A 72,089-nucleotide genomic window follows, 5' to 3' on the forward strand; every position below is an offset into this window, starting at 1 on the left:
CAGCAGCATTCTGTTATAGAAAAACTTCTAATAAAAAATTGATATATGTGTGTATATATATGTATGAGTATACAACATAGAAGTCAGTAGAGATAGAATAATAGTTTTCACCAATAACCGTCTACATTAATCAGGTATTGCGCAATTTATATAGGTGGCTTTCTGTATTACGAAATTGACTGTATAAAGGTTTTCATCCTCTCCACTAGTTAAATGTTGACAAACCCAAGTTTAACAGAACAGGATATAATTTTTCTAGAGTATCTAAATAGTGAAATAAGTTCACAGAATGTTTATTATGGTCTGCCAGTGAACTCCCGCAATCATATTCTTTTAGTTCCTGTTCAAAAATTTGAGCCATCTGTTTTCTAATTATGCAAATATTGTTTCGGATTTGTTTGAACAGAGTAGCTAACAATTTTAAACATGTGTGTACTTATGCGGTATTACAAATACGTTACAACATATTGTTACACTAAATACTGAAAATCTCATACAGGAACGCTGTGTTTGTTCGCATATTTTTTTTAGTCCTAATACATCCTTAAAGAAAACGAGCGACTAACATATTAGAATTTTTGTATTCATTGTCTGATAGAAGAAAAAATCGTTGTGGCACTTAAACTGGACAATCACATAAATTTGGGGAAAATGGCGTATAACAATCAGTTGTATTAATTTTGATACAATAAAAATATTTTTATGCTTTCAGTAAATATACTTTGCTCTAGTAAATGGATTTTCTTTTACATCTGTTTATAGGTTCAAGAAGGTGATTCATTCAATAGTGTAGCAGCTCGTTTCGATCTAACTCCATCAGAATTATGTCGTGTCAATAAATTCTTATCTAGAACATTATTTGTTGGTCAAGTGATCAAACTTCCTATCAATGAAAAAGTAGCTAGTATGACCGCTGAATCATCCAATAAATCTGTTGCATCTGATGTAAAAAGCGATAGTAAGCTATCGTTTAGTATTTTTTAAAATGATTCTATATACACCTATGTGAAATCTGATGAAACATAACTGCCCAACTCATTGATGAGTTCCTTCTAATTAATTCTTTTTATTTGACTAACTTGTTTTATCGCATATTATTAGTACTTAACATGAACCTCCGTTCTATTATCTCATTACGCAAGCGAATAATCTTTAGTTGTTTAATCTTCTTCTATAGTGTTTTTCGATGTTCAGAAATCTTCTTTTACAAATAACACTTTTCCCATCTTATTAACTTTATTTAGAATTTTTGCTCTGTCATGATGATACATTTCAGCACTCGACCAATTTTATTTATATGGCTATATAAACAATGTTGATTTTTGAAATATTCCAAACCATAAGCAGCTGATAACTACCTGATAAAATTAAATGAATTTAAGTTATTTTGTAGTGTGGTCTACTTATATCCACATAAGTAGTATATAATGATGGTCGGGCATAAAATGTATTTCAGTAGGAGATCAAGAAGGAAAGAACGGGAACGGAACGCAATTGGTGCGAAATGCATGAACAATCAAATCAGAGATGGATTGATATTTACAGAAGGCAAAGTGAAGATTGAGACAATTGATTGTTATTTTGCAAATTAACTGTTTGCTGTATGGTTATCAGATCTTAGTAAGATAGTTTATAATTTGTGCTTAAATATATTCGATTGTCCCCAGTCGTGTTCTTGTTCACTACAATTTCACTGAAATCTTCGATTTTCATCTCTTCAAATCAATGAAAGTAACTTTATGTGCATGAAATTAAAAATATTTCCTATCAGTATAACAATATGGTAATATGACTGAACTATAAAACCACTGACTACTTAGATCCTGAAGGTGTGAACTGACTTCATGATTTGGTTTTAACAATCGATTTCATTTGTATAAAACATAAATAATGCCAAATCAATAATTAGCATATAATCAAGTAGATTGTTGAAAGATCTTTGAATACAACTATAAAATCATTATCTTCTATACGTTTTTCTATATCATCTTATTCTTCACTATTCAGCATGTTCACTTCAGTAAGTTTTCAACGCCGATCTCGTGAGGTATTTTAACAGACACACCATTGTAAGTGGTGATTCATCATAAAAATCCTTATAAACAGTAGCAGATCTTAATTAACATGATCCAAACTTAGTTACATAACAGTAGATGCGTTTATATAATACCGTCGTTTGACCTTTAATGTTATTTTGTAAAATTTGATTCCACTGATGAATCCCATCTTCCTAAACTATTTATATCAGGAACTTTTTTGCTTCTATTTCATCAACTCTATTATTATTATTATTATTATTGAGGCGTTTAGCACTCTGTTAATTTTATCCCTTTCATGTCAATGCAATTTATTCCATGTTTCAATCCTCATTCTATTTATAACTGGTAACTATGAGTAGGCCTATATATTATTAGTGATAATACTAAAAATAATAAGATTTAAATGTATCGTTTGTTTTAATGTATCAATAAACTATAAAGTTACTTCCCAACTATGTCAGTCAATTTAAAAAGAGAATTATTACCTAATAAATTACCTCCATGAATTTTTTTTTAAAAATGTTTCTTATTTTATAGTGTACTAATAAAATGTATTCAATGCTTTAATTTTGAAAAATAGACGATAATTTAAATGCTGAAGATGTACAGGTGACAACTGAAGGAGTAACAAAAAATCCTCTCGACCCTAAAGTATGCCTTACAGAAGGAGAGAGTAAATCAAAACTTCTACAATCAGTCGATTCATTAACATCATCGGTTAATGAAACAGATACTGACGACCAAGATTTTGATGAATCTTCTACATACAGTGAATATACAGTATGTCATATGAGTTGTATATATATATATATATATATATATATATATATATGTTCATATTATTAGTGGTTTATTATCTAACAGTTTGATTTTAATATTCATTTGACCATCGACTGAAAGCATCCAAAGACAGTGATATCTTTATGGAGTTTTAGTGATGTATTTAAAATGTATGTAAAGTTTTTCACATTTTAAAGCTATTCTGCATAAACTGATCTGGTCTATCTGCTCATTCCTTAAAATAAAATGTCGTCAAGAATTATTGTGTCCTCTATGAAGATCAAACCTTTTCATTTAGTGTTACAGCTGAATTTGTTATGTCTGAGTTATTTTAAGAAGTTTGGATTTAATGAATATGGATATGTTTTGTATGTAAGGTTCAGCATATTTGCGGTCTTGTTTACACATTTTTCTTATTGGCTAGCACAAAAGTATTGTGAGTAATGTTGAATCCTAGGATAGCCTTCATCATAGACTGACATCCAGTGAGAAGTAGTCTAAGACGAGTTGTAGCAACGAACTGTCTGTGATTTCTAAATTCGATTTTGTGACGCTGCATGTTCGCATCACTGTGAAGTCTCAAAGTACAAGGAAACAAGCGTTTAGGGTTACATGATTTCAGTTTGTTCATTAGCATAGGTTTATCCGTAATGTAAGGCATTCCGATAATAATCCCGGTCTCGTAACTCACCGTCTTAACTTTATCGAATTATTTAAGCTAATAAAAAATCTAACCATTTTGATCACCACTTTGGATTATTGAAAGGGTATTTTTTTAGCTACATATAGTGAAAACGATCACATCAGAGCAAACCTACGTGATATAACTACTTTTTCTGATCAGTGTTCTAATCTGTTATAACGTATGGACTCGTAACATATATGAACGTGCAATTAGAGAGGAGTGAATTTATTGATCAGACGCAAATAATACTTGAAATCGTACGAGCAGTCTTGAGTGCGTATCGGCCCTGTTTTCTGCCTAGCCCAGCCAGTTAAGTCCAGAACACAAATAACAGCCTCGGCAATATGAATCATTATTCACAAGCATACTGGGTTTATATACTAACCAAACAGACCACATTATACCAAAAAATAGAAAAATAACATTTGTACAACAATTGGCCAATGTGGCTGTGGATAGGGGGAAAGTAATCAATAATAATAGTTCAAAGGTCAAAATAAAGGTTATGATAAGAGGAACACGAATACGATTAGGTCAGTTATTTAACAACTATACAATAGGAAATAAGCATATTACATTTGTCCATAAATAGACCTCAGATTTACCATTCATAATTCACCAGGGGATATAACATAATCGAAAATTAATTTAATCACCACTGGTTCTTTTGCCTCTGTCCAAAGAAAACATTCAGTTCGATCGTCACTACTAATGATTGAAATTACTCTCCTTTTGATTTTGAATTACTTCGAAACGTCAGAAGCTTTTTAATGTAATTCTCAGATAGTATTCTAAAAAATGTATTTCATTGAACCTGTAGGAATTCTCCATAAAAATATGACAATAATTAGGAATCGTTCATTTGAACATTTTTGGATGAACTCAATAGGTACATAAAAAAACCCTTCATTAACTTGAAATTTGATTACTTTTGTAATTATTTGATTTTTTATAGGGATATACTCCTTGGATAATAAGTGATATAAACTTTCCGTGTCATTTCATCCATATTGTATAGTTTCCTTAATTAAAGCATTATATTCATAGAATATACAGGAGTCTTTTACCATAAATCCCATAAAATATAAAAACCTTATTATCTTAAGTGAATAATTTGACTAGTATACAATAAATAAGATATCCAGACTGAAAAAAACAACCTTCAAGAAATAATAATGTTTGTTTAATATTATCACGCTAGGGAAAGGAAATGTATAAAGAAGAGGTTATTATATTAATTTCAGTAGTTGAGATCATGAGTCAATTGAAGCTAGACCATCTTGGAAAACCTGGAAGCCCTGGACGGCTGTTTCGTCTTATTGTGGGACTCCTCATCAGTGCGCCCCACGAGATTCGAACCCAGGACCTATCGGTCTCGGGCTCGAGCACTTAATTTCTAGACCACTGAGGCAGCACCAAACGGTGTTAATGTCTAACTTCAACTAATCCACGAAATTGAGCGACAAACCCACCATTGTCTTCAGCGAGTTACTATCTCAAAAAAAACCTGGTTGAACTCCACTGGTCACTGCTTCTCACTAAAACTCCAGGAAATACCTCTTGAAGCCATTCACTAGTGAGCATATGTTGATTAATATCAGAAGGGGGTTTTGTGGATAATTTTAATAGTTGAGGTCATGAGTCAATTGAAGCTAGACCACCATAGAAAACTTGGAAGCACTGGACGGCCGTTCGTTCTATTGTTGAACTCCTCAGCAGTGCTCATCCACAATTTCGCCTCACCAGATTCGAACCCAGGACCTATCAGTAGTCTAGAGTTTATTATATGACCACTTTAATTTAAAACTTACCAATAAGCCTGAAATTAATTACATGCTTCCTTTTCCAACTTCATAACTATTAACCATTGCACTCAATATTATAATGAAAAATATCTTAGCTAAAGTAATGGTAAGTTAAATTGGTTTTTATATATTTTTTTAATTAAGACAAAAGTATTTGTAATCTTATTTTATTTTTATTTATATTTTACTTGAAGATCTGTCGTATTTATCTGTTCAATGAATTTATCTAATCATTATAGTTTCATCTAATGGGTAATCTGCCCATGCTTTTTAGTATAAGATTAAGACATTTGACGAACTACGTTTTAAATTTGGTCTATTCATTGTATAAAGTTTTATAAAATGAAAACGTTTCGTCATAATAGTGTGTTTTGTTTCTGTTAATGATGTTCTATATTATTATTATTACTTACTTATGTCTGTTACCGCTCATTGAAGAATATAGTCCATCCACTAGTATTCTCCATTCAACCCTAACCTGGGAAGTCGTTTCCAGTTCTTTTCAGTTGTTATTCATCCTTTTCATATATGCTTCAATCTCCCGGCGTAATGTGTTCTTTGGCCTTCCTCTTTTCTGCTTTCCTTCCAGATTCCAAGTTAGGGCTTGCCTCTTGATGCAGTTTGGTGATTTCCTTAATGTATGTCCGATCCACTTCCAAAGTCTTTACCTAATTTCCTGTTTATCTGGAAGCTGGTTTGTCCTCTCCCATAAAACGCTTTTGCTGATAGTATCCAGCCAGTGAATATATTATTATTATTTTACATTGGATTAAATAACTAAATAGTTGAATTAGTCTTTATTGGCACTTTCATATCTTATAAAGTGATTAAGTACACAAAGTAATATTTACTTTGACATTCTTAGATTTGAAAATAATACTTTAAACATTTACTATTGTAACTGCTCTAAGTTATTTATAACATCATTCACATAATCTTTCCTTCAATAATAGTTTGTTTTACAAAACCTATGTTTAAAATACTGTGGAATTACAAATTATGATAGATTTCAAGTTAAATCTTTTCATTAGTTCGCTAGATGACACTGTGGTGTGTGTGTGTGTGTTACTGATGTCTACAGACATAAGTAGTATTTATCACAAGTCGATTGTGGAATGCTTGATGTCGAAAGGTTGAGAAGATCAAGTAGAAAAGAACGGAAACAGAGAGTGATGGGTATAGAAATGAAGGGACAACAAAGTGTGAAACAATTGATAGACATTGTGCAAATGAATTTTTGAATGTATGGTATTCACATTTTAACAAATACAATTTGTTGTCCGTACTTGTGATCGTGTTCGCTACAATACGATCTCAATTGCTATAGGTTGTATAACTTCTCTCTTTTAGATATTATTTGTATCTTCACAATATAAACCATTTATCTTAAGGTGATTATTAAACTATTCTTACTTAAATAAACATTCGCCCCAAATGCCCTGGTACGGCCGAGAGTGGGGAGAGTACGCTCTCCCTCCCGAAATGCTCTCACATGGTCACGCGTATATAGCCGCTGCCAGGGAAGTCCTACTCACTGCCTTCTCGTGATGGAGGTGTTATATACGAAGTTGAGAGGACGAAAAGCGAATGTACGGCGCTTTAACCGGGTTGGTGAACACGGAAAGTCCACCTAAGAGAGTTGGAAAACCCTGATTCCAAATCAATGGTGCACATGGGCTCCAGTATCCTGAGGGAACAAATGGCGTATTAATCAATCGTTGGTCACCGGCTACCATGGGACTGCATCTCCTCACGATGCTCCACTGCCTTGTGGAACAAATCTTTAGGTCAAAGGCTCCGGTTGTGGCCCCCTAAGAAAACCACCTGCTTCAGTTTGGGCACCTGAGCAGTATCACAGCCCTCACATAAACCAAATGAGATTTGTGCGGCGCATATATATCTGGTGCTCCTTTGTACCAATGGACATTTATAATAATATATTTCATAATGATAAACAACCCAATATATCAAATGACGTGACTGTATTTTCTGTCTTTTTCGTTGATATTTATGCCTTGAAATATTATTATTCCTTTTTCCCAATATTAATAGGATGAATAATTAATTTAGATATTCACATCTTTCTTCATTTTTCTTTTGATCTATCATGTTTAAGTCTTTTGTCGAATTAGGCAGTTTTTCTCTGATTTGTTTACCTTTGTCACTATTTTCAATTTATCACGCTTCTCTTTTTGTTTATTGTTTATTTCCGTGTTTTTTCTCATAATCGATATTATTCAATGAGAAAAACAATAATTAAGGTAAATCTGAGGTCATGAAAATCAGGGAAAACTTTGTATCTAAGTGGATGATAATATATAACATAAAAATTAATATAGCGATTTTTTTTACTTTACTTAATATGCTTCAGGGTGTATCTTTATAGTTGAACCTAATTATGAAAATACTAAATTCTCCACAAAACCCCCCTCTGATCTATAATCATATGCTCACTAGTGACTGACTTCAAGAGATATTTCCTTGAGTTCTAGTGGGAAGCAGTGACCAGTGGAGTTCTACCAAGTCTGTTGTAGAGATATCAACTCACTGAAGACAATTGGTGAACGGTTGCTCAACTTCGTGAATTGGTTGAAGTTAGACATTAACACCGTTGGATGCCGGCTCACTGGTCTAGAGGTTAAGGGCTCTGGCGCGAGACTGGTAGGTCCCAGGTTCGAATCTCGCGGGTGCGGGATCGTGGATGCGCACTGCTGAGGAGTCCCATAATAGGACGAAACGGCTGTCCAGTGCTTCCAGGTTTTCGATGGTGGTCTAGCTTCAATTGACTCATGATTTCAACTATGAAAATACTAAATTCTCGACAAAAACCCTCTCCGATCTAATTATAAAAGAAAGTTATTCAGTTTAATCCTATCAAATTACTTGATTCGTTTCAAATAGTTTTCATCATGAATTGATAAACAGGGGAAAAATGTATTTAAACGTCAAATATGCTAATTAATTATGTCATATTCATCTCTAAGACACTTAAATAATATTCATTCAAGATTAATTACAGTAATATGATCAGTATTTTCGACCTTAATTTTTGCGAGTTACTTTACAACTATTCAAAAGATTTAAAATATAATATCCGCTACCTTTTAATTCTATCATAAAGACAACTATTCTTGGTACTTACTTGTCTCTGATGACATTGAGCAAGTTTTATGATACAATCAACGGTTTGTGGAATTCCTACTATTTGACGAAATCCTGTAACACAGATTAACTTCAGGTTAGACTATCAGCGAAAATTAGGAACAGTTTCTCGTAATATAGCACTCATCATCGGTGAGCAGTGATAACATGGCAAAAGATTGAATTCAAAGGCTTCAGTCTAAATTAGTACACTTTATTTACTTTTGGATCATAGAGTTCGCTATCCAGTTCTCCTCAGTTTTACGTTGTTGTTTAGGTGAAGTTAACTTACAATATGATATTTCTGCTGATTAATTTCGCTTTCCTTTAATCTCACGATATATTCCCATTGATATTGTCTTAAACACTTTAGTAGTCTACTTACTTACTTACTTACTTACTTACGCCTGCTACTCCCAATGGAGCATAGGCCGCCGACCGACATTCTCCACCTCACTCTGTCCTGAGCCTTCCCTTCTAGTTCTATCCAATGTTTGCTTATTTACTAATTATTCTCTAATAATTAAACTTGATCTTTGGTGACTTAACTCAATATTACTGACATTTCATTAAAGAAAATTTAATCATTGTAAATTACATCAATTGGATTAAATTATTAACTTATATAACACTATTTTCATGATCACTTGTATTCTTATCTAAAGGATTATGCAGATGAAGAAAATGATCCAATGGCATGTCAATATCTAAAGTTTGACTGTAAATTTGTTGTCGACTTACAAGTAAGTAAATAATGAATAATTGATTTGTGTATAGTAGAAAAATAAAACTGTATTTGCCAAGAACAAATCGGATTTCTGTCGTTAATCAATTCAATTATTTTTTTTATTATTGTTATTATTATATGATAATTAGTTTACTGAATACTCTATTTGAACTTATCTACTCAAATATTTGTATTAATAAGCAAAGATGGATAGTGGCTAGCAGTGGAATCCAGGACGCGCGTTTCATCCTTTTTGGGACTCGTCAGCTGAATGTACCTGCATCTCAGAGTTGATGTTCACTCTGGGGCTCGAACCCAGTACCTGTGTTAATACTTCTATTATTACTTACACTAGTATTTCATTCAAAGTAGAATGATATTAATACCGTGGAATATTGAGACATTTGATCAACTTAGATTATAATAAAAATATCTGACCCCATCGAGAATATTTTTTTAATCATTAGACGGTATACAAATACCGTAATACAGATAAGGAGACTTATTTGTATAATACAATTATTACTTCGTTAATGTCATTCAACGAAATAAATTTGTCGTAGTAGCAGTAGTCATTAATGTGAATCGGATCCTAAATGGATTAGGTCCAATGAATTCACACTTATATTTTATTCCTACAGAACTCTTCTCGTCAGATTTCACTAGTCACAACCAAATAAGATTTTAAACCTATCTGATTTCTAATATAAAATAGACGTATGTTTGTAAGTATCAGATTTATATAATTAATTCTGATTTCTCTAAAGATTTTTTGCCGAATCCTTATTTCATTAGAAGGCTTTCAGTAAGATTTTACTATGGTTGTTTTATAAATTATTTAAATAAAATGGACTAATGTCAATTTTCGGATCAGATTCTATGATTGAGCTATCAACGAGGTAAAAAATGAGAAATAAAGGTGATGATTTAAGGGCTTTATCAAAAATAAGTAAGAAGTTTATCTGTACTGATATAACTTTTCAAATTATTCATATTTCAAGTTATAAATACGAATACTCTTGGCCCAATCATCAAAGTAGTTTCTTTGTACAAATATAACATGCTTACGTATATCTCGGTTGATATTTCACTTCTAAATTAGTGCGTATATGATATCTCTCAAGATATTGTGTTACCAGCTCTGCTTCTGCTGTGTATTTTGTTCCATCTCTCCAATTATTTGCTAAAACGTCAGTGTGTAACGGCCTCCTATTAAGCACATGTTTATGTCTGTTTTCATTTCCCAATAGGCTAATAAGCTTTAGTCTTAATTTAGTGAAAAATAGCTGATGATATTGCGTTGTTATGGCATTCATATACTTTATTTAGTTATGATTAGACGTTACTTAGTATTTAAATCATCCAACTTTCAATCAGTATTAATAAATGTGTGTAGATCAGCATGGAATGTAGATACATCCAGCCAGCAATATCCAAACAAGGTGAAACGCGCATTTCGTATTCCACTACTAGCTACAATCCATTTGTACTAACAATGTCTTTAAATCTCAACTATCTCATTGTTCAACAGATATGACTTTAGTAAGGTATTGCTAACTGAATTATATCAACAAACTTTAGATTCTACTTTCATCTGCATTGTTTCTTTTGACAATTCATGAATACTAATCCCTACATTTTACATCAAATTCATTTATTATGTTTTTCCAATTTCCATTTATCACAACAGCTGAGTTCATTTATCTTAATATCATAGTAAATACCTAAAAACTATCAAAAATATGATACGGATTAATTTTTTTTAATGACCAACTAACCATTTTCTTTCTTGCATTCCATAACTTCTGCTTTAAAATGGTTAAGATCATTTTGCTCCTAGACGTAAAACTACAGGAACTTCATTGATTAAAGTGATTTTTTCTTCTGCTCAATGTTTTTACTAATTTCTCTTTTTACATATTTCTCTACTTATATCCTGTACTAGTGTTCTGTTCCTGGAATAATTTTGGTAACTACAAATATGTTTGTGTTTAAACCATACGACGAAGAACAATACCCACTGGAAAATCATTGTAAACAAATTCCCTTGAGTCAATTTCGTACAATCGCAGTTTACAGGGATCCATCTGTTATGTATTTTACAAAACGTGGAACGTAAGTTTACACAGTACTGAAAGAAAATGTACTATCTGTTTGTTTTCAAAACCTGTGTTATTACTAAAATCTACCTCATTAGTTTTCTGAACCTTCTCACCAACAGGCAGTACTTTTAAGATTTGCAATGATTATTTGATAAAATTCATTAATTGTATTTCGTAATTTCAGTTATTTGTGATGTAGCACTGCTGATATTTATTATGCCCCAACAGACATTTTGCTTTGCACATGGTTTATAGCATACATGAAGCAATATCTCTATCTGCTTGCCATTTATACCACCCTGACGAGTAGCAACGAAGAAAACACCTCAATTCAGGTCTCCAATACCCATTGCCACAACCACCGTTATGTTCAAACATATTTCAGCCACTTCCAAGTTACTTAAACCAGTGAACACATTAAAACTTGGTTTATAAAATCGAATTAGAAATAAGGTCCAGATAAATACAACAATAATATCAGAAGGGTTTTTGTAGATATTATAGTAATTTTAATAATTGAGATCATGATTCAATTGTAGCTACATCACCATGGAAAACCTGCAAGCACTGGACGGCCATTTCGTTCTATTGTCGGACTCAGCATTGCGCGTCCACAGTCTCGCGCGCGAACGCTTAACCTCTGGACCTTTGAGCCGGCATCCAACTGTGTTAATGTCTAACTTCAACTAATCCACAAAATTGAGCGACACACCTCATTATGTATAACTGTATGAATTCTTGAACATTTATTTCACCAAAGCTCTACAAATGTATACAGTTAATCCTCCCTCAATTTTTTCGTCATTTCTTATAGATATAAATAAACTATACAAGGTATTTTTATTCATTCATCTCTACACTATTCTTTTTCAAAAATAATTTTATTCATCTATTTAAAAGTGTCCTTCCTTTGTGATAAGTAATATATTTCAATTTACTAAGTACATACCCAACAAATGCATTTCATTAATTAGATTATATCCTTCCTCTTTTTCGACCTGTTTTTTTTTTCTTAATTACGCTAATTGATCAATATAAATGGATCAATGCCCAATAACTAATTAATATTCTAATGCGCCAAGTAAAAAAAAGTGGAAAGATCCTTTTTTTTTTCTTGAAAATTTTTCTTTGGTTTTTAAATGGAAACTAAATTAACAAAAGAGAAATACAAAAATTTTGGTTGCCTTAAGGCTTTTTTTCCATTTTTATATCATTTTTCAATTCCGTTTTTTAATATGATTAAGTTGTCTTATTAATTTAATTATTGTCATAGAAGATAATTTGTATAAATGTATTTGACGCAATTCGCTTTGTGAAGGCTTTGGATTTAGATAAAAGGGGTTTTAATTTTATTAAACCACTGTGACTATTCTGGATATATATATATATATATATATATCCTGGCAGCGACATTCCATTTAGCCCCCAAATGCCCTGATACGGCCGATAGTGGGGAGAGTACGCTCTCCCTCCCGAAATGCTCTCACATGTCCACGCGTATATAGCCTCTAACAGGGAAGTCCTACTCACTACCTTCTCGTAGTGGGGGTGTTATATACGAAATTGAGAGGACGAAAAGCGAATGTCCGGCGCTTTAACTGGGTTGGTGGACACGGAAAGTTCACCTAGAGGAGTTGGAAAATCCTGATTCCAAACCAATGGTGCACATGGGCTCCAGTATCTTGATAAAACAAATGGCGTATGAACCAAACGTTGGTCACCGGCTACCATGGGACTGTATCTTCTCACGATGCTCCACTACCTTGTGGATCAGACCTTTAGGTCAAAGGCTCCGGTTGTGGCCCCCTAAGAAAACCACCTGTTTCGGTTTGGCCACCTGGGCAGTATCAGATCCCTCACACAAATCAAATGAGATTTGTGCGGCGCATATGTATCAGGTGCCTCTTTGTACCAATATTTATGTGTTCAAATAAATAAATAAATTATATATATATATATAACTATTCAATTGGTTTGGTAAAAATGTATAATTCTCTGAGGTTAGTTTCGTAAGAGACTGACTTCACCTGATAAGACTTGTACAACATAATTCCGTTCTGATATATAATTTTTCGATTCCATACATCTGCACTAATAAAGTACAATAAGCTTAGTTCTACTCATTGTAAATTGATTAAGTTTGGAAAGAGAGGTTTAAACATTCTGATTTTGTGAATTCATTCTACTCTGTTATTGTCATTCATCGTTCATGTAAAATACAACATTAATATCTGTAGACAAGTGAACATGAATTGGTGAATTATATATGGTTTTCAGGTGTTGTTGAATGTAGTTCACTATCTTGTATGAATGAATACGGTTATAGATCAAAAAACACCGAAAAGGGGTTAAATAATAACATAATAATAGTAGCAATATGATGTTGTCGAAGGGACGACAAAGTCTTTTTACACACAATTTAAAACCAAGGCGATCACTACTTGGTGCTTATGCGATACATTACAGTTCTATCTAGTTATATTTCAGACTATTGCAATATGATTCGATATCTCATCATTATCCATAATATGCCTTTTGTAATTTCCGTAAACCAGTTTTTTATACAGACCTTTAAAAATCGTCCTCCTCTCTCATACACACGAACAAATACAGACGAAGACAGCAAATGTAGCAGCAGTCTCTGCATCAATAGGCCTCAAAATACACAAAGGAGAAAACAAGATTCTCAAATGCAACAAAGAGAACACCAACCCGATCACACTTGATGGCGAAACATTCACATACCTGGGAAGCATCAGTGATCCCATATCTGGCAAAATTTGAGCTGAGGGAGTTACTTTTAACAAAGAGATAAATGTTTCTAAACTGATTAGATATGAAATAACACCGAATATAAGTATATTGATCAATTTCCTATAGCTAAAACTTCAATAAAACGTGAACCAACTAAAAAAAATTGACTGGATGAACAATTTCAGTAGAAATAGGGGATTGGATTGTACCATTAAGTTCCATCATAACAGATGTTAACAAATGCCTTAATGAAATGACTAATAACAGAGTAATTATACACCTTGTCGTTGATCTATTTTTATGTTAAAATATACTAGTCAATCATAGGAATACATTCGATTCGCTCAACAAGATTCAAGTCGATTTATAATCGTTATTCGCGTGTTTCAGTGTTACTCATATCACAGCCAAAAACATTTAGAACGACAATCGATTAAAACAAAAGAAAAACTTCAATTTATCACTGAATTAATAAATGCTTAGCTAGTTATTCTGAGTGAATATTAGATCAGAGGGTTGTTATAAGGTTCATTTTGTCAAGTAATAAACATTCTCCATTATAGATTAATTGTCAATTTCTTCTAGCCAAAATGCAACATGAGTCTATTACGTCATATAAGTAACTATCGAAAAAGAAGTTACTATAGGCAAGAATAAAAATAATATGGCATATTTGGTTTAGTGATAACTTGATCAACTCAAAAAGTGTATTCAAATAAGAACACAAGTCTAAAGAAAACAACTGTTCAACGATATTATCATGTTTTTAAAGAACAGAAAACCTAACGACTGACGGTCCGATATATGTATATATACTTTTCGGCGCTGTCAAATGTTTTATTGATTGCATGTAATATATCAGTCTTAAAACTGTTCCTGTACGATTGCCGTTTGTAATTTCTATGAGACATGAATTTTGAATGATTATGAGCTTAATTTTAAAATATTCTATTCTGTATGAAATATGTCATTATTTTTCATATTTACCTTAGGCAACCTACTTCATGTCCCAGCAACATGAATATTGAATGTGATGTTAATGAACTGATAAATTCTACCGAACAAACACCTTGTGTAATAATTACAAAGAACGATGATAGTTCAACGGAGAAGTTGTCAAATTCTACAGAAAGTAAAGGAAATACCTATGAAATGAATTCAGGTGAGAAACATGATATTGGACAAAAAGATATTGAAAATGTGATTACAACTGATAGTTCGTCTGCTTCAAATTTGAAGAAATGCGATTTAGGTAAGAATTTGTTATGAATTATGGATAATGATTTAAATTTATAAATTTGCATTTATCCTGATTAAATAGTTTATTTATTTATTTGAACACATAAATATTGGTACAAAGAGGCACCTGATACATATGCGCCGCACAAATCTCATTTGATTTGTGTGAGGGATCTGATACTGCCCAGGTGGCCAAACCGAAACAGGTGGTTTTCTTAGGGGGCCACAACCGGAGCCTTTGACCTAAAGGTCTGATCCACAAGGTAGTGGAGCATCGTGAGAAGATACAGTCCCATGGTAGCCGGTGACCAACGTTTGGTTCATACGCCATTTGTTTTATCAAGATACTGGAGCCCATGTGCACCATTGGTTTGGAATCAGGATTTTCCAACTCCTCTAGGTGAACTTTCCGTGTCCACCAACCCAGTTAAAGCGCCGGACATTCGCTTTTCGTCCTCTCAATTTCGTATATAACACCCCCACTACGAGAAGGTAGTGAGTAGGACTTCCCTGTTAGAGGCTATATACGCGTGGACATGTGAGAGCATTTCGGGAGGGAGAGCGTACTCTCCGTACTCTCAGCCGTACCAGGGCATTTGGGGGCAAAAATATGGAACGCTTCACGATTTTGCGTGTCATCCTTGCGCAGGGGCCACGCTAATCTTCTCTGTATCGTTCCAATTTTAATATATGTACCGCCGAAGCGAGTACTTAAAAACATAAACAATTTATGTAATATAAACTCAATGATAACGTCAGTGAATAACAAAATGAAGTGAAGGTGTAGAGGCTAGTACTATGTCAAGCTCATATAGGGTATACTAGCCTCTGGACAAATCAATCTATTCATTCTTCTCAAGTCACGTTTTTAACCTGTCACTTATTCGCCTAATAACCGTGATATATTTTTATATGATCGTATGTGTAGTAATTACTTACGCTATTCATCATGTTTCTGTAGCTTATTTTTGTTTGAATATAAAAATATCTATTCACGCTTGATTAAATCGAGTTGGCTCACGTGCCTTTTCTGGTTTGTTTCACTTTACTCTCTACGCTCTCTCTCACTCACTTTCTGCGTTGCTTGTCGATTTTACCAACTCTTAACAATATACTATTCCTACAACCGGTTTTCTGGCTTTATGAATAATCTCGAGGAAATTCATAATACTGTGGTGTGGTCTACTTATATCCATATAAGTAGTCTATGGTGATGGTTAGACATAGAATATATTTGGCAGAAGACCGATAAGGAAAGAACTGAAATGAAGCGCAATTGGCAGGAAAATGCACAAACAATGAAGTTAGAAAAGATGGATTGATATTTACAGAAGGAACAGTGTAGATTGAGACAGTTGATTGTTATTTTGCAAATTAACTGTTTGCTGTATGGTTATCAGAATTTAGTGAGATAGCCTGTAAATTTTGCTTAATTACATTCGATTGTCCCCAACCAGTGTTTTGTTCACTACAATACTACTAGGGAATTGGTCTGCGTAAATACTCAGTCAACGGGATATTATTCATTGGAGTCAGGTATAGAGGAATTAACCTCTACAAAGGCATATTCTTTAAACATTCACTCAATCATCCTGTGGTTTGATGAATGTTGGCTTTCAGAAAAGAATTATGACAAATAAACTGTTACTATGTTTTCTGTTTGCAGTAAATCTACGCTTGTTTAATGTTTCAGTGAATTTCACTTTCATCCGTTACTATTCAATGTTATGAAAATGTATTTCATAAAAAGATCTAGTTCCCACCGGAAACAAAACAAATGGTGATCTGAAGTTGTACCTAGTATAAATCTCTATATACTCGGTGATGTTTGATTTGATTTAGCTTTTTTTTGTTTCATAATAACAGGGGTTATATTACTTAAACTAAGATTTAACTATACACTAAACTTTATTTTATTCTACAAATTCTTCACTCCTTTTGAAACTTATTCTTCACATTTTTTTAAAGTGTTTGCCATAAAATTCAAATTTTGTTACATGATTAAACACAAGAGTATCTGATATTCCCTAAGGGAAATATCACTTTCGCCTACAAGTGGAAACCTATTTTATTTGTTATATAATACTTGTAAGTAGTGAAATTCTTTGATTATCAGTTTTAACCGTCATCGAGTTTTAAAAATGCTTCTTTTTTAATTTTAAATTATAAAAATAACATGGACAGTTTATTGAATCTATAATTCCCAGTTTCCCATTGGTTATAAAAAAATGAATAATTTACGAACTACAGGTAATGTACATTTCATAGTTTAAATCAAAAGCTAATCTTAACCAAACCCCCGTGGTAAATGAAGAGGCATTGGACAGCTATTTCTTCTTAGTATAAGATTCCTCAACAATGTGCGACGTGGATTGTAATGTAAGACAGTTGCACTATTTCACGAACTGCTAAAAGTTGGACTTGTAAATCAGTGGTCTAGTGGTTAGGCAAGAACAATGATCATTGGTTCGATTCTAGGTGAGGTCGTTGGTGCATGTTGCTTACGAGTTCCATAGGATGACGAAATAGCTATCCATTTCAATGGTTATCTAAATAAGATCATCTAGTGACGTGAATTATGAGAATTCTACACTCATCACACACTCTCATACTATTTTTTCTTGTTTTAGTTTATTCCAGTTGATAGTTTTTTCTACTAAATCATTAACTTGGAGTCAACTTAAATTATTGTTTGAATGATGAATCTCTGGGTAAAAGCTGGAGTTAGCAAACTGAAATTGAAGTTTCAATAAGCAACTTACACGTTTTTAATCTCATTCAGAATAAACGAAGCGTGTAACACATTTTATGCTTGAACAATTCAATTTTTTACGTAATTCTTGTGTTACTTTCTAATATTGATTGTAACTTGAATCTCGAATACACACGTGTATCATTTTCCTGATGGATTTATTTTAATAAAGTTAAGTAGTCGCCAGTAGTTGTCAGAGTGACCCTGAACATACGTTTTATGTTAGTTAGGACTCTTCAACAAGTTAAGTCATCACTTATTATAGTTGATAAATACTTGAATTAATTTCTATGCTATCTATCTACCTGACTTGTGGACAAAATTTATTGGCTCTATGCTGTGTGTGTTCGAATTAGTCTTTATGGTCAGTTCATCAACTAATATCGACTCTGTGGATCACAATTTTCAATAAATAAATTTCTTGAGTAAACGCTTAAATTATATGAACCTCATTATAAGGCTCTCATGAAAAACATTACGAATTGGGGAATAATAAATTCAGAGTCCCTTGTATATCAATAGATGTGCTATTGGTTTTACGACTCCTTCACAACCAAAAGCATTAACTCAACTTCGTCAAATTAAATATTGTAGTACCCACAAAAGCAGCGAAGATATCAAAACAAATTGATCAACTATATTCAGGAGGTTGATCAAATTGCTTCTTACATTATTCATGTGTTATAATGTCTCCTTACACATAAATGACAGCTTAATAATAGTAAGTTTATTGATATTTCGGATTTTCGAAGTTGCTTAATATGATCAAAAGACCTGATTGAGTCATTTTAAAATTTAAAACCGACATTAAAATGTACCACATCCATCAAAATATCAGGTGAATCCTTTAAACACTTTATATTTTTAAAGTTATAAGTTGACTTTAATAACTTTGCTGCCATAGAACCAAACCAGTAATATTTTTAGTGGAAAAACCAAGATTTTTAGCATCAATTAAGCGGAATGCTAGTCGGAAACACTGTATGATCATTGATTAACAAATCGCTTTTCAAATGAAGTTGTAATATTTAATTTGTTCTACAGATATACTACTAGAACTGTAAACGTGATACCGGCGACCCCAGAGCCTATGTGAAAGCTATAGTCAAAACAAGGACAACTTGACTTTAAAATTTGTCTGTTTCTAAACATAAAAATAACAATTCGATTAGTACAATAATTAAGGGAATTATAGTCATTAGGTGGAACTCACTAACATACCGATCAGTATTGCGTGTCTTATCGAAATCAATAAAAATTATGAGTCCTTCAATAGGCGAGTCACATGCAATAGAGATAGTCTACAGACATACTAGACCAGATTGACATGGTGGGAGCTTAAGCAACAATTTGATTGGTTAGTTATGGACATAACTAACAGAAGTTATAAACAACGATTACTGGATTCCTACTCATTTTGATTCTATGGTACTATTTACCCAGTAAAACACAAACATCTTATAAGCAAAGATGGATGCTGGCTAGAAATGGAATCCAGGACGTGCTCATCTCGTCTCGTCCTATTTGGGACTCGTCAGCTGGATGTACCTATATTCCAGAGTTGATTATCATTCCGGGACTCGAACCTAGCACCGGTCTTAAACATCAATGGGAAGATTCGAACAAACAATATTTAACGAATTTAAACATTTTAGCTTTTATTTATTTAAGATACATGAGTTCTTGCTTCTCAGTTTGAAATATCTTGATTACTAATGATTCCTCAACTAAAATGTTCTGACTGTTGAAAATTAATCGAATAAGACCTGGTCGTCATTCACTCTACTACCTGTATTCTGTTTGCAGATGATCATATTGTTATAAGTAATATATTAGTAAAATTTCCTTTGCATATATATTTACGCAAGACAATTTCTTTAGTCTCATTTGTGTTTCTTTTTCCTTTTGTTTAGATGATAATCCATTTTATTTATGTATATTAGCATATACTAATTCAGTTGAAAATAACAATCATAGAAGACATCCATATTGGTTTACAGTTCAATCAGAAGAATATTGGTTTTTAATACCAAATGAAAAGTAATCGTAATTTACTTGACATTATGTCATTATTTAATGAAATGAAAGAATATTTTTGTTAATGTTTTCTAATATACTTAAGAGTCCGATACTAGGACGAAACTGCCGTCCAGTGCTTCCAGGTTTTCAATGGTGGTCTGACTTACATCGACCTATGAATTCAACCATTAAAATCATTACAATCTTCACAAACCCCCATTCCAAAAAAAAACTGTTTGAAAGTTTTCTTAGATATTTTGAATGATAAAATTATTATGAAACCGATTCAAATATAAGTTATAATGAGTTGCTACTTCATTGTAATTCCATTCTGAATCTCTAACTTTATTGAATTAGTTGTGAGTATCCTTAAGTAAACTTTGAACAATTCTGAAAATAATTCAAACTCTTCGTAAGAGGTTGTGTTTCTGGTTAGTTGATATTCAGATCTAAATCTTTGTTAGTCTCCGTTAGTACGTTATTAATTCTGTGTAGATGACTCTAGACCAATTTCTATTTTAGAATTTATTATATTTTTAAGCTGTAGCTAGTAGGTGAATCTAGGTCTCATGCTGCATTTCATTTATATCCTCTTATCTGGATACATTGGTACGAAAAGGCACCAAATATATATGTGCCATATAAATCATTAGATTTGTGTGAGAGCTGGGATACCTCCCGGACGCCCAAATAGAAGCAGGTGGTCTTCTTAGTAGACCGCACTCCAGGCATTTTACCTAGAAGTCTAGTCCACAAGACAGTGGAGCAACGTAAGGAGATGCGTTCCCATGGTAGTTGGTGATCAACAATAGTTTCATACACTATTTGTTCCCTCAGGATCCTGGATCCCATATGCACCATTGGTTTGAAATCAATATTTTCCAGCTCCTCTAGGTTGATCCTCTGTGTCCACCAGCCTAATTAAAGCTCTGAACATTCGCTTTTCGTTCCTTCAATTTCGTAAACAGCATCCCCGCTACAAGAGAAGACAGTTAATAAGACTTCCCTGGCTAAATGAAATTTCATCCAAGAAAAGGTATGTCAAATTCTAGTCCTAAATATGAAAAATGAAAAAAAACTTTTATGAAGAATAAATATCATACACGATGGATACTTCAGTGACGATGTGGACTAAGTTATTACAGGTTGATAACCTACTAGAGTTCGAAGCTATAGATATTAAGTTGACTAGAAGTGTAAATATAAATATTAGAATGTTTCTATATCTAACCAATAGGACGAAATGAATGCTGGGTATTACATTGATAGCTCTAATATAAAAATATTACATGTAGGTTACTATCAGTTTAAATATATATCTTAATTTATTTCATCATGTAAAACATTAATTTCATATGTGAATTCATTCTTCTGTATATGTGATAATGAAAAACAAATGATTAAGTTAGTAGTGGATACTCATTGTTGTTAACTGAAATATACACGAATACCGTCTGAATTATTTTTTATTATTGTATCATTGATCAGTTATGACTTAGTAATCTATGTGAAAATGAATTTATTAAATTTTTTATTATGTAACAAACATAGAAAATAAGCAAAGATGGATAGTGGCTAGCAGTGGAATCTAGGACGCGCCTTTCGTCCTATCTGGGACTCGTCAGCTGAATGTACCTGCATCTCAGAGTTGATGTACACTCTTGGACTCGAACCCAGTACCTTTCGCTTTAAACGCCATCGCGTTATCCAGCCAGCTACTTAGTCCTGACAGCCAAATGTACTGGGTTTTAAGTCCCACAATGAACATGAACTCTGAGATGCAGGTACATCCGGCTGACGAGTCCCAAATAGGACGAAACGCGTGTCCTGAATTCCACTGCCATCCACTATCCATCTTTGCTTATAGTGCTTGTGAAATTAGGCTATATCGAGGCAAAACGCACGGTACGCACATATGCCAATAAGAGACTGACCAGTTGCAGTCCTAAGCATCAATGAGAAAATTCAAACAAACAATACTAAGTGAATTCAAACATAGAAAATGTTATTGTTTCATAATTTCTCAAATACTTTCCTATTTGAAGTACTTTAGAACTCATAACAAGTTGATTTATATCACTCGTTAAATTATTTACAGCATTCTCTTTTATTTAGATTCACAAAGGTATTAAACCATAGAGTTATATTCTATATATAATCTATTGAGTAGTTATTTATATTCCAGAAAAATATTTGTCTCACCAAATCGGAGACTGATTAAGTAGGTATACCAAAATGATACATAGCAACTTTTAGATGAGTTGTTATCATCATCTACTGTAAAACAACTGAACAGTAACATTTACTCTTGACTATTTATCAGCTTGATTGACTGATAAGTCAGAAACTGTTTAGTAACCAGTATAGATTGTTATTATTTGGACACTTTTTCATTAACAATTGTGTTGTGAACCCCCCTTCCTTTCGTTTTTTTCCCCTAAAATTATGTTTAAAACAGATCGAAAATTTTATTTGACTTCCTTCTAACTTGTCAATTTCATGGATACGAGGATGATGTTAAACAGTGCACAGATATGGAGGTCAGTCAATTATCGATTAAAAGTAATGAAATCAAAGATACGAATAAAGCCAACACAATCATTAGCAAACTTCATTCAAAATCATTAGGAAATTTAAATTTTTTCAAATCATCTATTGTCAGTCCAGTTTCAAGTGAACATTTCTGTTTAGATGATGATAACAATGATGATGTTAGTAAATTTGAGAAGACAATCCATCGTCATCATAATCACAAACATACTCATCGACATCATAATTATTGTCATTTTGTAATTGTCCCAAACACATTCGATTGGGTCCTACCGCGTATCGGTAGTTCAGATGATCATTCTCGCACATTATTAATTTTGAACAATCGACAAAAGTACACAAATACTTTAAAAGAAGCACCAAAAATATCAAGTGATCAAAATGAGCACTGTCAGCAAAGTAGTCAATCAAATAAATTGAAAGAATTACAGAATATAGAACACTCAACAGATAGTTCTTCCTTTAGAAATACAACAGATATTAGCAAAACAGTAGAAAAACATGATAGTGTACCTTCTATGGAAGAAGAAAAAGCTGCATTGCAACTATTAAAACGGGAAACTATTAACTGGGAAGTAAGTTCTTTAGTTTCTAAAAGTGAATTTTAATTACTTTTATTTCATGATATCTTAGATGAAAACTAACAGTTCTTTTTCAGTTAATATTTCTATCACTAACTAAATATCTAATATCCATACTGAGTTATAAGTATTCTCACTTTCATCATGAAAACATTCGATTGTCTGGAATCTGTTTTTCGTCAAAGGTCAGTAACAGAGAAGGAACTACTAAAAACATGAAAACAATTAACAGTTACTTGGATATGGTGTAAGGCTTCGCAGCAGCGTGTATCCACGATTCCCCAAGGTTTCGAACGTAGGAGCTTGAGATTTCACAACTAGTAAGCTACCTAGAGAATATCAAGTCAAATTCCCATAATCTACATTTTCAACTGGATCGTTACACAACATCTCGAATTAAGAATTTGACTACACTTACAATTAAACATGATAATTTTATCCAATCATTCATTATTTCACATAATAAACCATCTATCATTAGCTTTACCAATACAACACTTCATTCAACCATACAATGCAATGGCGCAGGTGCATCCACTCTTTGTGTTCTGCCAAATTCTAATCTTCTGAATTCTTCATGTTACTATCCTTTTTCTCTTTCCAAATTTATTTCACTGTATTACACTCCTTAAATAACGTCTTCAAACCCTAATCTTTCAGTTTACTGCTTATACTCTTACTACTTCTACCGATATGGGATTTGAATGGACAACTGCATCTCTGTGCTAATATGGTATGACAACTCGAACTGATGTATGTACGTACAAAGTTCTACGTTGTAACTGACTGACTGATTGACAACCATACATTTACTCAAGTAATTTACTTTTATCGTAATATGATTCGTATACATTTCAATAGAAATCATTTTTATATAACTTTTTAAATTAACTAATTCCTTATTTAGTGGTTAACATCACCATTTCGTACCCTTCTGAATAATATCAATAAATTGGTAAGATAAGATATTATAATAAAACACATGGAGTGTTGAAGCATATGTATATATATTCCTTCTTGTTTTCAGTTATATATTTCATTCATTCACAATTCATTTTGAATAAATCATCTTTTTCTTTTTTAACACAATAATTTCTGGTGGGTTACTAACTTAATTCTGAAAATTATGATTTTTGCTTTTTACGCTTTTCAAAAAAAGCTATTTGTTTTTACTGTTTAGTTTGGTATTCTTTAAACTAATGATTAAAATAATACGAAACTTTTGGATAAAGGTAACACTGCTAGCCACTAAACATTTTTGCTTATAATGCTTGTGAATTAAGGCTATATCGAGGCAATACGCATAGTATGCACATATGCTAATAAGAGACTTACCAGTTGCAGTCCTAAACATCAATAGGAAGATTCATACAAACAATATCAAATGAATTTAAACTTCACCCTATTGCACAAGCAAGTGGATATCAGGACTCGGTAATTGAGTGGAAAACGCGATGGCGTTTGAAGCGAAAGGTACTGGGTTGGAGTCCTAGAGTGAACATCAACTCTGAGATGCAGGTACATCCAGCTGACGAGTCCCAAATAGGACGAAACTCGCGTCCTAGATTCCATTGCTAGCCACTATCAATCTTTGCTTATAAAGGTAACATGCTTTATAATGCCTATCATTTTTCGGTTTTCATTGAAAGTTGATATTTGTATAATAGAAAGGCTATTTTGATGTAACATATTTTTGTGATTATGAAGAGTTCTCTTTTCGGTGAATTTAATTTTTAAAGTTGGACAATCGCAAAAGTACATACCTGTTTTTTTCACGATGATAATAATTACATTAATAGTGACAATAAAATTCTGTTAAACATGGTAACAGTAAGGTAGAATAAACAAAGGTATTTTAAAAAATGTTCTTTTTAACCAGAGAAACTAATAATAGGTTTATTGATAAAAGCTTAAATATTCATCATGAAGGTAAATAAGGAAATTATAATTGCGAAAGGATGGCTCAGTATGATATGATTAATTGTTGAAATTGAAATGAAATGTGATTGGGAGGACCAAAGAAAAAGAAATAAGCCAGCTAGGAATAGAAGGTCTATGGAAAACATGGAAGGAAGGGCAGATGGTTGTAAAGGATAAAAGTATAAATAAGAGAAAAATTATGAGACATAAAGACCATTGTATAAGAGGTTGTACCAATTTCTTTAGGACACACAGTTTTAGTTTTCTCAAATATATAGCTAATGCTTCGGCAATGTTAAGAAGATGCAATACAACTGCTTTTAGCAGCCTTCCACTTACCTTTTAAATTATTTTGAACGAAGAGTCCGCTTTGATTGAGTCACCTGTGTTCACAAAGTGTACCATTATTGAGCTTCTTATTGAGCCATTTCGGCCTCTTTTCAGCAAATCCGGGTAATTTTCTTAAATTCTTTTGGATAAAGTAGGCATTGAACGACCTATAATACCTGGCTACATATGAACAGGTACATTGATAAGTGCATATAGAGTTGATCAGATGAGATAATATATCCATAAGATTAGTGATGAATATTGATCAGCTGGAAAACACTATTTGTAATGTTGCTGCGAAGAACATTCTTTTTAAAGACTTTCATTCTTTATTTTAAACATATAGCTATACCTATACATTTACCTCAGTTGTATTGCTTTAATCGCTTTCTGTGTGTTTTTTATATTATGCATAAATAACATGTATTACTAATCAGTGTGTCATATGATAACTTTTGATAATGAGTTTTTTAGATATTGAATTAATATACAAAGTATATTAGTATATTCAGTTTCGTTTATACTTTCCAATTATAATATAGATGGAATTAGAAGCGATATGTGACGTATATATGTAAACTGTTGTTAGTATTACTGAAAACTTAGTTGCCTAGAGACTGGAAACTAGTTTTACTAGAGAAAATATGTAACTGAATCCTGTTTTTAGTTTTCTTTTTAAATAATTGTCTTCATGATTCCACCATTGTTATATGATGTTCACCCCTCTATTTCTATACAATTGTTTAACTCTTGACCACTTTCTTGATTACATCATTTCTGATTGTTACTTACTCATGTTTGGGTCCCACTGCAGATAATAATTTTATAATTTAGTGATAGCTTAAATTAACTAACCTTCATAAATTGGATATAACAGAGGATAATGAAGCAAAATATATTATCGTAAGCGAAGATGGACGAGTCCCAAATAGGACGAAACGCGCTTTCTGGATTCCACTGCTAGCCACTATCCATCTTTGCTTATAATGCTTGTGAATTATGGATACATCAAGGTAATACACACAGGATGCACATATGTCAATAAGAGACTGATCAATTACAGTCCTAAATAACAATGGGAAGTTTCAAACAAACAATACTAAGTGAATTTAAAAGATATACAATCCGATACAATCCGAAGATATTTTTTTCCACTTGAAATAACACTAACTGCTGAACCGTTGATGACTGTAAATCCTTAAGCAATTAGTGTATCCTAGTTTGTAACTCTTCAAGCTTATGGATCCATAATATTTCATACACAATCAAGTCAATATTTTACGGATCACACAAATGTTACTGTCCATTTTTTGTTTGGTTAAATAAGTCAAAATCATACAGTTTTCTAGTTGTAGCGTACCACTAGGGAATTTACGTTTTAAACTTAATGATTTCACACTTAAATCTTTCTATTAATCAAATCACTAATGGTTTCATATTTCTAATATTGCAATGTTTTTTTTCTGTATGTTTCTTATCACACAAAAGTTGGTTAGTTCAAAAGAATTGGAATTAAAAGAATTAGAAGAGGAAAAAAGAAAACAATTCATGTTTGACTGTATAAAATCGGCTGAACCAGAATTATTGCCAATACCTACCGCAACATCAAATAGTGAAATCTTTGATGTACATAAAGTTCGTGATGTAAGTAAATATATGTACATACAAAATAAGTGATTACTGTATTTCATCTACCGTGTACATGTTTATGTACTCGATCTTAAGTGTTACATTGTTGGTTTAGATCAATAATGTAATCCATATTTTTGAAGAAATGTAGCTAAAATATGATAGTTGAGTTGTTGAAAATCGGTTACATGAAGTCTCTCAATGATGCTTTATCATTATCTAGTTTCCGTATCAAGCCTTATTTTATTGAATGAGATTTTCAGACGAGTGATATCATATCTTAAAATTTGTATTATGAGAATATATAACATTTTATTTTACTTACTTACTTTCTCCTGTTACTCCCAATGGAGCATAGGCCGCCGACTAGCATTCTCCAACCCACTCTGTCCTGGGCCTTCCTTTGTAGTTCTATCCAATTTTTGTTCATTCTTCTCATGTCTGTCTCCATTCCTCGGCGTAATGTGTTCTTTAGTCTTCCTCTTCTCCTTTGGTCTTCAGGATTCCATGTGAGTGCTTGCCTTGTGACGCAGTTGGGTGATTTCCTCAATATGTGTCCAATCCACTTCCAGCGCTTCTTCCTGATTTTTTCCTCTGCTGGGATCTGGTTTGTTGTCTCCCACATTTTATCAGAACAATATAGTTTGTAAACTGTAGATATTGGAATCTACACTTGGTAAATATATGTTTGAAATAATCTACTATGGTTTCCAAAAAACACTTAACTTGTTACCAAGATAAATTACTTAATGTAGTAGCCTTTTAATAACATCCTATTTCATGAGAATTATTAATAGAAACTTGTTAAAAAATCATAAATTTTTCATCGAAAGGACCAAGAAGTTTGATTAGTAGTACTCATCAGAACAGTCAACCTCATGTGACGTTTGTCAGAGTTGTCCACTATTCGCTTATTCAACACACTTTTGCAGCGTTATTCAATTACAACCAGAAATATCTACTTTAGCCTAAGTACTTCAAATCATGAAATCGATATAAGATGATTCTCTATATTTTACAACATTTGACCAACTTCTGAACTTACGATGAATCCATGACAAAACATTATTTTTCATGAGATCTACTTGTACCTGTTACTTAGAACTAGTACGAATCATTGAGTATCCACGTTGATCACCCAATCGATAAAATGAAATACTAAACCAACTGAAGTAAACGAATTATTAATTTTCTCACTGGTTTTATCTCCAAATCTCAATCAGAAATATTTCCAATGGCATACTAGTTGAATAACTAAATATGTTAGTATGCACTGGGAAATCAAAGCTTTTATTGAGCTAAATTAATGTAACAATAAGTCAATTTTCAAAATCACAGACCAACCGGTAACTACATACTTTTACTACTTATAATAGTTCCAAATTAGCTTAACCAAATCATTTCATTCAAATTAAGAGATAAATAGTTTTGTCGAAAATGTACTTGTCGAACAAAAGCCAATTATTGAAGTATAAAAGTAGGAAACTGAATTGTCATAAACTGATTTGGATTCTTGAAAAGTTAGACAAAATGCTTGATTTATGAAGCATATTGAGATATTGTTAACAAATGTAAGCAACTTTTGAAAAAACGAAGTATTAAAAGAACAGAATATAAGTTGAATAAACGTTATTATTAAGTGATAAAATGAACTACTTGCTGAAATATTGAAAGTATATTAACTGATAAGCATGGATGCCGGCTCAGTGGTCTATCGGTTAAGTGCTATGGCTCGAGACTGGTAGGTCCTGGGTTCGAATCTCGCGAAGCGGGATCGTGGATGCGCAGTGCTGAGGAGTCTCACAATAGGACGAAACGGCCGTCCAGTGCTTCTAGGTTTTTCATAGTGGTCTAGCTTCAATTGACTCATGATCTCAACTATATGATAAGCATGGAGTTAGTTTTAATAATTGTGATTATTTAAGTTAGATTGTTTGTTTTAGATAGCTGCATCTGCTTTTGTACCTAAATATTGTAGATGATAACTGATGTATATTTTGGATATATATATATATCATAAATAGCTATGTCTCATTAGGACCTTTTATTACAAAAGTATTCCTACTAATGCAAATAAATAATCCATTTTTTAAATCTAGAATTTATCTATGATCACTACCCTGGATTTAACTTAGTTTAATCATTCTGTATTTCTGTACATTTTGGGCATTTTGTGCTTAATAAATTGACTGATTTGGTCGATTGCTTTGTACTGTACATACTTATTCACCGTATTATCATAGGCTTTTACTTAATTTATATTTTATTTCTATTCAATTAGCTTTTACAAAATTTAACTCCTGATGCTGAAGGTTTAGACTGGATATTAACTTACAGTACTTCTGTGCATGGATTTAGTTTACGATCATTATATCGTCGATGTGCCAATAGTTTGACAGAATCTTCGAAAGATCATTCATATGGTACTATTCATACAAAAATGAAACATACTCTTACATCGAATTCACCGTATGCAGCAAATCAACCATGTATACTAATCATACGAACATCAACGAATGAGGTTAGTTTTTCCACTTCTATTCACCTGATGATGGAACATCTAGTGTGTGTTTTTTTCTGGAGAATTTCACAAAATTTTTTAAGTGTCTCTCTATATGAATATTTATTCGATGATCTATTCGTTTAGAGTGTTGTTTTGATCGTTATTAGGACAAATCCAAGTATAGTTTTTCTTTTGTTTTCTCAATAATTCTATTTACGAAGTAGGATGGTTTGTCACATGATTGTTCAATATAATCACTTATACGTGAAAAACTTCATAAATTCAGTTTCTTGAGTAAACTTCAATAATCGGATCACAACAATATTTTGCAGAATGAGTTAAATCCATTTAGTTTTATGAGATTTTCATCACCTGAGTACAATCTGTAAACATTAATGGGTAAACACAATTTAGAAAACGAATATTTACCTCTTAAACTGTTGATTTCATACTCTTTAAAAAAATCCCCCAATACAAAGTATTGAGAAAATAAAATACACAAAGTTCAGTTTTGTTTGCAAGTAAACAACGATGTTTGTAAGAAATTATAAAGTACCCGTTGTGTGCGATATTCCACTGCCATAAAAAAGATTATTTAAAACAATGGTAAATGGTTAGTGAAATGATTTTAATATCACTAACTAATTGAAATCTAATACCAAGCCACTGGAAACTAGAGGGTGTTAACGCTACACTGAGTTGAACTAATGATTTTCAAGTCACCTGGAATTCAGTGTATCATTAAATTAGTAATCTACAATCCAATGTTGCATAGTTCCTTCGGAAAATGACATGATTATCACGCATTACTACTTAACACTCTGACTGATATGTACTTACTATTCAATTCGATGCACTAGTAGACTCTAATCTATCCTTACTGATGAAACTAACATAGCACAGTGTGAGCAAGTGTCTAGTTATTAGTAAAAAATATATCTAAACACAGATCACTGGGAGAGACAACATTTGAGTGTTGTATTTGTTCTGATCTACTTACGGTCATAGTTCATCATAAACGCAAGCGATAAGCACATGTTACATAAACCTCCTTCCAGCCATAGTGATGTGAAAATCACCTTTTTTGTAGAAAAAAAAACAAGTGGTAACGTATTAATTACAGAAGGCATGGCATCTTAAGAAGATATCAATCGCTGAAACTAACACGGAATAAATAAATAAATAAATATATATATATGACAGAACTTGAAACATTCTAGTTATAATTCAATATGCGTAAACTAGCCTCTCAAATGCATTAAATGATATATATTCAATGAGGCCACACTCAAGAGGCCGATATTGTAGTGTCGGCCTCTATGTCAAGCCCATATGGCTTGTTCTATCTTACGGACAGGCCAATTCATTCATTCTACTTGAGTTACATTTTGACCATGTTAACGATTCGCTTATCAACCTTGACTGTTTTTATATGAGCGTATGTATGTGCATTTCTTATCCTACTCATCACATGTATGTAACTTATTTTTATGTGACTATAAATATCGATTCACACATGATCGAACCGCCTTCTACATGGCGTTTCCTTTTGTATTGCTTGGCTTTCCGATCAACGATTGTATGAAATATACGCACTCGAACTCCATTCTCGTATTTGACTTATTTAATTCCGTTATTCACTAACGCGATTCAAGTGGATGATTATATGCGTGAATAGCCGACATGTTTAGTTCACTAACAATTATCATACAATTCAAATGGAATCAGATCCTGAGCCACTAAAGAACAAAGTATACAATGATTGTTATAGTATAGTTGATTATATTTATTTGGTCGACAAAATAAGATATTATTCATGTCACTGAAATTTTATTTATATTACGTAGAAATATATTAGGTGAATAATGATAATTTTATCCTTGATTTGTCTCAACTAAAAACTAATGAGCTCTTTCTAACTTTTACTGAAATGATAAAAATTACTTTTTTATATAGTTGAGATCATGAGTCAATTGAAGCTAGACCACCAACTATATAAAAATTACTAAAATCTCCACAAAACCCCCCTTCTGATAATGATCATATGATCATTAGTGACTGGCTCCATGAGGTGTTTCCTGGAGTTCTAGTGAGAAGCAGTGACCAGTGGAGTTCAACCGAGTCTGTTGGGAGATATCAACTCACTGAAGACATTGGTGAATGGTTGCTCAATTTCGTGGATTGTTTGAAGTTAGACATTAACACCGTTGACTGCCGGCTCAGTGGTCTAGTGGTTAAGCGCTCGCGCGCCAAACTGATAGGTCCTGGGTTGGAATCTATTGAGGCGGGATCATGGAGACACACTGTTGAGGAGTCCTACAATAGGACGAAGCGGCCGTCCAGCACTTCCAGGTTTTCCATGGTGGTCTATCTTCAATTGGTTCATGATCTCAACTATATAAAAATTACTAAAATCTTCACAAACCCCCCTGTCTGGAAAATTACTTTTGTTTCTATTTGGCAAGAGAATAATTTAAAGGTAATTTTAAAAAATAAATCACATTTCTGACATTAAAACCGGTCACATATGAGTACTATTCTATTCATTCTAATTTGTGATATTGTTATGGTTTGTTCTGAAAATCTCTTGGTTAGTAGTTTGTTTCTCAAACTTTTATACAATAATAGTACAATTGGTTGAAAAACTCTATTGAATAACATACAAAAGCCAATACCATAAGTGAATAATGAACTTGAGTAGTAAGGCATAAAACTCATATTTTATATAAATTATTCAAATGTATGTCAGTGTCATGGAGATACCTAATTCATTTATCCCAATTTTTGTGATCAAATGGTTATACTCTTCAAGTGACCATCTTCACGTATTTCACTCCACTTTAATAAATTCAGCAATAGCATAGACTAATATCAAAATTAATCCCTTGAATTCCTAAAATTACTCAAAGAAAAGATTGTATTACTAGGTTATATTGTTTAAATTAAGAAGAAACTATTTTATAGCCGTTAAGATGGTCATAATTAAAGGTCTGTAAAACTAATCAGCTAACAATGGATTATAATTTATAACATTTCAACTATTTCACTATACACACACTACAATTTAATATTACCTGATTAGTTCACTATGTTTATTGACTGCTCAAATTTACTTAAGAATAGAGTTAGGCAATCTTAGATTGAAAATTATCTCTTTGAAGAGTAATCCTCTCTCTGAATATCATCCGTAAAGTCCTAATTGATCTTAACATAGTGATTGGTTAACTATTCATGAAAAAGAAAACAGTTTGAAACCGTAAATTGCATTTTTTGCAAGAAAATTAACTACTTTCAAATGTATCTGACAGGAAGGAAAATTTTTCTTTTTTAGAAAAATTACTAAATTAGAAAATAAACATTTCTTCAATTGAGATACTGTTATATCTCTAACTTAGATTCGCAGTATGTCGCGTAATACTTGAGCACTCAAACTCTAGAACCCTCCTAAGTCGCGAAATGAGAAGACTATTAAGTAGGAATGTTGTTCCCAAAACAGTGTCAAATATAGTACAAAAATCTCATGTATTTATAGTTTTTGGCTGAAAGTAAATCATCATTTTGGACAGACAATAGGCATATAGGGGGGGGCCTTCTTATTCATCCAGTAGGGAAGCTACACGTCGACATTCTAAAATGTTCCTCTAGTGGTGATTGAGTGGAATGTCTTCGGTTTTTTCTGGGCTTCTTGAAGCTTCCTTGAGTTTGCCAACGAGCCATCCTAACAGATACTTTTCATTAATGAAATTATTTGTCTAATAATTGGTTTATTTTGAAAATTCCAAATAAAAATTAATTGAATCATATAGAGTGAAATAAATGTTACATTTTTAAAATGTTCAATAGAAGCGTAATCGAATAAGAAAAAGAGAATTCAGCGAAGAAAATTTTTCTTTTCGACGAAATCATTTACTTAAGCTGTACATTCGTATATATAGTGATATGGAAAATATATGTCTATAGGAGGCTAGAATAGATTGCATTATAAATTGATTCGACAATAAATAATAAATGAGGTTACGTACTAATCAAGGGGTAAGGAAGAAAATAATTTATGGGTCAGATAATAGTTCAATTGACAGATATGAAGAAAAGCGACAAACGCAAAGGTCATTATAGACTGAATATGAATCAGGAAAACTTGTATATGATAATAATAATTATTATAACTGATTAGAGTTTAAAATGCAAAACACTAATTTAAAAAACAACAAATTGATGATAATCAAATAAAAGTGCAGAAACGAAAAGAAAACGACATCTAGAAACATACCCATTAAGGGAACTAGGGTCAAGGAACGGTGTAAGGTTCAGGAAAAAGCTTCGACAGTACAGAAGAAAACTTTGTTTATGAATATGGAATTTAAAGGAGACACGGCTGCTGAAATCCTGAATAAACAGATTTCAAAATCGTTGAATAAAACATTCTACGCAGCTAAGCTTCGAATTGTTTTCTCTAGCCGGCCTACGATTCTGGGGTGTGTTAAGGATAAACTTTCGCTTTGGGCAACATCAATGTGTATCTATACATTTACTTGCGCATGTGGAGCACGTTACGTAGGCTGCATAAAGCAATCACTTTTTAAACGCATCTCGGAACACTATCCGGCATGGCTCTTAAAAGGAGAATGCAAAAAGATATCTAGTTCGATACAGGAGCATTAATTTAACTGTGGACACATCGCTCCAAAAGACTCTTCTTTTAAAGTAATCTACAGAGTCAAAAGAAACCGAGTCGAAGGGGAGTCGAATCAATATTTTATGTACTGCTGATGCATTGGCAATTCACGAATTCAAGCCTGAACTTTGCGTGCAGAAACGATTTGTTCAACCCTTCCTTGGCCCTAATTCCCTTAATGGGTATGTTTCTAGTTGTCGTTGATAGACCACTGAGCCGGCATCCAACGGTGTTAATGTCTAACTTCAACTGATCCACGAAGTTGAGCAACCGTTGGATGCCGGCTCAGTAGTCTATCGGTTAAGTGCTCTGGCTCGAGACTGGTAGGTCCTAGGTTCGAATCTCGCAAGGTGAGATCGTGGATGCGCACTGCTGAGGAGTCCCACAAACGGACGAAACGGCCATCCAGTTCTTCCAGGTTTTCCATGGTAGTCTAGCTTTAATTGACTATGAAAATACTAAAAAATCTTCACAAAATGCCTTCTGATTTATTGTCGAATCAATTTATAATGCAATCTTTCCTAGCCTCCTGTAGACATATATTTTCCATATAACTATATATACGATTGTACAGCTTAATTAAATGATTTCGTCGAAAAGAAAGTCTTCTTCGCTGAATTCTCTTTTTCTTATTCAATGACACTATGAGTTATTTTGATTATCTGAAGAAGTGTAATCTTTAGCATTTCCCATCATCTAACGTTTATTTAGTGGATGAGCGCAACTGATGTGGATGATGTGCAACTTCATTTCAATTATCTCAAGCTATCTACATATGTCTTTTATGCTTATCTCATCGTAGAGCATCATAACTTGTTAAATGAAAAAGAAGCAGATTAAGTAAAGTTTAAGGTTTAAAATGAAATCCTCAGTGAAAATTACATTCCTTTATGTCACATTCACTAAATAAACGTAAAATTGTCCCTGAAAGTGCTTGATAATGCGCATATTTATATTGAACATTGAAAATGGATGAGTTACAAATTTAGAAATACATATTTTAACTCCACTATATACTTTCATTTTTTCTTTGTTTAAGTAAACTTTCCTTATTGAGAACAATTAAAAGATGGGATGAATAAATTGATAAATATCAAAGGGTATAAATAAATAAATAATTTTCATAGTTGAAGTCATGAGTTAATTGAAGCTAAACCACCATGGAAAACCCGGAAGCACTGGACGGCCGTTTCGTTATTTTATGGGACTCCTCAGCAGTGCGCATCCACGATCCCGCCTTGCGAGCGAGATTCGAACCCAGGACCTACCAGTCTCGCGCCAGAGCACTTAACCGATGAACCACTGAGCCGGCATCCAACTGTGTTAATGTCTAATTTCAACCAATCCATGATGTTTGAGCAATCGTTCACCAATGAAAATACTGAAATCTCCACAAAACCGCCTTCTGAAATAAATAATTATTTCGGAATATGTGGTTTAAGGTTTGATTATAACAGAACTGTATACAAAATGTCTGAATAATAGTTCAATATTTTGAAAGAGTTGCTTCATAAAGGATCAAACTATATAGCTGATAAGTTACTGTAAATAGATTTAAGTAAAACCAAACAGACCAATTTTACCTCATCCTTGATGAAGATTTCAGTTGTCTCATTTTTTGTCCCAATTCATCCATTTAAAAACGAAAGGGCAGTAATCCTATTGGTTTATATAGTTTATCATTATATTTACTGAATTGTCAGTCAATTTCATCATAAATAAGTGTTTGACCTGATTACATAATACTGAAAATGTTTACAATGTTATTTAGATATTGTTTTATTAAGTAATAATTTCATATTAGAATGGATTTTCATCAAAATATATAACAATACATATATTTTTTTGTTATATCCCAATGAGTAGGAAAATTGTATTTTTGACGTTTTGTGACACAATGTAAGCTACTTCCTCAAAGTAAATCAGTCAGTCAGTCACAACGTAGAACTTCGTACGTACGTACATCAGTTCGAGTTGCCATACCGCATTAACACAGAGATACAATTATCGATTCAAATCCCATAGTGGTAGAATGTAGTAAGAGTATAAGCAGTAATCCGAAGGATTAGCATTTGATGATGTTGTTCAAGGAGTATAATTTAGTGAATTAAATTTGGAAAGAGAAAAATGATAATGAGATAAAGAATTCAGAAGATTAGACAGAACAAAATGAGTGGATGCACTTTTGCCACTGAAAACGATTTTGAGCCATTCCATTCAATTTCTCTAACCATCGGTTGCTATCATCTCGCGAGTCCCAACCAGGTAGTCGACACCTACCAACATGGCTCAGTCCAATTGTCAGTGACTTCATGGACTTGTACCACGTTTCTGTCTGGTCGAATTAAATTAACCCCACTATTTCATATTACAAATGCATACGTTCTTCGTACTCACATTCTAATACATAAATTAATACAGTGACAGGTCATACAAGTTCATTTTGACCAAGAATAACTTGATATTGATTTATTATTGATTTTGATTGTACCAAAAATATTCTTCATTTTTTCATTTGTACTATTTAAACTTGTGTTAATTTCATTCGATTATTTATTTACTTTGATGAAGTGGTTTATTTTAAGTAACGAAACGTCAGAAATACAATTCTTCTACTCATTGGAATATACCCAATGCTTAATTTATTCGAAACTACCAAGTTCAACCTTGGTATTGATACTGACAAATTTTTCTATGACTTCTTTTCTAATTACTTAGATATTTGGAGCAATGCTTAATACACATCCTTATCCAAGTAATGGCCGATTCTATGGTAATGGATCATGTTTTGTATTTCGATGGATCAATACAACTGATTCAAAACAAGATCAATTAAAAGAAAATAGTAATTCAATCAATGAACAAGATTCTACATCTTTATCAGTTACTTCTAATAAATTATTGAATATACCAACAGATGTGAACTCTGCATCAATATCATCCTCGTCATTATTAGGAACAGACAATCATAATTCTGATCTAGTCTCATCTTCATCATCATTCATATCATCTGATGTGAGAACTGAAACTGTAACCAAAGAATTCGCACATTTATGTTATAATGATAAAAAAGAATTTCCCGAACAGGGTAAAAAACAGAAATTCCAAGTAAATCGATTGATAATAATGACAATTATAGTATTATTAACAATAGATATACGGTTTATATCATTTACCATAAATGTCTAATAATCCACAGTATAGGGTTGTGAAGATTGTTGACTATTGATTGAGATCATGAATCGAATAATGTTAGACCAACATTGGAAACTTTGAGTTCTAGTGAGAAGCTGTAACCACTGGAGCCAATCCGTATCAAGGGTGAGGCAGTTACCCACCTAAGACAATGGTGAGGCAGTTACCCATCTAAGACAATAGAAGATAGTCGCGCAATGTCGTGGTTTAGTTGAAATTAAACATTATTATCGTTAAATGCCGACTCAGTGGTCTAGAGGTTAGGCGTTTGTGCGCGAAACCGAAGATCCTGGGTTCAAGTCCCTTATGCAAGATCATGAATGCGCACGGCGGAAGAGTCCCCATACTAGGACGAAACGACCTTCCAATGCTTCTGGGTTTTTTAATTATGGTCTAACATTGATCGATTCATAATTTCAATCAAAAATCTAATAATCCATTATTCCTATTTAACCCTGTTGAGTCGACGATGAGTAACTGAATATCAGCAACTTCATTGATAAAATTGTATGTTTATAATTATTCATTTACCAAATTCAACCAATGATGAATTTAATATGTTTCTAAATAGGAAATTATTCTGCAATTAATGATCGGTTCATTAATATATTTCACCACATTCATATAAACAATTACCTAAACTATTACACTGTTAATTTATATCAGTTTCAAAATAATCTCATTTGTTGAGATATTATTATCACTAGTATTTTGGACCTTTTGTAAATCCATATCAATATCAGAAGGGATTTTGTGGATATTATAGGAATTTTAATAGTTGAGACCATCAATCAATTAAAGCTAGATCACCATGGAAAACCACAAAACCCCTTCTGATATTAGTCAACATATGTTCATTAGTGACTGGCTTCAAGAGGTATTTCCTGGAGTTCTAGTGAGAAGCAGTGACCAGTGGAGTTGAACCAGGTCTGTTGTGAGATAGTAACTTACTGAAGACATTGGTGAATGATTGCTCAATTTTGTGGATCGGTTGAAGTTAGACAATAACACCATTGGATGCCAGCTCAATAGTCTAGAGGTTAAACGCTCGCGCACGAAACTGATAGGTCCTGGGTTGGAACCTTTTAAGACGGGATCGTGGATGCGCACTGTTGAGGAGTCCTACAATAGGACGAAGCTTCCAGGTTTTCTATGGTGGTCTAGCTTCAATTGATTCATGATCTCAACTATTAAAATCCATATTAATTTTTTTTCTATATTTCATTCCTATTACTTCATTATATTATTATTATTATAAACGTTACTTTAGAAATTTACATGGAGCGGTGAAAATTCCTATTTTATCAATGGTGATTATGATTCGCTTACCATAGGATGCTCTCAGTAAGTTACTTTCGATATATATATATATATATAGCCATATTTCCATTATATTTTCTATCCCGATCATTTGTATACATATATGTATATAAAACTTAAAGATTTTAATACAAACAGACACACACACATAAATACAAACACAACCAGTAACAAACACGTGCTCTCTATGTGTGGTTTAGTTAAGTTAATAAATATTATTGTTTTTCTTTTGCTTTATCATTTGACCAAAAGCATTTACTGAATTCATTTGCTATACTATAACAAACTTCATTTTTTTTAATGGCCTATATTCTTTTTTAAATAAACCAATAATACTACTAATAATAATATGAATATTAATAAACATATAGATAGAATCAATAAAGTAATATTTATTATAATACATAGTAGATTCAGAAATCGGTAGGTAACCATGAGAACGAAAACAAAATTGGGATAAGCAAGCAATTTGATTGGTCAAGTTAAATAACTAGTTTTATACAACAACATTTAAAAAGTTATCTTGTATTGGTTAACTATAGTACTTCATTCCTTATATCATTCTTTCTTATGATAATTTGTCTCAGTAGACATTTTAAAAGAAAACTTGTGAATGTATCAGATGATATTAAGCTAGTTATTGCAGAGAGATATTTTTTCCAAATATGTCCACATTATATAAATAACCAAAAACTGGATGATTTTAAGTAAACTTATTTGAAAAGAATTATCACTTTATATTAGTAGAATGAACGGAATCAAATAGTCTTTGATTTCCAAAATAAGTCAAGATCTTGTCTACTTTTATTTTCGAAGAAAAAATATGAGTGTATATCTTTTAATTAAATGGTAAGATTAAAGAAAATTAAGAAGTGTCAGTAGGGGGTTTTGTGGAGATTTTAGTAATTTTATATAGTTGAAATCATGAGTCAATTGAAGTTAAACCGTCATAGAAAACCTGGAAGCAGTGGACGGTCATGAGAAGCAGTAACCAGTGGAGTTGAACTAGGTCTGTTTGGAGATATCAACTCACTGATGACATTGGTGAATAGTTGCTCAATTTCGTGGGTTAGTTGTAGTTAGACATTAAAACTGTTGGATACCGGCTTAGTGGTCTAGAGCTTAAGCGTTCGCGCGAGACCGTGGACGCGCACTGCTGAGAAGTCCCACAATAGGACGAAGCGGCCGTCCAGTACTTCCAGGTTTTCCATGGTGGTCTAGCCTTCAATTGATTCATGATTTCAACTATATAAAATTAAGAATTCTATTTTTCAAATTACTACATTTTAATATGTAAAGTATACACTATTAAAATTATGACTGATCACTAGCATATTCACTATATTTAAACTCCGATTCTCTTTCCTTATAAAAAGCTTCATGAACTTTATTGCTTTCTCCAAGTAATCATATAGGATTTATTTGTTTAGTCAGACTAGAAAGTATTAAATCATTATATATTTTACCTGTTCGCTTTAAATAAAATATCAGTGAGATTATAATTTATGGACGACATTTGAGCGACGCTAAAGTGTCCTTGAAAGTGCCCACATACTTACTAGGGCTAAATGAGAGTTATAAAGCAGCTTAAAAAATAAGAATAATGAATTATAGTTGATAGCTAAAGTTAAGAATTAGATTTATGGTTTTCATCATGAACTGACATCAGCTAAAATGCCAAAACGCTATTTAAACAAATGGATGAATGATTTTTGTGCCAAAATCCAAAACTTGTTATCCTAAATCTGATTGGTTCGTCTATAAGTTATAATCTTACCAAAATATCTTTTGTGTTATATACAGAAAAGAGAATTATGTTGTTAATGTTATACGTTAATAAAAATTTTAAGGTCTGACTTTTTATAATAAACATTCATTTTTTGTTCTGAGAAATTTTTCAGATGAATCTAATGCCAATTATTTTTATTTTAGTAAATAACTGTCTATGATGAATATGTATTTTTCTATAAATTTTCTGAATATTTCCAATATAGTCACTGATTTTAGTATTGAGAATAGTACAATAGTGCAATTGATTAATTAATGTTGAAATCAAGTGACATAGCTTAGCAGTGGCTTTGTAAACAAAAACACTCAGGTTTTATTTGCTTGATCATAGTTCTAAATATCGTCTTGCCTTTCTTCCGTATTAGCAACTAGTTAACATTATTAACAGCAGCAGTTATCAGTCCTATTTGTAAGTACACTTGCTCTTATGAAGCAGATTACATGGGCCGCAAAAAGCGAGCTCTTTCCAAATGCATCTCCTAACATTATCTCGCATGGCTTTCGATTGTAAATCAATCAACAGTTCAATATTAAAACATCTTATAAACTCCGGTCACATGACCACATTTGACAAGTCCTTTTAAATCATCTATACAGTCAGACGATTGTGTCCGAATGAAGCGCAAACTAGTAACATATGAATCTCACGGGCACTAGCAATCTATCATTCAAACCTGAACTCCGTGTGCAAAAAAGATATGTGCAAGCTATAATTTTTCCATAGTCTTAACACTTAATTCTCATGATGTGACAACTTGAAGGAATACACATATGTGCTAAGATATATGATCTTGACTGACTATTATTTTCTTTAAGAAACCAGTAGATCATGTGACTGTAAATGGACAGTGCTGAAGAGTTTCAAAAAAGAATGAAATATCTATTTATCATATCGCAATTCTTAACAGTTCTCAAATTATTATAGACTGGTGTTGCACTAGAAAAGATTCGTTACTAAGATATACATGAAAGACTGAAGAAAAGATATTGTGTTTGTAATTTTCATTCTAGAATCCCCGACTATCCATAAATATGTTCATGAAAAATTAAGATGAATTCTTACTAAACATAAAGGTTTCCTTAAATTACCAGGCAGTAATTAATAATATATCCTAAAGAGTATATTTTTACCATTCGAATCCAGGATCGCGAACCAACTAATATCTTTTTATTCATTAAATTCATGAATCTATCTAAGCTAAATCTGGAAGCACTGGACAGCCATTTCGCCCAAATATGAAGCTCCTTATCAGCGCGAACCAAAAATCCCTCACACAGGGCTCCAATCCAGGACCCTCGGTCTCGCGCATAAACTCTTAACTTCTAGACCACTGAGCTGGTACCCAATATCTTTTCCTACAGTTTCTTTCAACTCATTTGTTTTACCCTTTTAACAGTTCTATTTCATTTTTTTTTGTCATTTTAGAGGTCATTCAGCAATTCAACTTGATGATATTCTATTACATGGACATAGTGATAATTGTGAAACATTTAATAGTCCACAATTAACTTTATCATCACCAGATTTTATTATTACCACACTTGAAATATGGTCATTTATTTAAAAAAGAAAAGTAATTTAAGATTTTGTTATTGACTTTATTATAAACTAATTATTCAATATTAATTAAACAAATCAAATCCACAAAGATGTAATACACATTCCATTCAATAATTTGTTGTGTTTTGGTCCTTTTTTTTTGTTTGTTTACACATTAATTATTCTATTTATTTATTTATTTGTTCTTTATGGTCTGTCTACTTAATTAATTACTGATACTATTATTAGTAATAATTTGTAAATTCGTTAAAACTAATTTCAACTTTCTTATTTACAATATATAACTATTTTCTTTCTTGTTACAAACTCTTGTGTATGATTATTCTCTTCTTTATTCTTAAATGGTTCAATTTCTGTATTTCTTTTCTCTAAGTTAAATTGTGATACCAATGATTTTCTTTTTACGATACCACTACCACCACCACCCCAACAACAACAACAACAATATTTTAATAAATGATAATATTCCATTTTTTGTATTTCTTATTTCATTTCATCAATAATTAAAAAAAGTGAAAAACAAATGCAAAACTATAAAATGTTTTATTTATCAGTAAAATTTTATTGATTATCATTGATTTGAAATTTTTTTTTTCGGTTTTTCAAATATTCAATAGATTAATTGATTTTATTTATTTTTTTGTTTTGTTTTGTTTATTACTATCTATTGACAATTAAGTAGTGATAAGTTTTCGTTTTTCAGAAAATTATTTAATGTCATAATTAGATATATTTTTTTTAAAAAAAACCAAAAAAAAAATTTTTTTAGATTTTTATGGATTCCATTGTTGTTATGCAATTATTTTTTTTTTATTTCTGTTGAAAAAAAAATATGAATCCCCTATTACATCATATCTATTCTTACTACTCATTCATATATACATACATACATATACACATATATATACATATATATATATATGCATACTCATATAGAAATACTTATAGATCCATATTCATTCATGTAGTATAAGAAAGAAAACAAAAAAGACAATTTGTTATCTATCTGCCATTATTATTACCTTTCAAACAAAACAAAACAAAAACAACAACTGATCATACACATATTCTCTTTTTTTTTACAATTCAATTGGTTCATTTATTCTTTCCACTATTTTCATATTTAATAATAATAATAATGACAGATATTAATTTATTATTTGAGTAATGGGTACATAGAATGAGTACAATACATCAATTTCTTTTATTATTCAATAAATGGCATTGAATTTTGATAGATTATCTGACCAGTAAACAAACTATCGGAAACAAAAACCAGTGTTATGAATTATTTAACTAGTTGATCTAAGTAGTAATGATAATATAAACAAGTATTTAAAATAAGCTTTTATCATTATCATTGTTAGTTTTCAAAATTCTCCAGTCAATCATAGAAATCTTATTCATGCACTTGTTGGTTTAAGGTGTGTTATTTAATATCTATCCTACCTTGTTTAGTTCAGTTCCACATGATAATGATCATGAGTGATTAATGACTTTACGTGATATTGTTTAATTTAGGTTGACTTGACGGAAATATATATTCGTTCTTTATATTTATTTTGTTGAATCATGTACTTTAATTCATTTATCACATTGCTTTATGAATTAAACATTTGTATATCTAGTTTTGTGATCATTGTTAGAACCATCAATTCATTTGTTATTCATCTTTTAAAATGTATATCTCTGTACTGATATAGTGTGGAAAACTGATCTGATGATACAGATTTGTACAATGATTTATTTAAAGGTATGTATGATGTAAGTGGAACTATTTTAGAAATAAAAAATGAATATTAACTAAACTGCTTATTTATCTACATTGTCATTATTGTCAGTGATTGACAAAAACTACGGAAGGAAGCAACCTTATTATTAAGACTATATTAGTTAGAAGGGGTTTTGTGGAGATTTCAGTATTTTTCCATAAGTTAAGATCATGAGTCAATTCAAGCTAACCCACCTTGGAAAACCTTGGAGCACTGGACGGCCGATTCTTTCTATTGTGGGACTCCTCAGCAGTGCGCATCCATGATCCCGCCTTGCGAGCGGGATTCGAACCCAGGACCTATCAGTCTCGAGCCCGAGCACTTAACCGATAGACCACTGAGTCGGCATCCAGCTGTGTTAATGTCTAACTTCAACTAATCCACAGGGATGCGCACTACTGAGCAGTCCCACAATAGGACGAAACGGCCGTCCAGTGCTCCTAGGTTTTCCATGGTGGTTTAGCTTCAATTGACTCATGATTTCAACTATATTAGTTACTTTTAACATTCTATTTTGTATAGGAAAAGTAAAAAATATAACATACTGATACTATCAGCAGAATTTTTAAAAACTGGCAAATTCCTACACTTTATAATGAAACTATTAACGTTTATCAGCTAATAACGAAATAGAAACAAGTTATTAGTGAGGTTGCGTCCTGTGATTTAAAGAGTTTAGTTGCACTGTATTAATTGGGAATGCTGAATTGAATATAAATGTTCTTCAGAACGCCAATGACAGCTTCACAATTAAACGATCCAACTTAAAGAATACGATACCATTAAATATCTCTACCTAAGCTATGAATCTTTTTCATCAAACACAATAGACAAGTTAATTAAAATCTCATAAAAATCTGTATCAAATAAAAATGTTGTTGAACTGTCGAACAGTGATCAACATTACTTGTAAGTGAACTTGTGGTACTTGAGAAACAATATCTTCACTGCAAAAACCTTCTAACAACTCAACACCCATAATATAACTACTACTGACCGATTTTTTCTCGTACAGTAAACACAACAACATTACCTTTAAGTAAATCCAAATCCTGATCTTCACTTAATTTATGCGGTTTACAGGAAAAAGAGTCTTCTGATAATTTTCTTCCCCTTAATATTAATTTCAATAGAGCAGAATAATATATATATATATATATGACAATGAGAAGCGTAGGAAGAAGTATATTCTAGAAGTAGATAAAGTCATTGAATAAATAATTTTAACCAAGAGAATAAGTAGATTGACTGATAGAGTCAGAAGAACTTTATTGACATCAAAATAAAAAGTATAGTTGACAGAATGTCTAATACAATAGAAAATCTATACCAGTTAACTTGTATCTATTAGGATAACTTTTTTGAAGAAGCTAACTAGTATATTGGAAAGAAAGTTAATAATAATAATTACCAAAAGAACAAAAGGTTAATAGTTCATCTCTGAGTGGTTTATATAATAAATGTAAAGTTGTTTTTTTATGCATGACATCAAATCATTATGCTTTCAATATAACAATCCCTTATATAAATAAATTAATATATTTTTAATATCTCAATGAGTAGGAAAATGAGATTTTTCGACGTTTCGTAACTCAGCTTAAGCCACTTCTTCAAAGAATATATAACCAAATTAATATTAATCCAAGTTTAAATAGTACAACGTTGTGAAAGAATTGGCTTACACTGAATCACGAAACGTCAGAAAATCTAATTTTTCTACTCATTGGGATATTACAAGTGTATTATTTTTATTTATAACGATCTACCCAATGCTCAATTTATTCAAAATTATTAAATCAAAACTTGGTAATCACGAATATATTTAAATTATGATTTTCTGAATAGTCATTCTTGTCGAATAACCAATTCGATAGATGTTTCAAAAAAGATGTCTACTATACTCGATCATTACCATATCAAAATAAATCCAAGTAGGTGTCCATGTTTTATTCTAATACTAAACTCTCTTTTTAACATTTATTTCGCATGATTAATATATACATAAAGTACCATGATAACAATTATCGGTAATTCTTTAAAGGTGTTTTTTTTTCTAAAATCAATAAAATCTAGGAAATATTTCGATCGAACGGGAATCTTACGAAGCTCCCAAGAGAATTTTAAAAAATAACAGATTGTTCTTATTATCTTATTTGAACAACTAGTGAATCCATTGCTTGATTTCCAGAAGCTCCTAGAATTCTTGAAGTTAAATGTAATAATACAAATACTTTTGTCTTTTTTTGTAAATAAAATAAGATTTAAACTAAAGCTTCTTTTAGAATTTTTGCCATCGATTCAGGGTTAGATAGATTTCCGGAGATTAGAAAGCAGTTAGAAAGTTGCTTTTTGCGTTCGAATACAAGGTGTATCAGATCTCCCATACACAAACTATAGAATTTTACTAAAAAATACAGTTAGTGTCCAATCTTATTTTACTTAGTTAACTAGATTTTCGATCTTGGAAAACAATCTAAAATGAGGTGAGCACTGACGCACACACGAGAGATCTCGAACAGTTGAATAGTTTTATTCGAAAACAAACTATACGTTTAACATAACTCTCTAAACATATACCGGTAACAACTACTGTTGAAGTAGACGTAACTTATAACACCGTCTTTGTTAGCCAAATCTACTCAAAATGTTTAAAATTACAAGATCAGATAAAAGTAACCAGTAAAGGAACGATGGTTATGTGCGTTGTTGAGGAACCATTTATCAGAACGAAACAGTTATTCAATGATAGCCTAGTTAAGAACACTTCGTGACTTAAACAATGAGAATTCTTCAATTGCCACAAACCTCCTTATATGAATTATGTAGTTTTCATTATGTTCTACACGTTTTCCCCAAATGTAAAGAAACAAAGTTTGAAGTTGTAAATCTTTACTTACTTTTATTGACATCTTGATTTCTGACTGGGTTTCTAGTACTGATATTGTAGAATAAATTTCAAAACTACTCTCTAGTACTATATTCAAAAATAAGATAGTATTTAAAATAACAATTTCTCAAAGAGTATTCTAAACAGTGGAACTTAGTGAGAAGGTCTCTATAAATACTGATTACTATCCTAACAGTTACGACTATGACATCATTGTAGGGTAACCCAGTTACTAGTGTGAACCAATCACCTAGCAACAGCATGAAGGAATATGTAGTACTGTGAAATTAAAAAAGAATTATTCATGATGAGTAAACACATCAGCTGTTTATTCTGATAATTGAAGATTGGTTTATCCTTATGAATAAATTCATTTTTAAGAAAGAGGATGGTGTATGCAAATATTATTTTCGTTATATAGTGACAAAAAACGTTTCGTGCTTTTTGTAAAGCATTTAAATTGGCCGATTCAATCAGGGTACATTTTGTTAAAGTAGCTCATAGTACAACAAATATTGATCGAACTAATCACGCGATCAATCCTCATAACAATGACCAAATTAAAGGGACATTCATAAATTTATCTCTTTCTTTAGTCAAAAATTAATCTTTCGGTTTGACATTAAAATAGATTTGTTCATTACAAGAATAAGGTCAAGCAGCCTAAAACGATAAAATGTTGTCCCTTTAAGTAATCATTAATTTTTCTTTGTAAAAATCCAAGACTTTATGTACTTGAACATATTGGAGCGTATCAAAATAACTATCAGATATCCATTAGATATATTTAAGAAATTCATGTTATATCAGTTAATATGAGATGCTAATAATCTGTGAAGTGTCAGCCTAGTGATTAAAGGACCGGATTTGAATAACATATACTTCAGTGCCACCATGCAGTATCACTCACCAACACAAGAACAGTGTAGTTCAAAACCGATCACATAGAATCTGTACTTGGCAAATGAGTTATAAATATTAGCTTATAACATGTAGTTTTATTCACAATGTGAGTTATATGTTCAGCACAATAACAAGGGAGAGTTGATGAGATGAAGTTACTTCCCAGGGTTTACACTGAGTTTTCTTACGGTGATGGCATTTTTGCTATCAAACATATATAGAACACATGTAGTTCACAAATGGTCTACAACATATTCACAGCAAAGACCAAAACAAACCAAACAAATTAATCATGAGGCATATGAGAAACATAATCTCAAATAGTTACATAGAGACAATAACTAATACTAAACAGCTAGCATCAGCCTCGATATTTTATCTTCTCCATATGTCAGAACGAATAAAAATGCAAATGAATAAATCCACTTTATATGTTTGAAAATTATTTACACAAACTTTCTTTACCCTGAACATTTATCTCATCAAATGTTCCTTTCAAAATGGAGCTTACATTTTGCGACTCTTATTCTTATCTTTACGTTATCAGTTTTCATAACTAGACGGTTGATTAATTTTCACGCTATACTCACTACTTAAAATTACTTTTGAAGATAACACTAAATCTAAATATATTATATTACACGCAGTTATTTAATTAGCATTGGTTTTATGTATTTTTGCAGATTTGTGGTGACGATGCTGAATTAAAACTATTTTTTCGTCTAATTTGTACTTTTACTACCATAATAAGGCTTATTACGGACTTCGGATCTACCAAGGAGCATCAGTACACTCAAAATTCTAAGCTCCAAATAGCACGAAACATAGATTAAACAGGGTGTCTTGTTGACTACCTTCAACCACTTGACACCTAAATATAATGCACGGAAAGTAGATTCAATATGACTAGTAGTGGCCATATTGTAATAAACATGATATTTGTCACTATTCGGTGACTTATCAATCGCACAACAACCTATATACAAAAGTATATTGTTACGTTACCTAAACGTTTTATAATGCATGAGGATTCAGTATACGCATATAAATAATGCATAGTGAGAATGATAATAATATTTGAAACACATTCATAAATAAAAGAATTCAAACATTTAACATGTACAGATTTATATAATCAGCTTAGATCCGTTCTTTTATGTAAGGGATAACGATAACTCCCGGCAGCTTGAATCAAAAAAGGGTCATAGTAAGATTCGAACCAATAGCCTATTGTTCGTGAGTTGATTTATGTACACACTAAATCACCTCTCTACTAATAAATATTGATACAATAGATAACGTTAGATTGAAATATCATTTCCAACGAACTTTTTTTAATCTTCATATATCTACAAATGTTAAATATGTTGAGGAGAAAACTATTAAACTGCAGATATGAAAACTTGGATGAAGATAAATTCAATGAACGAGTTCCGAATAGGAAGAAGTTTCATATCTGTCTTCCTTCCTATACTATATCCTTACACACAACCTTTTTCTTATATATTACCACCACTAAATTAACTACCTCTATGAATCCAGTGTTCATCTTGTTATGTTAATGAGGTATGGCAACTTGGACCGATGCATAAATGTGCCTGGTCCTACGTTATAGCTGACTGACTGAGAAGCGTATAACATATAATTCACTGTTGATCACAATCCATATAATCCAAAGATTAGCATTTTTCCTTATAAATATTGACTACTAAACAAGTGGAGATGTACAACCCTGGATAAGCTTTAACATCAACTTAAATAATAGATACTCAAAGTTCATATTGATGTTTTATTTTATCTTTAAAGGTTAAACAATCAAAATTAAAGAATAAACTACAATTTTATGACTAAAAAAACATGTGTGAAGTTCCCATAAATTTACTAAATACAAATACAAAATAATCCTCATAAAGCCAAGGACAAATATTATATAAGGCAAAGAAGAAAAATAAAAAAGATGAAAACAAAACAGGAACAAAGAAATAGTCTGTTCGAGCAATGATAAGAAGTAGTAGTAGTAGTAGCATTCTCGATTCATTTTCTTCCTTGTCCATACAATCGTTGACTAAACAGAACAACATCAACGATAACAACAACAAAAAAAGATGGGGATAGAGACTAACGAAATTAATTTTGAGAAGATAGAAAATAAGGCTACAATAGTTATGTATATGTATATATATATGTGCTTAGTTACAGTCAAAATGCAATTAAGAAAAAAGAAACAAACTAATCAGGTGGGGTCGAAAGAAAAATTAGCAAACTTGAAATAATATTAAACTGTATCAACAAAGAGTGAATGAAAGAAAGAGAAGAAGAAAAAAAGCACAAAAAGAATCGTACTCAGAAGAATTCAGTTATAAAATAACACGAAATAACCAATAATAATAATAATAACTGACTAATGATGGTAAAATGATCTAGTTGAAACTAATGGTATATCAGTACCATGTACAATATGAATTTTTGAATGATTAAAAGTTTTGTACTCATTAATTTGTATTGATGGATCAAGAATAAATCGGATAGTACGGGTTCGAACTATTGGTATTGAATGATATATGAGCTATAAAAGATGCAGTGGTATGCAAGCGGAGAGGAAAAAATCAATACAATATGATCAAATATATTTTTATATTAAAAGTAATGAATGTAGTTTAAAGTTATAATTTTATATAGCTAATAGCCCCCAAATGCCCTGGTACGGCCGAGAGTACGCTCTCCCTCTCCAAATGCTCTCACATGGCCACGTGTATATAGCCTCTGCCACGGAAGTCCTACTCACTGTCTTCTCGCAGCATCACTGTTGTTTACGAAATTGAGAGGACGAAAAGCGAATGTCCGGCGCTTTAACAGGGTTAGTGGACACAGAAAGTCTACCTAGGGGAGTTGGAAAACCCTGATTCCAAACCAATGGTGCACATGGGCTCCAGTATCCTGACGGAACAAATGGTGTATGAATCAATCGTTGGTCACCAGCTACTATGGGACTGCATCTCCTCACAATGCTCCACTGCCTTTTGGATCAGATCTTTAGGTCTAAGGATCCGGGTGTGGCCCCCTAAGAAAACCACCTGCTTCAGTTTGGGCACCTGAGCAGTATCACAGCCGTCACGCAAATCAAATCAGATTTGTGCGGCGCATATATATTTGGTGCCCCTTTGCACCAAAATTTATGTGTTTAAATAAAATAATAAAATAAGTAGTTTATAGTTTTACTATCCAAGCTATGAAACTTAGCTTTTTAATACACATTTACCTAAAACAGTCAGATTTTTAAACAGATAAATATGATATTTGATAATTGTAATGAAATTCAGTCAATAAGATTAAGATCAAGAAGGACTGAAACTAAATAAAACTCACTAGTTCGATATATACAACTAATATAGGGTTATGAGAATAAAATACCAGTGTTGTTCAAACAAAATGAGATTATACACAAGTGTTATTTGAATTCTATTGTGGTTACATTAACATAACTCCTAACATACAAACGCCCTGGTACGGCTAAGGGTAAGGAGAGTCAACTCTCTCTCTCTCGTGGCTCTCACGTGGCCACGCGTATACAGTCACTGTCAGAGAAGTCCTATTCACTGCCTTCTCGTGAAAAGGGGGTTTACGGAATTGAAAAGACGAAAAGCGAATGTCCGGTGCTTTAACCGAGTTGGTATGTACGGAGGACCCATATAATGGAGTTGGGAAACTCATTCCAAACTAATGGTGCACATGAGCTCCAAGATCCTAAAGAAACAAATGGTGTATAAACCTCTTGTTGGTCACCAACTACCACTGAACAGCATCTCCTTACCTTGCTCCACTGACTTGTGGATTAGAACTTTAGGTCAAATGCTCGGGAGTTTGGCCTACTAGGAAGACCACTTGCTCCGATTAGGGCGGCCGGGCAGTATCTCAGCCCTTACACAAATCGAATAATTTGTGTGGCGCATATATATTTGGTGCCTTCTTGTACCAATGTTTATATATTTAAATAAATAAAGAAATCTACAGACGAAATATACCAGACTATCACATGATTAATTTTGATCTGCAATTAGTTGTACATAAGTTACATCGGTATAATAATTAAAAGTTCAAAGCTTTTCATTGGCCCTTTCAACCAGTTGTTAATACTTAATACGTAGAAATATTACAAAAAAAAGTACCGTGGTGTGTGCCACTGATGTCGACAGATATAAGTAGTATGTATCATCAATCGAAAGTAAAATGCCTGGAGGCAGAAGGTTAAGAAGATCGAAGAAAGGAGAACGAGAACAGAGAAAAGTGGTGTGGAAACGAAGGAACAATGAAGTCTGAGGCGATTGACTAACATTTTGTAAATGAATTATTTATTGTATGATTCTCAGATGTTACTAAGAGATTCTGTGATTATGTATTCAAATGCATTCGATTGTCCTCACTTGTGTTCTCGTTCGCTACAATACTATGATAAATACGATATAACAACAAAAACCGAACTATTATTTAATTGAAAGTCAATTTCATTTTAGTCAGTGTGATCATAATTTGTTAGGCCATAATTAAACTAATCTGAGTCCTGGAATCAACATAAACTCTAGGATGCAGGTGTATCCAGCTGACGAGTCCTAAATGGGACAAGACACCCGCCCTGGATTTCACTGCTGTCCCCATACCACTCATTCTATAGTAACCTGTATAGTAATGGTTATTACGAGGCAATCCAAATACAGTAAACATATGCCAACTAAGGCTGATCATAATTCAAACAAAAAATATCAACAATGGGATAATTCAAATGAATCTAACTGAGGATCACAAAATGATATTCGAATGGATATCTTACAGAGAAAATTTTTTTCACTACAAATCACAACGAAAATAAACAATAAAGAAAACTGTCGTAGTCACTTTACCTGTTTTTCAATTGAGTTCCAGCGGAAAAAGTCGCATGGAACAAGAGAAGACATTGAAGACTTAGAAATATCATTATTTGTGGGAGGGTCCAAGCGAATAATTTCACCATTAGAAGAAATAACCGATGAATATGATGGTGCAATAATTTTGTTCAATGAATTCAAGTCAAGAGATGAAAGGAGATTACAACACCATAATGAATCTGTAGGCTTCGTCAGATCAATCTAGGTATAAATTACGATAACAAATTATTATTTAAAATATTATGAGACAAAAGAAGAGGAAATATAAACATTAAATGAAAACTTTTCATGTTTATAAAATACTTGATATTCGATTAGTGGAAAATGTATGGATAGTAAAATCTTACATGTATTATTAGGAGTACTAAAACTTTACTTCCATACAATAATAACAAAAAAGATGTAACATATAACTATCATTTACTATATTCTACTGAAAAAGGGAAGAACATTAAATGTATGACATATTAAGATAGTTTACATGATAGATAATATAGAAATAATCAAAAAGCACTTAATAGTTGTTTCATTACAGTTTGTAACTTGTAACCAGTGAACACTTTTACAAACCAAAGTTGACAATTTATTTAAGACCATGAACCGATCAATGTTAAATCACTATTGAAAACCTGAAAGCCGTAGTATGGAACTACTTAAGAGTGCACATCCATGATTTCGTACGCGGGAATCGAACGAAGAACCTTCAGTCTCGCACAAACATTTAACCTCTAGACCGTAGTTTATTGACAGAATTCCCCAAATGATATATAAATACTGCATTTTAAATATTTACAACCACTTAGAATTATTTCTTATTATCAGAAGGGGTTTTGTGGAGATTTCAGTATTTTTATTAGTTGAAATCATGAGTCAATTGAAGCTAGACAACCATGGAAAACTTGGAAGCACTGGACGGCCGTTTCATCCTATTATGGGACTCCTCAGCGGGGCGCATCCACGATCCCGCACTCGAGAGATTCGCAACCCAGGACCTACCATAATAGAACGAAACGGCCGTCGAGGGCTTCCAGGTCTTCCATGGTGGTCTAGCTTCAATTGACTCACGCTTTCAACCATGAAAATTATTTCTTAATCAAAAGTATATCAGACTCTTATTAATTAAGTATTATATAACATTCAAGTTAATTCTAAAACAATCACTTATGCTATACTAAATTGATACAAATTTCTAAATACCGATTAAGATAAAATTGTAGAACGTAATACAATGATCAACATTAAATGGATTTAGATAATCAAATAAACAAAGCTTTTCATAAATAACGAACAGAACGAACAAATCGACTGAATAGTCGATGCTGACTGTATATGTTCTTTTAGAAGTCATTATGTCAACCAAAGCATCACGTATGTTTATGAAATAAACACAAATTGATTTCATAAAACCAATAGTAAGACAATTGCCTTATAAATATTGCATAAAGTACACAATGATAATTGGTACTTATAAAATTTTTCCACGTTTTTAGTGATGATCTTTTAAATGTCTATATCCATTTTCGTAAAACATGTTTACAAAATTAAATAAAAAATCCTGACCTGTGAAAAATCACTCGAAATATGCTCCGAAGCTGATAAACAATGAAGTACATCAGTGGGTAAATATTCTTCCATTGGATTTGTCAAGGCACAATTTATAGGAATAAAACTGGGTAGTAGATTAGGAATTTCACATGCAAGAAGAGTTTGACAGGTATCATCAGTAGATGGTTTAAAGTTTGGATTTTCGGAATATGTGTACACTGAATCAATAGCGGGGCTAAAAAATATAGACAGAGCATACTATCATATGTATCACGAGGATACGCAGTTCATTTAAAACACACTTAAACTATAGGAAAAAAACAACAAACAAAACTCAATTACATGGCATTTAGAAAGTGGACCAAATTATAAAGACTTGGTGTATTTTTACAATATTCTTTGAGAAAAGGAAACGTTTAATGCAAACAAAACACATGCCATGGATTCTGTGAAAAACTACTTTTCTCTCGACGGAACCGCCAATAAATCCAGCTGCAGAATTTACAAAACTTGTCGTATTATGGTATTGCATCGAATGTAACAAAAAACATGTGGTTATATTGCTGAATACATTATGTACTTTCTAGATCAGGTGATTTATACAACAGAATTTCAGGAAAGTGAATACAGCTAATTGATATTCATACTGATTGCTTTTTGGTTAAGTTACAAACATTTAAATCGTCGATTAATGACAATAATTAAAATAACCCTTTATGTCATTTAATAAAATAAGGAGAATTCAGCGAAGTAGATTTTCTTTTCGATGAAATCATTTACACTCGTATTTATAGTTGTATGGTAAATATATGTCTATAGAAGGATAGGAGAGATTGCATCATGAATTGACTCGAGACTTATTATCAAATGCGGTTACGCAATAATCAAGGGGTAAGGAAGGAATATAAGGATGAAAATAATTTACGGGTCAGAATATTGAAAGTTAATTGTCCACTTGACAGATATGAAGAAAAAAACGAAAAACATAAAGGTCATAATAAGAACTAAGTGATAATCATGAAAAACTGTCAAAGGATAATAATAAGTAAATGCGGTTTACAATTAACAAAACACTAATCGAATAATAATAGTATTAATAAAAGGGGAATTAGGGCCAAGGAAGGTTGTCAGGTTGAACGTATTACTTTTGTACGCAGAGTTCAGGCTTGAATTAGTGGATTGCCAATGCCTTAGCAGTGTATAAGTTTTCGATTCGACCTCCCTTACTATACAACTTTAAATACGAATGTACAGCTTAAGTAAATGATTTCATTGAAAAAAAAGATTTTCTCCGCTGAATTTTCTTAATGACAATAAGTTTCATTCTCCTCATGACGTGTTTTTAGAACTCCTGTTAGCTAAGGACTCTTCGAATCACTACTTTTATGTTCCGCCGAACGGTTCAAGCTAAATTCATAATCAGTTTCAGTGAGTAATATTTCTTAGCCGAGAGTTCGTCTCACTAAGTTTGTATGATCTAAATTAATTAACATTAGTTTTTCCAATGTTAACCGATGTTCTCTGAGTTTCATTCTTTTCAACTCGACTTCTTCAGCCATAACTTTTTAGATCAGATTTATTAGTATGAGGTTGACTGAACTAGGTCATAATAAGTTTTACGACTATAATTTTATAAGCATTGTCACGAAACATTACTATCCTCGATGATTCGCAGTGTTTTTCTAATGGCTAATGGTTGTTGACGATAGAAATGGAAATAAGGATTCACATAGACATATATTTCATATTTGTTGAAATAAAACATCTAATAGTGTATGACACACAGTATAAAACGTAGAAAAGAATAAATGAAACGATTTTTGACAGACTTTTAAAGAGAATACTATCAAATCTGCCACCTAATTACAAATTTCTTTCTCATCTGCTATCTTTTTCGTATGAATAATATTACTTACTAATATTCAATAGCTTATCTAATTAACAAACATTTCTGGAATCCATAACCTAAGAATCTGCTATGTTGTTATGCAGACGAATTTCCATGTACCTGTTACATTTTAATCCATCTAACCATGATAATTACCTCTTTTAAATGACAAGATGACACAAAACCAAATACATATGATGATATACTTGGTCACCAACTCTATTGAAACGCCGATTAACTTGGGATAAAGAACAATTAAATAATATTCCTTTCCAAATATACGAAAAACTAATCACGATTGAGGATTAGCATTGTAGTATTAAATGATATGCATAATTTTCACTCCGAACTCTCTAAAAGCTTCTTGATGATAAACACTAATAATTACAAAGTAAACTAGAAGTCTGAGAACCTATAAAACTTGAGGAAATGTTAAATGATGTGAACAATTTAATCACCTTGTAAATTAAGAATTAATAATTGATGTAGAAAAAATTCTTAAGGAAGCAAACATTAACAAGTCACCGTACACTGCAAATAAAAATCTATATTACAAGCTTACTTATCATTTATATTAAATGATGAATGTATATCAGTTTGAGTTGATGTAATACGACATAAACAATCGAAAGAATTTGAATTTCGATCGTCTGATATTTGTAAACAATCATATGATGGAATATTTGCAGATCTACATCTATCATCAATATTATCATCATTTACAGAAGAATTTAAAATATCTAAACGACTAGAACATTCAATTGGACTAGGAATATGAGCAACTGAATAATTGTCTAAATGACTAAATGAAGCACTTCGTGTCGATAGTTCATTTGAAGTACACGGTAGAAGTAAATGGCCATTCGAGTAGATGTTCTATTTTTAAAAAATTTGACAAAAGGCAGATGAATGGAAGTTATTTACTCAAAAATAAAATTAATTTGCCTAAATATTGTAGAACAATATGCATCCAAACAAAAAACAGTCTACATTATACTTGTTTAGTTTACTGTACTTTAACAAAGAATGTTGGGGGTGTTAGATCCCCAGAAATCACGTGGTAATCTTTTCATTTTTGTACAAATATTCGATTTATGGATCAAAAATTACTGTGGAACTAGTGTCAAACATTTTTAACACATCGTTCTATCATTTGTGTTAAAGTTATTTCCTAAATAAAAATGATGCATTTCATTAAAGACAAATACAGTCATGTAATAACTTGTAATCTGTATATGTAACTTTATGCGTCAAAACGATACAGAAAGATAAATTGAATGCTCTGTACTATTCAAATTGGTGATCTGAAGGACATTTTTTCCAACAGACTATTGCTCATAACTATCTTGTTTTTCTATCTGTACAGCGCTGACTAAATAGGAGTCCATTTTACCCATTCATGACAATAGGACTTATACAAACATAAGGTATAGAATTACCTTATGTGAATCCATATTCGTTCGAGATTTCGAATCTGTCTGAGGAGTATGTACACGTTCTTCAGAATACTCAGAAAATTCACAATTATTTAATTGTGCGTTTGATGAATGTGGCTGATCTACAAAAGAAATCAAATTAAAAGAATAGAAGATTTGTGAACAATTTATTAAATCATATAGATATCTAAAATAAACAACACAGTAATATTGATGCATTAATTTATGAAATACAACAAAACGAAAGTCTGAAATGTAATTTCAACAACTAACTAAATGGTTAACAGAACTAGATTTTAAAACTGATAGGTTCAAACTACAAGTCTAATGTTTTCACTAGATGAACATGATAGCATCTACTGAAATTAAAAAAACATGAAGTTTGTGCTGATGATGTCGTTCAGAAGGACGATGAAAGCTCCACGACCAAACCATCCAGCCCAGAGAACAAAACCCCATCAAAAGTAATTATGATTTCATAAGAGGCCAAGTTTTATATGCAAATGAAACTTATCGCTTATTGCAGTAAAAATGGATGTAAAATCTCAGAATTTGGGGAAAGAAAAAGAACGGATGCATCTGCACGTGTCCCAACCACCTCAGTTAGTTAAGATTTACCACTTCATCTGTCGATTCCTCATATTTACCTGGTACTCGATTTTTAACCTAGGCATTGCTTACGCCGTGGTTTCAAAATACAGGATCAATCGTTCGAAGACACCTGTGAACGAATACCAGAAACTTAAGAATATCCTCTATTTCTAAAGGTCACTTTTCACCGTCATAAAGTAGAACGGGCGATGACACAAACCCATCCAGAAGTGACATTTTACATTTAGAGGGAGAGAACCGCATTCCAAACATGCTTGCATTGTTCCTTGAGGTGATCAGAAAACACTGCATTTTGTCAGCATCTTCATAAAATAGAGCTATATCATCTGCGTATTCTAAGTCAACAAGTGAATCTCGTGGTAGAAGATCGATTCATGAAAAGTCAGACGATGAAAGTGTTATCTCTGAAAACATGCTTATGACAAAGCTAAATAAAAGTGAGGAAAGCGGAAAATCCTGATGAACACCGTTTTAAGTTATCAACTATAATGACAGTTCATAGTAAGTCTTTGGCCCAACCAGTAGTGTTCGAGTCGACAGCATATAAAAGGTAAACATCATTCTTCGGTATGTCTTACAATGACTGGCACTGCCCCGGAACAAACAACAATAGTCAGACATCGAAAAGTATGACCGTTTTCGAGAACCTGAAAAAGAGTGAATATTCGGTTCACACACTGACACGCAGGTCTTAAATCAGCTCGGTTTTCTCGAATTAGCTCTTCACAAGAATTAGTTAGACACCGAAGTATTATTGGGGCTAATATTTTATACACTATATTAATTAAACTGATTACTCGGAGATTGTCACAAGGGACTTTTAGTCCTTTCTTCTAGACTGGGACGATCAGCAACCGAGACCAGACAGATGGAACTGCAGCCAGTTCTCAGATTCCAGCTAACGTCTACGTTGACCGAACTTTTGAAGCTGGACTATCATCCTTAAAATTTTCAGGGGCTAGTCCATTAGACTCTGCTGACTTACATTGCTTTAGATTACTTATAGCCATTTCAACCTCACTAAGAGTTGGAAGACTTACATCAGTTTACCATTTAGGCTACTTGGAGATAGTGGATAACTGAGGTGTACCTGAAAGCCAGTTGAACTGTCCCTTAAAATGTTTTGTCCATAAGTTCCATCTCCTGGATTGAGAGTGATTAATAGCCTCATCTTTTTCCGAGATAATTTCACTGACATCTGGATTCTTAACACTAGTTTCTTTGATATCTGAACAGTGGTCTACTGTCACCTATCGCTGCTGCCTTTTCCGTCTGTTCTGCTTATGCTACCTATCACTCTTCACGATCATTGCGTAGGCTGCCTTTGTTTCTAATCTTCTTAAGAGACAGACAGGATGGGTTTCTAAGTAACAATCAGTTCTGTAAGGTGTAGCTGAAATCCAGTGATTTTTCCTAAACTTTTTGGATATTATACTAAGCTACCTTAAAGTGGATATCGTTTCAACAGTTGACTAACTCCTTATGCAATATATTTCTAACTTTTTCATCATTAAGTTGAACTCTAATATGTTGATTCGTCCAATGATAAACATACAAACATTTTTATCAGGATTGTGCTGATGACCCACAAGTGAAACACCAAAGTTTATAGCACTTCCTCTAAACTTGAGCCTGTATACGTTTAATTTTACTAACCGCTTCAAATAACTTATTTAACAGTGTCGCTAGGTCAGTAACAGTTTGTCTATATTTTTTGTGTTATCATGTTACAACCTACACATATATTCCTCTTACTAGTTTACATGTTAGTTCCCCCCTGAACTTATATATATATATATATATATATATATATATATATATGACTTCTTAAACCCTATTTATTCGTTCGCTCGCATTCATTTGCGTTTCCACTTCTATTCGTATTCGCTTCGTGTTTTTGTAGCTTTGTGATCTGAGCTGTACAACAGTAAATGGTAGTCAACACGTTGTATTGTCTTCTGAAATTTATGCACCGTTATGAGTTATTTAATAATAGTTATCAGGAAGTGTAGGAATTATCCCAAAAATAATCCACATTTCCATCAACTAATAATAATAGCAGATATGAAAAGGATGAATAGAAACTGGAAAGAACTGGAAAGGAAGGCTCAGGACAGAGTTGGATGGAGAATGCTAGTGAGCGGCCTACGCTCCTCGATGAGGGGTAACAGGCGTAAGTAAGTAAGTAATAACACTTAAAGATAACTAGAAAAAATCTAGTAAAAAATAGACATCATTAGACAGTTTTATGTGCTAATCTAACATACCTAGTTCAAATTCTGATCGTGTAGGCGTGGCTGGTAGTTTAGGTGATTGTAAATTACTCACAGACAATAGTTTAATACTACAAGGGCCATTTATAGATACTGAATGATTTAATAATTCATTATTTACATGTAATGTATGATTTACAGGTAAAACAATAGGTTCCGTTTTACAAGATTCTCGTTTATTAATATTTGAATGTACTAAGTGTTTGCAGTGAATCCTACAAAAAAGGAAAAAAACGAGAACATCAATACATGCACACATACAAAAGAAACTCATTTCAATTATTCAGCGTTATTCGAAAATAACAATAATTAAGTAGGGTGGAAACAAGGAAATAGTGTATGTGAATGAACAATGTCAATCTATATATAGCAATGATACCAAATAACATCATACCAAAGTACAAGTATCAGTCAGTGATTCACTCAGTTGAATTTAAAAATATCATTGTAGCAATAGCCAGTGACTAGTAGTAAGTAAAACTTCATAGAATAACTTTAATGGATTAATTACTCCGTAAAGTGATTCATATCTACAAACACTAATGAAACCAAATGCATAACAACTCATTGTTTAGTTCACGAAGATGTAATGATATCCTTTTTAGGACTTAATACCAAAAGACCTACTCGAAGAGCACCAAATTGCCGAAAACAATCGATTCTCGTATTATAATTGACAATGGTAAATGTAGATGGTATATTGCATTGAATGTTCGTTGATCTGAAGCATACTTTGTATGCAAACAAATAGCTATGTGAGTGATTTCAAAGTTAGGTGTAAAAGCATAATTGAACCAATGAAATTGGGAAAACACATCAATTAAGACAACATAGTCTTGTGCTACACAAAAGGGGATCACAAATTATCCCAACACACTGTTTATACTGAGGGGAAGGAGGATTGGTGATTTAGCGATAAAATTCGACTAAACACTCAAGTTTGTCTATTATGCAGAGATAAGTTGGAAACTATAAGCTACTTGGTTCCAGTTAATTAGACAATTAGAGAAAATTGTTGAATATTTGTTGTTATATAACTCGTGATTATTTTTAATAAAGAGAATATATTTAATCATTTTATTCATCTAATTCATATAGTATACTGATTTTGTCTGATTCTCCAAAAATATCACCATAACTATTGAATTGATTTCGTTGTTGATATGCTTGAGCTAAGTCGATTTTCTCGGTAACAAACGGAGGCCAATGACACAATGGCACGATAGGCTAATCTAATCCGTTGTCCCAGGCCCCGCTAACTAGAGGAAGAAGTCCAAGGCGAAGTAGGGGAATATATATTCCGTAAGCAGCCGAGTACAAGCAAGTCATAAGGGGAAAAAACTCAAACGTATATATACAGCGATAATTTGTCCTTGGGCAGCATTACAAGATAGCACACTCAAAGATACAACAGACCAGTAGCATGTGGGAAATACGACTTGAAGCTGAAAAGAGCGCCTTCGGCGCGAAAACAAGGAAATTCAAATTTTCAAAATAAAATTAAAAAATTAAGCCATTTACCAAGTAAGTTCTGGGGATTTGACATCCCCAACAGTTATTGTGTTTACCTGAAGTATGTAAAATTCAATCGATACACAATAATATCAATTTTTTTTCGAAACAGACTATGAATAACATAGAAACCAACTGAATTATTTACAAGAGACACTTCATTTCACTGATAAGCAATTCCTAAAATAAGTTTTCAACGTTTACTATGTATAATGATTAGAATTTATAAGCATCCCTACCAAAAAATCTACGTTACTACAATGTCTTTGAGTACAAAAAAATGCTCAATAAAAAGACTTACTTAAAAAACATATGATGTTCAACACATGCTCTATAGAAACGTCTGGCTAGTTTTTGGAAGGCAAATTTACACTTCAGTAAAATACGGGGACTCGATGAAGATTTAATATGCTGAAATAAAAAACACAGGTAGATAGAACCACTTTCAGCTGTGAATACAATAAATACTAAAGGATGTATATTTATATATGTGTATATATTTATAGCCTCTAATCAACTAGACAGAATATTAGTATGAACGATGTAGTTGGATTGATGATCTCACAATACCGTTAATCGAACAACATTGCCAATAGGTAGAATTCGTTCTGTATTAACATCACTAATCAAGCTCAGTCAGAATTCAATAATAATTCAAAACTTTGAGTACAATGACTTGTAAATACCTTACAAATAAATTTTACCCCTAAGAAACCGTACAAAAAGGAAGTTGTCTTAAATCTTAATAATTAATTGAAAGCCCATTGATTTATAACAAAGTAAAAACCGTAAAACAGACTTACATTACTTTTGACAACTAAACAAAATTCATCTAAATAGAAGCAGATTTTCACAATCCGAGACCATTTATAATGTGATAAACGTATATGACCCCATTGTAGAAATAAACCAGCAAAATATACTCCCAAAGAAAAATCGAAATTCGGATAATCATTAAATGCAAAAGGAAATAATGGTTGATCTAAAAATTGGTCCAAATAAGAAAATACAAAACACAAATGAGAACTTTTTTTAAACGAACAAGTTAAAAGTAATTTGTTTAAATAATTAAATATCTAAGTTTATTAATGAACAAAACTCATTTATTATGGACAAGAACAGCGCTGGAAAAAGAATTCTTAGAATATAAGAGCAGAAAAAAAGTATTAATATGGGAATAATCCAGCTAGTCAGTCAGTCAAATCCAACGTAGAACCTGGCACATATGTACATCGGTTTATTAATTTATTTAAGCACATAAATACTGATACAAAGGGGCACCAGATATATATGCGCCACACAAATTCAATTTGTGTGAAGGCTATGATACTACCCGGGGGCCCAAACTGAAGCAGGTGGTTTCATTAGGGGGCCACAACCGGAGTCTTTGACCTAAAGGTCTGATCCACAAAGCAGTGGAGCATCGTGAGGAGATGCAGTCCCATGGTAGCCGGTGACCGACGATTGGTTCATACGCCATTTGTCCCCTCAGGATACCGGACCCTATGAGCATCATTGGTTTGGAATCGAGGTTTTCCAACTCCCTTAGGTGGACTTTCCGTGTCCACCAACCCGGTTAAAGCGCCGGACATTCGCTTTTCGTCCTCTCGATTTCGTAAACAACACTCCCGCCGCTAGAAGACAGGGAATAGGACTTCCCTAACATCGATTCAGATTGTCATATCCGATTAGGACAAAAAGATGAAACTGTCAAGATAAATCCCAGAGTATTAAGAGTAGTAACAGTATTAGTGGTAATAGAAAAGATTCAATATGAGATTCGAGAAGAAAATATAAGTTATTGAAACAAAAATAGATAAAAATTGTAAGGAATTTAGAAAATTCGGATCTAAGGAAAAATAACCAGTGAATGCATTTGTGACATTTTGAGTCATGTCATTAAAAGTCTCTAACAATTGGTTATGATAAGCACGCGAACCCCAACCAGTTATTATGTACCTAATAATAGTCAATATCTGTATAGACTGATCACAAATCTTGGCTTGGTTTTCCCAAGCTCTCTTTCAACCTACTCTTACACTGTCCATCACCGCGCGTCGAGTATACATAATGTATAACCTAACCATCTCAGACCATAAATATTCACTACCTAGTCAATCGATTTGTCATTCTTACTTAGTACTTTACATCTAACCTCAGAATTGCTAACTCGACTGAAAGGTTCGAGAATAATCAGATACCAAGACCATATGTAAATGAAAGGAAACGTATTCAAAATATCAAAGTATCAACTAACCTTGAGATTTAACACTAAACATTCGTCGTAGGGATGATTTCAAGCCAGATATAGATAATGAATTGTGTGTCCTGTTCGAGTTAAGTAATTGATTAGAACCAATACTTGAAGTATCAATAAAATTATGATAAGATTCAACGGAACTAGTTCGAGAACGAGTAGAAAACGAATTGGCCAATTTTTTTGTTACATTTTTAAAAGAACCAGATGAAATATAACTAGCGTGAAACTTCTACAATCAAAATGAACATAATAAAGCAAGTATATATATATATATATATATATTCAATTAACCTAAAAGTTAGAAAAACATATTCCTTAACGTCTACAAAATGACTTATAGACTCTAGCCAGAGTACAAGTTTTCTAAAGTTTTACTATGTATTATACTTACAAGTAATGACAAAAATAAAATCTATAATTAAGACAACGTACCAACTAGCTAAATGAGACAAACCAAGGTGACGAACAGATTCGAACTCAGAACCAGGTGGATGAAGGTATAGTAATACTCAGATCACAGTCACAGTTTATAATACTACTTACGATCTTTGTGACTAAAAGTAGCTATTGTTGATTTACTGTTTGGTCTTATCTACAGGACTCGATAACTTATAAGAAAGTAAAACGCTTACCCATATAGTTCAGTGCAAATAGGCTAAGTGCTAAGTGAGCTGCTTTGTGCACATGAGTTTACATAATCAACAAAATATTACTAAGAGTAATTTTGCTGGCTTATATTTAGTATTTATCTTGTTCCTTAAAAACCCTACGTATATTATCTGATGTACCGTTTATACATGGCAATACTGTTATCATTCTTCTTTTCTAACAATTTCCAGATAAATATTCACAATCGAGATAGTATTTGTAAGGATTCATATTTTCCTATTGTGGATGAATAAGATTGAATTCGATCAGTCTCTGTCGGTAAATAGACATCTTGAATGAATACCTTTATATTGTTTGAGTTCTTCAGAAGTCTGCTACATTCTGAACAATGGTTAACAATGGACTCCAGAATGCGTGTTTGATCCAATCGGCTATATGTTCTAAACTTTCAGTACTGACGTCTTGAATGGGACTCGAAATCAAAATGCCAACAAAGAAGCGAGTATAAACTCTTACATTAACAATTGTTGTGGGAATAAATAAATTAGATGAAGAAGTGGTACATATTTCAAATCCTTATTGTCCATCAATATATCAACCAAAAATGGATATCCAGACTCAAGGTCAATCAACTTAATCACGTAAGATTATATGTATCTTCAAAAAACCTTGGGAATTTGGCTATAAGACACCATATAGGTAAAATGAACAAACATTCACATGAAAAACATTGACTGTTTTTAAAAATATACTTTATATTATTAAACTATCATTCCAGTTAAGATAACTAGTCAATATATTATGATTTAATGAACATGTGTCTACACATATCTACTAGAAAACTGTAACGAACACTGCTTTTCCTGCTAAAAAGAATAATTTTCTAACCATTACCTAATCAGTTTAACTTAATTTTACATACTTCGATCATAACAGCAGTACTAATCCAAGCGTTCAAATGGTCCATTAAGTGATAATCGATAGTGACGTTACTACTCAATAAATTATTAGTAGACAGAATTTAAAGTGGACTAAATATCTGATGCTTCTAGATATTCCAAATTAAAATATGACTCATGAATCAAAAAAAAAAATCCAACATGATAGACTTCCTCTACATGATTGTCACACAGAAGTAAAATGAAATAAAAAAGGATTACCTTTATTGGATGTAATTCAACACCATAAAATGATAATTTCTTCACATTCTTTAAAAATGATATTTCTGCATCTTTTTGAGGCATACCCCTGAAAACATTATGAAAATGTTATTAATGATTGTAACAGAAAACTCATAGAAGGATCTCAATGATGAAACTATTAGCATCGAGGAAATGAAAAGAAAAACCCACTGAATCCAATTGACATCATAGAAATACGCACCAAAGAAAATCTTGATCGCATCGGAATACTAAATATGATAAACTGTTTTTCATAAAAAATAACTCGCAGTGAGTGATCAGTGATTAGTGCGTTGACATGATACTTGCCTAGACCTCAGAGCTAATCGAATCACTTAAACTAATGACCACATTGTGACTTAATTGATAGAGTTCAATGTCAGTAACAGCCTCAATAGCTCAGTGATAACGTATCAAATCTCTAAACTGAGTGACCGGGTTTTGAAACTTAGAGGGGGTATGAAACCCCTCACGATTGCAGGTACTCCTTGTTGACTAGTGCCAGCTAGCATGAAATCTAATTCCACCGTTTCCACCCACTACCGAACATAAACATAACAACCGGTATGGTCTGAAACTTATCTGAATGACAACCATTTTATTTCCAATAACTTTATGTAAATCACAAACCAACACGTAAGCACAAACGCCTTAATTATATTATATCTCACCTGTTGTGAGCCCAAACATTGTTTGCCGCTAAGTTAACTGTAAATCTGAATTCAATAACACAATGTAAGTCCACAATATGGCCTCGTAAGCAGGATTAGCGAAAATTCATAATTAAGGACTGTAGTTAAAGATTAATAGAAATGTACCCTAGTGTCATTCATGCTGTTTTCCCATGAAATTCCAAAACACTTGCTACTAAAACCATGTTGGCCTCAAGTTCTATTTTTCCCTTATTCTACCTTTTGCATAACCATCCCTCAAGTAGACTGCCTTTTCCCTGTACTATTATAAAGATCAGGGAATAAGAATGACTTACTGTTGTCCTTACTCATGCACTGTTTAATTCTTTCAGATTTCTAACTTTATTTTCGCGAAAGTAAGATGTAGAAACGACGCATTTTCCTATCTCTAACTATCACTAGTATATGTGGCATGAAGACTGGGACAAAAGTCAAAGATTTATTTCGGAAAAACGAGCAATAATCTAATTAATGCGTGAACTAAATGTTAAGGATTATTTTTCAACTGACGGACAATGATAACGAGGAACCATCAGATAAATTACGGGATGAAAATATCAACATAGGAAGGTGATTTATCATTATTATTAACTTATTTATCAAGTAAAAATTCATACACCTGGCTTAAAGTCACACTTTGAGCGTAAGAGCTTATGATACTACCCGGTCGCTAAAAATGAAGTAGGAAGGGATTTAAACCTGTAACTTAGTGGTTGATAGTCTAACTCTTTAATCAGACCCCGTATGATGGTAATTTGGATAACAAAAACGAAACAAGTAAGTGAGAAAATGGTAGAAGTACAGCAGGATATAATAATATATGGGTTGTTTTACTTATTGTCTTGAATACGTGAATTATGATACAATAAGGTACCGAAAAATGTTCAACTTAAAAGGAGTTTTAATATAGTGAAAAAACCGAGGAGGAGCAGTAGTACAATGAAAAATTAAATAAACCAGAAAATTATTTAGTATGAGATACAATCTAGGTATAAATATAGTCAAGAAAGCCTTCTGTTAGTCCATTTCATTCTTATGAAGAATGGAATGGAAAACTAGAATGAGATCACTACTGATTTCCATTCTGAGCAAAATCTGCCCATACAACTAATTTAGGAAAACGGGACTATTTAACAGAACTGATTTTGGTGATGGCAGTGAAGTCAAACCAAATGGAGTACATTCGAGTAAGAAGCCTTCAGCTGGTCAATGTTTTTTTCCAAAAACTTACCAATAATAAACAACACCATAAGACCTTTCAATCTATGTGAGTGAATAACGCCTTCTGGTCATATAATAAATCTACGGAAAGGCATTGATAAGTATGGTTATGTTTTGAAACTAATAGAAGTGTGAAGAATTTACATCTAAGGCCAAGTGTGGAACCTTCTTGGTCTTCTCTGGGTTTATTGTTTCTGAACTCCATTAAGACACTTAAATGATGCCTCTCTTACTAGAAAAAGAGGACTTGAACAGAATAAAGTTCTACTCTCGATTTCCGGCTTATATTTCAGTCATTTTAATAAATAACCCCGAACTATGATCATTAGAAGTCGATACAGTTAACCATACAACTTTTCCTGCATACTTCTGTTTAACCAACAAGTTACTTATATATAATTCTTAACATCGATAAGTGTGAAAACCTAGACAAGAATTCACCAATCAAGCTTTTGTTGAACAGTGGCTCAATGTGAAATAACTGAAAACTTGTTGAACTCTTCATTTGTGTAGACTGAGATTGACATTACATAAAAAGAATAAAAATTATATCTATTAAAGACTTTTCAGGCTATGAAACTGAATCAAGCATTATTTAATAGGAGAAAACAATGTAATTCAAGTCAGAATAGAAAGTATAAATCATTTAATGATAAAATAAATTATCTTACTGACTAGACCACAAAAGCTAGAATACAGATTTAATCAGTGGTAAAACAATGAAATTAGAAATTCAACATGAATGACAAATAAAATACTATGATAAGCTGCATTTTTTCAAAGTGAATCTTATGTCATGGTTGAAACAGTAAAATACTATGGAAACATATATGTTTTAAAGTAAGATCACATTTTAAAAAGAAAAAATACTATTCGATAAACTATGCAAAATAATAAGTAAAGATGGATAGTGTCTAGCAGTGGAATCCAGGACGCGCGTTTCGTCGACTGCTAGCCACTATCCATCTTTGCTTACCATGCTTGTGAATTAAGGCTATATCGAGGCAATACGCACAGTATGCACATATGCCAATAAGAGACTGATCAACTACAGTCCTAAACATCAATGACCTCGAGATCTGATTACTACAATATTTCCAAATGCATTTACCTGATTTTTTTTATTATATTACACTTTATAATACTGAAAAGACTGTGAAGTGACTTTATATAAACAGTGCTGAAGTACGACAGATTAGGATATGCCATAATGCCAAGGAACTAAGGTTAAGAAGTGTCACAATGTTCATCTTTATCTAGTTAGGTCAAAAATGATAAAACACTGTAAAAACTGATCAATGTAAAAAAAAGCTAGAAAAGACTATTAGTACAACTGTTCATTCACTTTCCCGGTTAACAATACTCTTAGTGATAAAGCTTCTATGTGATAAGAACACAACTCTGTCAACAAATCACCCCGGTCTTAATTAAAATAGTATTAATAAAATGAAACACAACTACATATATGTAAGTAAAGTTCACTTACCTAAGATTTCGATGTAATCGAGCAATGCGTGATAGGAGCACAGGACAATAACGACAATCAGACTTTGGATAAGGCCATCCAGGGCTAAAAGTTTGTTTTACTGGTGATAACAGTACATCTTCAATATTGTTTAACGTAGATGACAATAGACTTGGTCTACTACCGTTCGATATATCGTTTGTACTGTGTTGAATAGATGATGAAGTAACGGATCCTCTAGCTAAGTGTGGCAAACATTGTAAATACATTATACTGATATTATCTATTTGTTGTGTAGAACAACTACAACCAATATGATTGCATGTGCTGGTTTTATTCCCAACAGAAGATGAACAAGGTTTATCTATTTTGGACTTATTATCAACACGTGCATCCCATATAATACTATCATCACTATGTTCAGGTTGAGCTAAACTACATCTACGTTCGGAAGAAAAACTTCGAGCTGGAGAAGTTGACTGTCGACGTGAAAAATCATGTGATGTTGATTCAACATATGGATTAGATCGACAACTTGAATGACCACTACGAGATCGTCGGTGTTTCACAGCATTTCCTAGATCCATTTGAGCTATTAATGCTCCCAATATTACATGAGTTTCGAATGAGCATAAGAGTCTGTAAATAAACAGAAGCGAACATGACATGATAATTGCTAAGTAATGAATCACTATAAAATTCACAAAGTAAAAATTTATCACTGAAAATAAAACTAGACCATTGACTTTAAGTTTGTGCCAAACATAATAGAACTAACACTAAATAACCGTTTCACTATGTTCCGGGTGGGATAAGGAATAATCATACTTGATGGAGAAGCTCTGGAAGAGGTGCAAACGTTTACGGACCTGGACATCAGTATGATCGATAAACAAGTGAGATCTGATGCACATATGAAGGCACGGATTGGCAGAACAAGGGCAGCATTCCTACTAGTCAACAACATTTCCAGCTTAAAACAACTGTCTGTAATCCAACACGTAGGTCTCAATTTTCAATACCAACATCAAGATAGTTCTATTGCACAGAGCTGAAAATCGAAGAACTACTACAACAATCATCAAAATATACAGGTATCCATATAATTACCTGTCTACGCAAGATACTCTAAATCCGTCGAACAGACACCATCAGCAACAACCTACCCTTACAGAAAACAAACCAACTTCCAGATAAACAGGAAATTAGGAAAAGACGTTGGAAGTGGATAGGACATATATTGCGAAAGTCGTCAAACTGCATCATGAGGCAAGCCCTAACCCGGAGTTCCCAAGGCAAAACAAAAAAAGAAAGACCAAGGAAGACATTGCGTCGGGAATCGAAAGCAGACAACAAAAGAATGAATAGCACATGAAAACAACTAGAAAGAATTGTCCAGGAGAGAGTTCGACGAAGAATCCTGGTTGGCGGCCTATGCTCTATGAGGAGTGACAGGTGTCAGTAAGTAAGAGACTTTGAATGACTATCGTTCCTGTTGTATATTCCAATCTAAAACTACAATTGCTCATTAACACTCACAATTATCGAATCTAGAAAATTGTAAAAGGTCATAAATAAAAGAATAAGACAATCAAACAATCACCTAAAGCTTTACGTGTTAAAATATGATGCGATCTCGGTATGGGCACCGCCCACATAGACTTTTTACTATTTTGACCCACCTGTAGAGCGGGCAGGATGTCCTGTTGGCCTTGATCATGATTGGTAACTGTTTGTTTTTGAATGACATACAAGTTCGAAGAAAGAAAGTTCGATGTAATACATTATCTGTAAACTATAATATTTATGTAAAGTTGTTAAGACTACATATATCATTATTTCAGCTTCTCTTCTAAGAAGTTTCCTCTAACTGTTCTCATATGAAATGTAATAGGTTGGGCTGATGCATATGTGTTAATGGATGAATAATTAAATCGTCTAGTATTTTTAATACAACTCTGTTTTTGATATAAACTACGAACAAAACTGGCCAGAATTTAAAAAAGTCATGATAGAAACGCTGAAATTCACCATAATATACGTATAAAAAACAGAACTCACCGTCCAATACTTAAATGATGCCTTAACTGAAGGCAAAATTGATATCTGGACTTTGGACAGTCAAAAACAAGATCAGGGTGTTGTGGATAAAATTTTACTTGAAAGTAAAATATCATTTTAGAACCTGAAGTAAAGCACAATGTTCAATACAATAAGTTATACATGTAAAAGTTTAGTATGCAAAAATTCGTTGTAAGCTAAGCATTAAATACACGAATACGCTAGGGAAAAGCTCCCACCTTTGAACACATCAACACGTGCTTACCAGTTTGATAGATTTTATGAAGTCCTTTATATTGGCAGCCTGAAGTATCTTTTTTTAGATGTATTGTTCTACTTCATTATCAGAAAGAGAATTTAACTAAATTACCATTTCAATTCTTAAAATTCTCAACAATTTCAGCTACATAATTCCACTATACAGAAGAGCAAACAAAACGACTTAAAAAAGTATGGATTATACACCTGTGTACAACAGAAACTTTAGCGTTTCATTAATTCACATCAGAACTATGTGGTTAAGGGTGAGATGTCTAATCTTCTACTTTACCGTGAATTTTACGTTCATTCTTTTAACTTGCTTCTCTGGTTGTTGGTTTTTTTTATTACCTACTTGTTTCTCTTTTCACGCACAAATTTGCCTAGTGATTATTAAACTCAAAAATTTTTTATCTATAGACAATTTTTATTTCATATGGTTACATAATATTCTTACCACTTTAATGGCTACATGGATTACTGCTCAGTGTTTTTCTGAT

At 32.4% G+C, this 72,089-nt stretch overlaps 3 protein-coding genes and 1 non-coding gene across 4 annotated transcripts in view; 1 reads left to right on the top strand and 3 right to left on the bottom strand.

Moving 5' to 3' along the window:
* Positions 1–906: 906 nt before the first annotated feature.
* Smp_149630 (putative nucleolar protein c7b) lies at positions 907–42,099 on the top strand (the record flags this gene model as incomplete). The annotated part of the gene is made up of 12 exons (XM_018795145.1): positions 907–958; positions 2,620–2,819; positions 9,116–9,193; positions 11,123–11,292; positions 15,026–15,285; positions 19,938–20,064; positions 22,502–23,168; positions 26,913–27,068; positions 29,335–29,574; positions 36,950–37,339; positions 38,697–38,770; positions 41,961–42,099. 12 exons carry the CDS (start codon positions 907–909, stop codon positions 42,097–42,099), a joined length of 2,553 nt encoding a protein of 850 aa, XP_018649487.1.
* Positions 15,878–15,983, bottom strand: Smp_sma.U6-8.1.1. The gene has a single exon (XR_001974646.1). It is a non-coding gene (small nuclear RNA).
* A 7,959-nt stretch (positions 42,100–50,058) lies between the features above and the next one.
* Positions 50,059–72,089, bottom strand: part of Smp_149640 (hypothetical protein) — a gene marked incomplete at both ends in the record, with an annotated part of 35,130 nt that continues 13,099 nt past the window's right edge. Inside the window, 10 exons of the mRNA XM_018795146.1 lie at positions 50,059–50,223; positions 52,553–52,777; positions 54,137–54,356; positions 56,572–56,885; positions 57,449–57,567; positions 60,325–60,545; positions 62,144–62,253; positions 62,646–62,824; positions 64,100–64,331; positions 65,872–65,959. Coding sequence (XP_018649488.1) covers positions 50,059–50,223; positions 52,553–52,777; positions 54,137–54,356; positions 56,572–56,885; positions 57,449–57,567; positions 60,325–60,545; positions 62,144–62,253; positions 62,646–62,824; positions 64,100–64,331; positions 65,872–65,959 — 1,873 coding nt within the window. The remainder of the gene's footprint in view (positions 50,224–52,552; positions 52,778–54,136; positions 54,357–56,571; positions 56,886–57,448; positions 57,568–60,324; positions 60,546–62,143; positions 62,254–62,645; positions 62,825–64,099; positions 64,332–65,871; positions 65,960–72,089) is intronic.
* On the bottom strand, positions 69,288–69,539 carry Smp_187820 (hypothetical protein; the record flags this gene model as incomplete). The annotated part of the gene is made up of 1 exon (XM_018795147.1): positions 69,288–69,539. The coding sequence occupies one exon, from the start codon at positions 69,537–69,539 to the stop codon at positions 69,288–69,290; it is 252 nt and encodes an 83-aa protein (XP_018649489.1).

The sequence above is a fragment of the Schistosoma mansoni genome, chromosome 1 (assembly GCF_000237925.1).
Source record: "Schistosoma mansoni strain Puerto Rico chromosome 1, complete genome".
In the NCBI taxonomy this organism is placed as follows: Eukaryota; Metazoa; Platyhelminthes; class Trematoda; order Strigeidida; family Schistosomatidae; genus Schistosoma; species Schistosoma mansoni.